Raw genomic sequence first — 70,020 nt, 5'->3', positions numbered from 1 at the left:
TAGCAACAGAGACAGTAGGTATGCAACAGCAGTGGGGCCCTGGTGGGGTTTGAGGGGGGTGGCCCTGCCATGATGAGGGTGGCCATGCCAGGCTGTACCTGTGACACAGACTTGGCTGTGGTTCCCGTTGCCGAGCCTGCCTAGGTTACAGCCCATTTTCCATATCCGATGCTGCAGTTTTCCTGTCAACTCTTTGTATCCTTTCAGTAAATTTCATTTTTTCTTAAATGACTCACAGTCTCTGTTGTTTACATCAAAGTACTCTAACTGAGACATTAGCTTGTTGTTTTTGAAGTGTCACCTAAAAATGGTTGTCAAGGGTGCTTGGTAGATTATAAAATGATACAAGAAGCTTAAGCCAACAGCCTAGAGTAGAACGAGCCCAAATAGCTTTTCTCTAAGGCCCCACCTGCACCACAGACCACCATGGGAAGAAGGATTCACAGACTCCCTTTAATGCACGATGCCAACTGGAACAAATGGCAGTGCAGCCCCAGGTACCAATGCTTCCCCTCCAGCTGCTTTCTGAGGATTGCATTGCTGTCAGAATTCCCTACCATCCTTCTCATAGCACCTCTACCCAGATAGCTCTGCATGGTTCCACCCCACCACTACCCCTTCCTCACTCCTCATCCACATCACTACAAACCTTCCCTCTAGCTGATGGCTCCAGCTTCTCCTTGCTGGACTGAAAGACTCAGATATGAGCAAGGCCATTCAGCCTAGTTCCAGGTGGAGACAAGGCTGTTTCTTCCTGCAAGCCCAAGACCTCTCCTTCTAGCTTAAGTGCTGCTGAGTCCATCCTGAGACCTCACACATCTAAAAAGAAGAAGGCTAAGCCCCTCAGACCACACCAGTGCCACCTGTCCTCTTTGGATAGCATCTTCTTCCTGTGCTCTTCCTCCCTCAAGTCAGATCTCCCCCTGAGATTTGGCCCCTTCCATTTTGCTTTAAAGATTCTTGCTACCTTCTTACTTTTATTCATCTTCAGTTCCTTCCCTTTTGTTTCAGAGGAAGTAATTCTTTTTTTTTTTTTTTTTTTTCTGAGACAGAGTTTCGCTGTGTCGCCCAGGCTGGAGTGCAGTGGCGCGATCTCGGCTCACTGCAAGCTCCGCCTCCCGGGTTCATGCCATTCTCCTGCCTCAGCCTCCTGAGTAGCTGGGATTACAGGTGCCCGCCACCATGTCCGGCTAATTTTTTGTATTTTTAGTAGAGATGGGGTTTCACTGTGTTAGCCAGGATGGTCTCCATCTCCTGACCTCCACCTGCCTCGGCCTCCCAAAGTGCTGGGATTACAGGCGTGAGCCACTGCGCCCGGCCTAGGTAATTCTTTTGCAAATCTAATCCCTCCATCTGTGTTTGTCATGTCATCTGCCCAGCCTCCTCCAGACTCTTTCCAAACACTCTATGAATACAAATAAGACTTGGTCCTTGCCCCCTCAAAGTCAAAACCTAACAGAAAGGCAAAAGTAGAAAAAAATATAGCAGAAAACAGAAGAGTTATAGAAGAATTGCAAGGGCTACAACAGACATAAACAGAGTGCCATGGAAGCAGGGAGCAAAGGTGAGAGGAAGTTCAGGAGATTTCACAGAAGAGGGGACATTTGAGCTCGTTTTTAAAGACTGAGGGAAGGAAGTTCACCACATGGATACAACGGAAAGTGAGAGAAAATAAGAGCCAAGGCACAAAGGCATAAAAGTTTGGGACCTGTGTGGGACTGATAAAGAATTTGATGTGGCTAGAACATCAGGTTAGAGATGAGACTAGAAAACTGGAGAAGAAAAGAAACTAGAATTTATTGAGCAACTACCACGTGCCAAGTGTCATGCTAAGCAACCATATACCTCTCTGATTTAAACCTAAAGTAATTGAAAGATTTAATATTTGGCCCAAGGGATTGGTACATATGGATTTTTGTTTTGGTTTTGTTTGTTTGTTTGAGATGGAGTCTTGCTCTGTTACGCAGGCTAGAGTGCAGTGGCACAATCTTGGTTCACTGTAACTTCCACCTCCTGGGTTCAAACAAGTCTCCTGCCTCAGCCTCCTGAGTAGCTGGGACTACAGGCATGCACCACCACACCCGGCTAATTTTTTTTTTTTTTTTTGTATTTTTGTAGAGACGGGGTTTCACCATGTTAGCCAGCCTGCTGGTCTCAAACTCCTGACCTCAAGTGATCCACTCTCCTTGGCCTCCTGAAGTGCTGGGATTACAGGCGTGAGCCACTATGCCTAGCCTGGATTTGTATTCTATAAGGATAAATCTCGATTCTATAATTATCAGTGAATAACAAAAAGAATCTAAGCAGGCTTCATCCCACCCCCAGAGTTGAGATATTACTGGAGAAAGTATGGTGCAGCTAATGTTCATTCATTCATTCATTCAACAAATATCTATTGAGCACCTACTATGTGGCAGGATTATGTAAGTGCTAAGAATTCAGCAGCAAACACGGAAGACAAAGTCTAGATGCTGACCAGTTTGAGCAGGAACAGCATTAGGTACAGTGTTTGACATATTCCAGCTGCTGTGGAATGAATGAATGTTATCGCCTTAGTTACACTTTTATGTTTAGTGACTTTCAAAGTACTCATTGTCAGAAAAATATTCTAACTAACAAACAAGCACATTGGTGGGGCAAAATAGTTCTTTAATTTCTTTCTTTTTTTTTTTTTTTTGAGACGGAGTCTTGCTCTGTCACCCAAGCTGGAGTGCAATGGCGCCATCTCAGCTCACTGCAAGCTCCACCTCCCAGGTTCACACTATTCTCCTGCCTCAGCCTCCCGAGTAGCTGTGACTACAGGCGCCCGCCACCATGCCCAGCTAATTTTTCTGTATTTTTAGTAGAGAAGAGGTTTCACCGTATTAGCCAGGATGGTCTTGATCTCCTGACCTCATGATCTGCCGGCTTTGGCCTCCCAAGGTGCTGGGATTACAGGCGTGAGCCACCATGCCTGGCCTCTTTAATTGCTTTACATTTTCCCTCCAGATGCCTATAAATCCACTTAGAATTGGCAACTAGTCTTACTCCTCTCTGCACCTCCCTCTCCTCGCCTCAGTCTTTCTTCCTCTTTTCCCTGCACTCAGGGCCCCTATTCTTGTTCCTCTAGGCTCTGGCCCCAAGTTCCAAGCAATTAGTTTCCTCTTTGATTTAGTTGTTTTTAATTTTTTTTTTTTTGAGGCGAAGTCTAGCTCTATCACCCAGGCTGGAGTTCAGTGGCATGATCTTGGCTCACTGCAACCTCCGCCTCCTGGGTTCAAGCGATTCTTCTGCCTCAGCCTCCTGAATAGCTGGGACTACAGGTGCATGCCCCCACGCCAGGCTAATTTTTTGTGTTTTTAGTAGAGACAGGGTTTCACCACATTGACTAGGCTGGTCTCAAACTCCTGACCTCGTGATCTGCTCACTTTGGCCTCCCAAAGTGCTGGGATTACAGGCATGAGCCACCGTGCCCAGCTGTTTTTTAAATTTTAATTGACAAATAGAAATTGTATATATTTATAGTGTAGAGTTGTTCTTTTTGTTTTTTAAGAGGATAGAGGTGGCTTTAAGAAATCCTTTAGGTTCACAACCCAAATGTCCATCAATGATAGACTGGATTAAGAAAATGTGGCATATATACACCATGGAATACTATGCAGCCATAAAAAAGGATAAGTTCATGTCCTTTGTAGGGACATGGATGAAGCTGGAAACCATCATTCTGAGCAAACTATCGCAAGGACAGAAAACCAAACACCACATGTTCTCACTCACAGTTGGAAATTGAACAATGAGAACACTTGGACACAGGGTGGGGAACATCACACACTGGGGCCTGTCGTGGGGTGGGGGGCTGGGAGAGGGATAGCATTAGGAGAAATACCTAATGTAAACGACAAGTTAACAGGTGCAGCACACCAACATGGCACATGTATACATATGTAACAAACCTGCACGTTGTGCACATGTACCCTAGAGCTTAAAGTATAATAATAAAAAAAGATGAGAATTAATTATCATTAAAAAATTTTTTAAAAAGAAATCCCTTAGGTTCAAGATATAGAGAATAAGAGGGAAAAGAAATGGGCAAATGGCCTTACCCAACTGCACTCAGAGTGAAATATCTAAAAGACAAAACTTTCTCTGCTAGTATTGCTCACCTTTTATAGCGTAAATCACATTTCTTATTCTCACAGAGTCTCTATTTTCCCAGTCTCATCAAAGATATCCTACTACCTTCACTTTGGTCCAAGTCTCCAAGAAGGAGTGGGTCATGGACCTGTCCCAGGAAAAGAATGAGAAGAGTGAAAACCTCTTCTTGTCATAAATAAATAGACGAATAGTTACATTGAGCAGAATGGAGGATTTGCCTCAGAAGAGAGCACTGTGATTGCAGCAGAAGAAAAAGTCAGGGGAGCTACAAAATAGCCTGTCAGAGATTGACTTTGTCTACTTTGGAAAGAAACGGGAGAGATGGGTTCAGCTGGAGGCTGAGAACAGAAAGCATGATCTCCCAAGTTCCTTTGTCCTGAAGGAAGACAGGCTTCTATACCAATCTACTAGTGATCAACGAGAAACCTGATGGGTTCTGCACTAGAATGGTCATCGTCCTGTTCTTTGTTTACTTGGCTCTGTGTTCTGCAATCCCATCCCTGGGAAATGCCTGCAGGCGTCTCCTGGGTCTGTGATGTTGCTCAGTTTGACCACCAGGGGGCAAACTGAGCCTACGCGGTCTCCTCCACCCAGTTTCCAAACTCCAGAATCAGAATGTCAGAGCTATAACTGGCTTTAGAAACCATCCAAGGCTTCCAATCAAACCTTTTTGTTTCAAGAGAAGAAAACCAAGGTCTAAAGAGGGGAAATAATTTGCCAAAGCCACATAGTGAGTGACTAGTAAAGTAGAAACTAGAAAACAAGTCTTTTGACTCACTACTCCAGTTCTACACATATTCCACACCAAGCTTTCTCCAGTCTCATATTTAATTCTAGAATACATCGAGTTTTAATGCTATATCTCTATGAAAAGATTCTCTCCCAATTAGATTGTAAGAACTTGGGGCAAGGGACCATGTTCTGACCAACATTGTACATCTTCTCCTCTAGCACACTCTTCTGCAAGGCAACCTGTATGCCCAATACAAAAAGGAAGATTTCAACAAATATTGTTAAACTGCTATATGGCAAGTCCAATAATGGTTCCTGATAACACAGAGATGAAATATACCATCTCTGCCCTCATGATACTCCCTATCTAGGGAGGGAGACAGATACACCAACACCTATAATTTAAGAGATGAGCATTTAACAGTGATGTAGAAAAGGCAATATGGAGGCACAGAAGAGGAAGTGACTATGTACCTGGATGGAATACAGAATTAGGTCCTAAAGGAAGAATGAGAACTCATCAGAGAAGGGAAATGGGAATTACAAATAGAAAGAATAGCAGAATAAGCCAACACAAGGAGGCATGGAGGCATGTGTTCAGTGAAAATGACTCTGAGTAGCTACACACAGTATAGATAAGAAGTTGGACTGAGGCAGAGGAGGAGGAGTAAATAAGACTAAAAAGGAAGTCCGAGGTCAGCTGTAAAGTTGCTCTTCATTTATTCAGTCATTCAACAAACGTTAAATACTCCCATGTGCCGTGCAGTGCTGTTATTGATAATGATGGTGGTGAGATGATAATAAAAGTAAGGGTAATAATAATGATGATGAAAATACTAATGTGGGTGAATTCCAAGGATTTGGGGTCTTGAATCTAGGGTTCATTACTCATATGAATCAGATAATACAGATAAATATTCCATCCTCCATTTCTTTTCTTTCTTTTTTAAATTCATTTTCTATATCAATAGCACATCTACAAACATGGTGAACATTCCTAAAACCTGCCAGACTTTCCGTAAGAAGTGAGGCAAGCACCAACCCCACAAACTGACGCAGTACAAGAAGGGTAAGGATCCACTGTATGTCCAGGGAAAGCAGCATTATAACAAGAAGCAGAGTGGCTAGGGTGGGCAGACTAAGCCAATTTTCCAGAAAAAGGTTAAAACCACAAAAAAGACTGTGCTGAGCCTTGAGTGCATTGAGCCCAATTGCAGAGCTAAGAGAAGGCTGACTATTAAGAGATGCAAGCATTTTAAACTGGCGGGAGATAGGAAGAAAAGGGCCAAGTGACCTAGTTCAAAGCTTCATCTTTTTTTTTAATTGTGAAGACAATAAAATATTGAAGTTAGGTTCACACACACATACAAAAAAATCTGTTATGTATTAGGCATTGTTCCAGGAGCTAGGGATATAGCAGTGATCAAAAATTAAAGTCCACAGCCAGACGCAGTGTCTCACACCTGTGGTCCCAGCACTTTGGGATGTCAAGACAGAAGGATGGCTTGAGCCCAGGAGTTTGAGACCAGACTGAGCAACATAGCGAGATGCTGTCTTTGTCTTTAAAAAAAAAAAAATAGAAAATAAAACAAAAAAAAATTAAAGTCTAGGCTGTTGCAGAGCTTTTGTGCTCATGAGGGAGACAGATAATATACAAGTGAAAAAATATGTTTCAGAGAATAAGAAAGGAAAGAAAACAAGGCAATAAGATAGAAAATTCTCAAAAGCAGGCATCATTACATAGATTGGACCAGGGAAACATCACTAAAGAAGTGACATTTGAGCTGAATGAAGTATTATCTGTAGAAAAGGTTGAGGGAAGAGCATTCCAAGCAGGAGAACTAGCAAGGGCAAAATCCCTGAGGAGGGACCAGGCAGCTTGACGTATCCCAGGGACAGAAAGAAGGCCCGTGTACTAGAGCATAGTGAGCACAGGGAGAGTGGTCTGAAGTCAGAGTGTAGACAGGGCCAGGGCATGGAAGGCTTTACATATTTGGCAAATGATTTGGATTTTATTCTTATTTATTTATTTAGAGACAGTGCCTTGCTCTGTTGTCCAGGCTGGAATACAGTGGTGCGATGTTGGCTCACTGCAGCCTCCACCTCCCAGGCTCAATCAATCCTCCCACCTCAGCCTCCAGAGCAGCTAGGACTACAGGCTTGTGCCACTACGCTTGGCTAATTTTTTAATTTTTTGTAGAAATGAGATCTCATGATGTTGGCCAGGCTGGTCACAAACTCCTGGACTCAAGTGATCCTCCCACCTTGGCCTCCCAAAGTGCTGGGATTACAGGTGTGAGCCACTGCACCCACCCTTTGGATTTTATTCTAAGTGCAATGGAGAGGTTTTAAGCAAAGAAGGGACTTCACTAATTTACTTTTCTTTTTTTTCAGAGATGGGGTCTCACCCTGTCATCCGGGCTGGAGTGCAGTGGTGCAATCATGGCTCACTGCAGCCTTGACCTCCCAGGCTCAAGCAATACTCCTGCCTCAGCCTCCCAGGTAGCTGGGACTACAGGTACACACCATCATGCCCAGCTAATTTTTAAGTTTTTTGTAGAGACAGGGTCTCATTTTGTTGCCCAGGCTGGTCTCAAACTCCTGGACTCAAGCAATCCTCCCACCTCAGCCTCCCAAAGTGCTGGGATTACAGGCATGACATATGACGCCTGGCCTGATTTACATTTTCAAAAGATAATTCTGGTGGCTCTTCATTCCCACCTTTAGGTGGATACAGTGCCTGCCACCTTCCAACTGCATGACCCAAGTTGTATGGAACTGTTTTCTGGTGCTCTAACTGCATCCTCACAGACCTATTGAAAGAAGTCTCTGAGAACAAACTGCTTTTCTAAAGTCCCCTGAATGTGGAGGAGGTGAGAGAACAAGGTCCACTCTCTTTGATACTTGGTGAGGATGCCCCAGTAGAGGAGGCCTCTGGCCAGTGGCAGGGCTTAAGACTCTAGAAGAATGATGATCCCACTCCATGTCTTCTGCTGAAGACACCATGTCCCCACTCAGTTTTCCTCATGAGGGCTCTCTGACATTAAGGGCTATGTGTTCCTCATTCTGGTTTCCTGATACTTCCTCCTCTTGCTGTGTACAGATTGTCCTGGGAACAGAGGGCTCAATGAGGGAGAAAAAAGACTTGGGAATATTCACATAGCCATATGGAAACCCATGTAAATACAGATGAGCCTCACTTTAAGAAGATCCATTCACTCACATAGATACTGATCGAGCACCCACAATGCATCAGGCACTATTTCAGGTGCTGAGGATTCATTCATCCATTCTACAGACATTTTTATTTAGGCCAACTATATGCACAATATCTGGAGAGCCAAATAAATACAAAAATGATAGTAGGTTCTAAATAAATGTTTGTTATATAGGTGAGTAACTGACCCAGTTGAGGGGTGAGAGTAGGGTAGGAATTGTTCACAAATAAATTAACTGTGAAGGTCCTTTAAATAAGACTTTCCTCCTAATGTAAATAAATTGGACTCAGCTTTATTTATTTATTTATTTATTTATTTAAATGGTATAGGGTTTCACAATGTTGCCCAGGCTGGTCTCAAAGTGATCCTCCCACGTCAGCCTCCAGAGAAGCTGGGACTACAGACATGCCACCACCACTGGCTGAACCCAGCTTTAAAGAAACTGTTTGTTCATTGCTTTTCAGCACCTAATCATGTAAAAGCAGCGTAATAGAGCTGGCTTTTACCAGCTAAGGAGAGCCAGGGGTTAAATTTTCAGAAATGTTGCAAGCTGGTTATTGAACACAATCATTCCTAAAAATTAAATAACATAACGTATAGTTAAATAAGTTACACTTAAAACAGAGGTAATAAAAACTGAGTCATCACTTCCTAATTACTACTCTCAATGTTCTTGAGGTTATTTACATCTACTATGTCGATAGGGAGGAAATACTGTATAACGGTATTTCACTGTGCCTCTCTTCTCCACTGCGCTTTCAGTGATGTCACATTGGTAGCGTGAATTGGCCACAGTGGGAGTATTTACACCACAGACATTGGCAACTGTAAAAAACAAAACTTTTTTTCCCCTGGAGAACCAGTTGTTAAACATTTACCAGCACACCACTGGTGTAGAGTCTCTATTATGTAATCTTCTTGTGGTGAATCTTCTTTTAGAATCTTATGGACAGAATTAAGCGGACTAGGCTAAGTCTCTCCTTGACACTGATCCCTATGATCCTTATCGCTATGGTAATTTTACATAATTAAGCAACCTGCGGCGGAGGAGGTGGCCTTTTAGTCACAAATAGCATGTCACATGAGGACTGTTTGAAGGAACTAGGATATTATTCAACAAACCTTTATTTAGCAGCAAATATGTGCAAAGCTGTGTGTTGAAGGCTAGGGAAGATATTAAATAGTAGTCTATGTTCTCAAAGAACTCACTATAGAGGAGGTGACACAAAACCTATTGAAAATACAATGTAGTAAGTGCTATAACAAAGAAGTATGGAGCAGAACGGAGCTAACTCAGAGACCAGCAAAGAGGATTCAGAGCACCTAGAATACAAGTGTCGGTGTCTGTCTTGTTCTCCACTGTGTGTCCCTAGCACCTAGCACTATGTCTGGCCCAGAATTTGCACTCAATAATTGTTGCATGAGTGAAGGAGTTAGCAATTACCTTAACCCTTGAAAAATAAGTAAGCTTGCCAGACAAATCAAAGTGAGTACAGAGAGGGCATTCCAGGGCGAAGAAACAGTGTTTGCAGAGGCATGGAGGCCCAAGAGCTTGGCACATTTGAAGACAATGTTTAATGTGGCATGAGGGGTCCCGGGACCCAGACTGGTAAAGGTGAAGGTATGGAAGCGGGGTTCTCTGCCCCAAATCTCTAGAGAGCTCTCAAAAGACAAAAGGACTTGGCTTGTTCTGTATAACCCTGGGGACAGAGTGAGGGGCAACACAGGCAGTCACAGAGAATCAGATTTCAGTTTAATATAAAGAACTTTCTAACAGAGCTGTCCAACAGTGGAATGGGCTGCCTTGGCAGGCAATGAGCAAGTTCGCTATGAAGGAAGCAAGCAGATGCCAGATAAACTCTTGGTGCAACAAATTGCTAGGGGGAGATGCATTTTTTTTTCCTGACTAGATTTTGGAAGAATTTATTCAGTCTCCTTTTTAAAAGGATATTAAATAATGTATAGACAACTCTCTTCAATAGTAATTCTACAGAAGACACAAAGACTTTCTTTCTTTCTTTTTTTCTTTTTGAGACAGAGTCTTGCTCTGGAGTGCGGTGGTGCAAACACGGCTCACTGCAGCCTCAACCTCCTGGGCTCAAGCGATCCTCCTGCCTCAGCCTTCAGAGTAGCTAGGGCTACAGGTGCGTGCCACTATGCCCAGCTATCTTTTTTACTTTTTGTAGAGATGAAGTTGGGGGGGGTCTCACTTTGTCGCCCAGGCTGGTCTTAAACTCCTAGGCTCAAGCAATCTTCCCACCTCAGCCTCCCAAAGTGCTGGGATTACAGGTGTGAGCCACTGGGCCCGGCCTGACACAGAAACTTTCAAGTGTTTGTTTCTTATGTCAATCATTGACTAAAGCTGAGGCTTTAGTCAGTGGGCTGAAGGCTTTTCCAATCACTGAGGTCTTCACTCACTCATGTAGCAATTATTTATTCAGTATCTGTGTGTCAAGGACTTTGCTAAATGCTTGAATTACAGATATAAATTTCAAAAGGCACCTGCACTCACAGTGCAGGGTAAAAATGCAAATAAATACTTACACTCCAACAGCTACAATTCAAAGTGCTATGGGAAACACAAAGACTAAACATTGACTTTGCCTGGGGGACTCAGGGAAGACCTTGGAGTGGAGGTGACTCAACTGACCTTTGGAAAGTTAAATGGGATTCACTAGATGGAGGAAGAGAGAGTCCAGGCAGAAGGAAAACATGTGTGAGGATATGGAGGTGCGACGACACATGGTCAGTTTGGGGAGGTGAGCGGTTGGCCAAAGTGTAGGGTAGGTGGCAATGGTAGACTGGAACTAAAATATGCTTGGTGTTCAATTCAGTGCTGAAAATTTTAGATTTTAACCTATAAATGATAGGAAGTGAATAATAGGTTTTATGTGGGAAAGTGATGTGATCAGATTTGTCAGTAGAAATGATCAGCATAGTTCTCAAGGCAGGTGTGAGGAAAATAGATAGGAGAGATCCAGATTAGGGGGAGGAGACCTGTTAAGAGGCTGTTGGGAAAGTTCAAGTAAGGAATGAAGATGGCCGGGTGAGGTGGCTCATGCTTGTAATCCCAGCACTTTGGGAGGCTGAGGTGAGTGGATCAGCTGAGGTCAGGAGTTCAAGACCAGCTTGGCCAACATGGCGAAACCCCATCTCTACTAAAAATACAAAAATTATAGGTGGTGCATGCCTGTAATCCCAGCCACTTGGGAGGCTGAGGCAGAAGAATCGCTTGAACCCAGAGGTTGCAGTGAGCCAAGATCACGCCACTGCACTCCAGTCTGGGCAACAAGAGCAAAACTCCATCTCAAAAAAAAAAAAAGGAATGAAGATGGCCTCAACTCTGGGGATAATAGAGATGGACAGGAGGGCTGAGATGGTGGAGGCCTTTTTTGAAGTATGATGGGCAGGATGTAGGGGAACCCATCTTAATCCACTTCTTACATCTAAGACATGAATATATGTGCACAGCACATTTTAAACAAAGATAGAGAAAGGAAAAGATCACTGTCCCAAACCCTTGGGATGAGATTGTTTATGCAATTAAGCAGCACAGGATTTAACTCTGAGATCCCTGGAAGCAAAGGCAAAAAGGGAAGCATGGTGACATGCATAAGCTCGCACTATCTGTTAAAATAAAGAATACTCAGGGGAAAGGAAGAGACTGGCCAGATTAGAGTAGAAGTTAAGCCTGAAGGGCACTGGACAGATCATGTTTGTCCCTGATCCTGAGAGCCCTAGGAAGGGCCGGTTTGGGGATCACTGGTTCCTCCTACTGCTCTCTTTTGGAGGGTGGAGATCTTGGGGGTAATACCCTGAAAGCACAGTGCAATGGGGAGCCCAGCCTTGGCCCAGAAAGATACCTTTACAGCCAGCCAGCCAAGTGTTTAAACCCGGAAATATGATTCCCTACCAGAGTGGGATATGGCTCCACATCCCTTCCCACCTCATACTCCTCTGGCACTCTTTGGAGTCTCCATTAGCTCTTCAAGAGAAGCTGGGCAGAAAGTTGAGGTCCAAAGCAAGGATAGATGTATTTACTCAAAGTGGCCCAACAAGTTACGGATGGAGCCAGGACAGTGACTGCCCTTTTGATTTCAGAGCTTGTGTGTTGCTGGTCTGGCCAGAGCTGGCTATTCTCTTCTTAGTGTCCTATTAGTGCATGTGTTCATTCAACACAAGAGATGGAGCACCATTTGAGGGCTGGAGGGTGTCAGGGCCCTGTCCTCAGGGAGCTCCCCTTCTGGTGGGAAAGAAAACTCTTTGACAATCAGCTCTCCCTAAAGATGACTGAAGGTGACCATCACTCCCAGAGAAGTGCAGGCCTCACCTGCAAAGGCAAAGGAGAGATCTTGCCTTGATTCGGGAGTGGGAGGGGGGAGCAGAGGAAGACCTCCAGGGGAAGGCACAGGATCCCTATGGGCTGACTTTCCTGAGAATGGCGCATGGGCAGACGGAGTGGGGACAGGGGCCACTGGTATTGTAGGCACCTGGAATTAGGGCCCCTTCTCTTTGTGGGGTGAATGCTTCGACGTTCATTACCTTATTTCATCTTAGCAACACTCGTGGGAAGATAGTAGAGATATTTTAAGATCTTAAAATGCCCATTTTAAAGCTGGGAAAACAGACTCTCCGGTGGCGTGCTGTAGACCACAAACTGAATTAAGAACGCCAGTGTTCTGATTCCATCCATCTGCCGAGTTCCGGGCACGCACCGCCGAGCGCCTTACCCTGAGCCTTCCCGGTACCCGCAGCCCCGACAGCTCAGCCTTCCCCACCTGAAAGTTCCACCTGAGGTCTCCCTCAACTCTGCCCTCCTGCATTCTTGGCGTCGCGGGGAGTCAGGGGTTAAACCCCGTGGCCCGCGTGGCCCCTTCCCCCTCCGCAGCCCCCTCGCCTCCACTCGGCGCCGCGCCTGGAGCGTCCGTCCCGGAGACCCGCACAAGAGAGGAGGGGAAAAAGTGGGCCTGTTTCTCGGGTGGCCAATCCACCGAGCCCGCGGTGCCCCAGAGGAGGCGCCAGCGCTAGGCCAGCGCCAGGCCGGGCTGCCTGCTTCCCGCGGCAAAGTACAAATGCGCCCGAGCGCGGCGCCTGGAGCCCTTGGCGAGCACAGCCGGCCCGCGCTCAGCCTCCCTCCGCGGCCGCCGCGCCGCCGCCGCTGCTGGGACCGCCGCCCCGCCGGGCCCCAGGCCCCCGCGGCCCGACCCCGAGCCCACCGAGCAGGGGGCGCCGGCCGCCTCTAGCCCGCGCGCCCGCAACACCCGCTGGTCCCGCGCGCCTCGCCCGGCGCTGCGCGCTCGGCAGACGCCGGTCCTCTCCCTGCTTTCTCCTCTCCCTCTCACCTTCCCCCTTTCTTTGATCGCCTCTCCCTTCTGCTGGACCTTCCTTCGTCTCTCCATCTCTCCCTCCTTTCCCCGCGTTCTCTTTCCACCTTTCTCTTCTTCCCACCTTAGACCTCCCTTCCTGCCCTCCTTTCCTGCCCACCGCTGCTTCCTGGCCCTTCTCCGACCCCGCTCTAGCAGCAGACCTCCTGGAGTCTGTGGGTTGATCTGTGGCCCCTGTGCCTCCGTGTCCTTTTCGTCTCCCTTCCTCCCGACTCCGCTCCCGGACCAGCGGCCTGACCCTGGGGAAAGGATGGTTCCCGAGGTGAGGGTCCTCTCCTCCTTGCTGGGACTCGCGCTGCTCTGGTTCCCCCTGGACTCCCACGCTCGAGCCCGTAAGTAGACCGGGAGGCTGGGTGGGCAGAGGAGGGATGAGGCCCCTGGAATGTGCGGGACAGCGCCAGGACCTGGACCCCAAGCTCTTCTGACAGCCGTCCAGGCAGCACCTGTGCCGGAGGGGTGGAGACTCCGTGAGGACCAGTATGGGCCGGGGGACCGGAGGAACTCGGCACGACTCAGAACTGAGAGAGGGCTGCTGCCAGGGACCTGAGGAGGGGCACCAAGGGCAGCGGGGGAGAGGGCAGGGCACTGTGTTTTGGGTTGGGGGAGGACTTACTGTTCCTAGGAGGGAGTCGGGTATGTCTGGCTACAGGTAAGGAGTGTGATGGAGAAGAAAAGGCTTTTTGCCTTTGGAAAGAGCCATTGGACAGAAATGAGAGGTAATTAGGATAACCTTCCCATTCTTTTCTCTCTTTTGATCCTCGCAACTCTCCAGTGAGGTGGGTATTATCATTCGCACTTTACAGATGAGAAAACTTAGGCTGAGCAAGGAGGAACTTGCTAAAACTTACAGAGCGGGTAAGCCATCCAAAGCCAGAACTCTAGTTCCAGATCCCATGCTTTATTCCCTGCCTCACATTGTCTAGAAGGAATCCTGAATTTGCAGCGTGAGACTCTGGGAGGCGGCAGGGCACAGTGAGATAGACCAGCGTCTTCACCATCCCACCCCCGCTGAATGCCAGCTGCTGGGAGGCCGTCACAGAGTGCACCTCTCTGACCCTGGGTTTCCTAATCTATAAAGCGGAAGTAAAAATCCTAGGAGAGTTGATAGGATTAAATTAGAGAAAAGAGGTAAAGCAGCTAGCACAAGACTGGTGCTTGATAGCTTCCACAAAAAATCAGTTCCCAATTATGCTTTTCCACATAGATACAGTGTAACATCAAACAGGTTACATCATCATTCTGAGCCTCAGTTTCCTCACTGCGCCCACAATAGGCTGGTGGTCCCCCCTCCCCATGCCCATCCAATCTCTTAGAATGCTGTGAGGATGGGAAACCAAACCACATTCTCTTAATCAGAAGAAAGGAGCTTCATTCAAGCAGTGGGTTTCTCCAGGACATACATGGCACAGCCTGGGATTAAGACCCCGCGTTCCCAACTCCTAGTCTGGTGCTTTTTCCTCTCCCCAGCTCAGCTCCTCCATCTATGCCTTTCTTTTGCACGTGACATTCTGGAGCTGGTAGTGCTGGACTTTGTTACGGTCTTGTTTCTGCTCATGAGAGCAGGCTGAGTGTCTCTGGCCTGCCAGCAGCATGAGACTCATAGAAGTCTTTCCATTACATAGAACAAGTAATGGAATTAGCTCAGTGTTGTATTCAAATCCTGGCTGTGCCCCTTAGAGCTGTGTGACTTTTTGTAAGCCATAACTTCTCTGAGCCTCAATTTCCTCATCTGTCTAAGAGAGATACTAATCCAGAACTTGCAGGGTTCTTGGGAGGATTAAAGGAGGTAACAGATTAAAGTGCCCAGCACAATGCTGTGTACTCAATAAATGTCTCTTCTGCTTTCTTGAACCCTGAGGGTTTCCTCCTAACACCTGCCTCCTATTTCTTAAAAGAGACTTTGCACAGGATGCCCTCCATGCCTGCCTCCCATCCACTTGACACCTTGTTCTTAGTCCCTGCAATTTTTTCTCCAGATATCATTGCCCTTGATGCATCTTGGAAAGATGTCCTAGAACCAGACTGTTATCCTACCCACACCCCGCTTCTTTGCTTCCCATATCTTGTCAGCCTTTCATGGCCTTGCCTAGGTCACACCTCTTCAAGCAAACTCTCCCCGGTGACTTGATCCACTCTGATCTCCCTCCTCTGTGCCTCCCTGGCCTTCAGCTCTGTACCTCTCAGCAGGTCCTGCTAGTATTCCATCTTCCCTACAGCCTTGTAAATACAGATCTCCAGACATGTGAGAAAAAGACTTGGAGCCAACTCATTAGGGTGAGGTGGACTGGCACTCATTGGAGAATGTTAAGATTCCTGGATGTTAGAGCTGGTGAAACTATCAAAAACCATCTGCTTCTACCCATCAGTGTACCTATACTTAAGAGTTAAATTGAAGCCCAGAAGAGAAGAGTGACTTGCCCAAGGTCACACAGCAAATTTATTAAAGAAAAGAACAAAAGCCAGGCACAGTGGTACACATCTGTAGTTCCAGTCACCAGCTACTTGGGAGGCTGAGAGGGAGAGGAACCCTTGAGCTCAGGAGTTCAAGGCTAGCCTGGGGAACATGGTGAGACCTCATCTCTTAAAAAACAACAACAACAACAACAACAAAAAAAAAACAGAACAGACCTGCGTCCTGGACCCTGATTTGTCACTTATTGGCTGTGTGAGTTGGGACAGACCACTTCTTTATCTGAGCCTCATTTTGTTTGGTGCTGACAGCCTATGAATCTAGAAAGGATCCTATAGTCATTTGCCAAGATGTTATTTGAAGGTCTCTTACAAAGGTCCTCATCTTAGTTTAAGTGAGATCTCAAGCCTGTTGTGGGTCAGAAATCTGGTGATATCTTAGGTGCTTTCAGAAACAGTGCTAACGGATGGAAATTTTCAAGTCTGTGTGGTATCAGGCTCCTGAGGTGTCGGAGCCCTGAAGAATGCCAAGGGCCTGTGAACACAGGTAACAGTTTGCTCCTCAGGCTATTCAAACAAAAAGTATTCTCTCTTTGGTTCTATTTCCAGCCATAGATTGAGCCCTAATCCCAATACAGACTAAGTTGCAATTCCAGCCACAAGCCAAGCCCTAATCCTCCAACCTTGGCCACAGGTTGAACACCAATTCCACCCCTATACAAGACCCCTTACCCAGGCTGGGTCCCTGACCTGGTTACTGACCAGTACTGGTCCCAGCCCCAGGCTGAGCCACAGACATGTGTGATGCTGGTCACTCTAGACACTCGGCTCTTTGTGGATGAGTGTCCACCAGAGGCCTACTATCTTCTTACCTCCCTCTTCAGTGCTTTCTGCCCTACTCCTCTCAGCTCCTCTCTTTGGTTCTCTTCCCTAATTGTCCCTTGTAGGTGTCTAGTATGCTCTGCTTTCTCTTCCCTCCCTCCATCCAATCCTGCTTTCAGGAGAGTCAGTTACGAAGTAAAAACATGGGGCTGGGTGCAGTGGCTCACGCCTGTAATCTGAGCACTTTGAAAGGCCGAGGTGGATGGATTACTTGAGCCCAGGAGTTTGAGACCAGCCTGAGAAACATAGCAAGACCCTGTCTCTAGAAAAAATAAAGAAATTAGCCTGGCATGGTGGCACATATCTGTGGTCCCAGCTATTCGGCAGGCTGAGGTGGAAGGATTGCTTGAGCCCAGAAGATGGGGGCTGCAGTGAGCTGTGATTGCACCACTGCACTCCAACCTGGGTGTCACAGTGAGACCCTGCTGAGAAAAAAACAATCCATGTATTTTTTTTCTTCAAGGGTTTTGTTTATTATGGGAATCGAAGCTTTCGTTCCCAGGTGATGAATTCCAGACCCTAGACGCAGGCATGGGACAGGAAGGGAGCTCCGCTGGTAGGATGTGATGTGGAGGGCAAACCTGGAATCAGAAAGTCATGGATCCAGCCTTGGCTGTGCCATCAGTTCCAACTGTGACCCTGGACAGGTTGCCTTTCTCTACCTCTCAGTTTTCTCCCCTGTAAAGTGAGATGGTTGGACTCAAGTGGATGATTATTGAGGACCATTCTAGTTTTAACACCTCGTAATTCTAAGTCTCCAAAACCCAAAGATGTGGTTGCCTTGATTCCGAGTCCACTCTGGCCTTTGGAATAGGGATGTGGGAGGGTGGTACTCCTGCCCTGCCAGGGAGGAGTGGACAAGGCAGACCCTCAGACACCAGAAAAAAGTGCCTGGATGGCCTGGGGCAGTGGAGGTAGTGGGAGACCGGCCAGAGGGGACCTGCTTGTCTGTTCAGCTTAGTCGCATCCCCATCTACCTGTGCAGGTGTGCATGAGGCAGTGGGGAGCACCTAAGTGAAGGCCTGAAGTCTGGCTCCAGGCTGACTTCTCTCTGGATCTCTGACTGGGCCGTTCTGCACCTCTCCTCTCCCACCAGCAGAGGTCTCTGCCTCACTCACTGGCGCACAGGCTGCTGAGCCTGAGCCCGGCAACAGCTGCGCAGTTGCTCCAGCTGTTGCACCTGTTCCAGGACTGGCCTCTCAAGTTCCCCCAGCCGCCAACCATGGCGCCGGACTCTGGGAGAGGGACCTTGAATCCTTCATATTCTCAAAGAAAAGGACTGGCATGATGAGAGCGGTGCCCTTGGGAGGTGTAGTACAGAGATCATTTCAGGCGTCCCCCTTCCTCTGTCCAGGACCCCATCCTCATTCTTGTACTCAGGAGTTCTTTTTTGTGTCTCGCCAGAAGGCTTCTGTTTACAAATTAAAGCAATTTCTTCTAGTCCTGCCTAGTAGGGGATGGGTGTCCCTGTAAGCATTCTCTCCACATCTGACGACTGGCATTGAAGATTGTGCTGGAGTGAATCAAGCTTAGTCAAGTCCTGATCTCTCTCTGGGACTCAATTTCCCACAAAGGAAACAGGGGACTGGATGTCTCTGAGTCCCTAGCTTTCTACGATTCTATGAATCTAAGCATATATGTCCAAGGCAGAAAAAAATGTGAACAGTCCCCACCCTGTTTCCTGCCCTTTAACAGGTAACAGAGCTGCCTTTCCTGGTTTGATAGTTCTCTCCCTAGAGGCCCTTCCATGCTCCTGTATGTCTGTCATGTGCCAGAGGGAAAAGTCAGGTTCAGAGAAATGCAGTTCCTTTCTCCGGGTTGCACAGCTCAGCCACTGAGGAGCTGAGGCTTTTCTTCTGATTTCCTTAAGAGGCCTCTCCCATCGGGTGCCAGAGCCCAGAGCAGAGCTTATGTCTCAGAGGGGAGCAAGTTTGTTTGTGTGAAGAGGGGATTATAAATAAATAGAGAAAGTATGGCTGTGTGGGTGTGAGGGAAGAGATGTAAACGTTCTACATTCCTGGGCAGCCTGGCTCACTCAGGTTTCCTGAGTTCTTGCAGCCTGGGGACAGGCCAGCCACAATTCCAGACCTCTCTCCTCTCACCCCGGCCCCTCCTGATGCCCTTTCCATGGTCTTGACCAGCCTCCCCTCCAGCCCAGAAGCTTCTTTCTAGTTGTCTTTTCTGCTTCCTATTGGGGAAGAATTCTCAACCGCACTAACCCCTCCTAACTGACCCCATAAAAAAACCTTTTATCACAGCATGAGAGTTTCAAGCCAGACTGTGGGATGAACTTGGAACTTGGGTAGAGACAGTTTGGAAATTTTGACTTATGCGTGAAGATCATGGAATCACTCATCCCCTTAGCTACTCTGGGCTCCTGACCTTTTTGTACATGTTGTCATTTGGTTTGGCCAGTGGTTTGAGCGTTCAGATGGCAGGGAGCTGGAAAGCGGGGGTTGTCAGAAGCTAATTTCTGTTACGTGGCAAGGTAAAAGTGCTGAAAGGGAATTGGCCCTCTTCCCATATAATGAACTACTCCTTTTGTTAAAGAAAGAGGCTTCCAGGGCCGGGCGTGGTGGCTCACGCCTGTAATCCCAACCCTTTGGGAGGCCCTGGCGGGTGGATCACGAGGTCAAGAGATCGAGATCATCCTGGCCAACATGGTGAAACCCCATCTCTACTAAAAATACAAAAATTAGCTGGGCATGGTGGCACTCACCTGTAGTCCCAGCTACTCGGAGGCTGAGGCAGGAGAATCGCTTGAACCTGGGAGGCAGAGGTTGCAGTGAGCAGAGATTGAGCCATTGCACCACAGCCTGGTGACAGAGCAAGATTCCATCTCAAAAAAAAAAAAAAAGAAAAAAGAATGAAAGAAGCTTCCAGGACTAAGGACCGTCAATTGGCTCCTCTTCCAGAATCTCTCCCTCTTTGTTAACTCTGTTCTTTCATCATTGATTTTGTTCATCAGGCATGAACTCTATCTGTGTAGGCTCTGCATTGAGCACAAAATTTAATGAGATCTGGTCCTTGCTCTCAAGAAGGTCCCAGTTTAGTTAGGAAGCAAAGCTTACTTAAGAAGTACCTCTAATCCATTTGTGATGAGAATTGTAATGAGGGCTGAACTCAGTTCTGCAGGAAAGGCCAGTGGCTGGAAGTTTGGGGCAGCTTCACAGAAAGGGTAGCATCTAAGCTGGCTTTTGAAGAATGGGAAGGAGTTGGTCAAACATTGGAGATGGAGGATTCCATTCCAGGTGGAGGAAACAGCATGTTTGAAGGCACAGTAGGAGGAGGCCTGGGGGCTGGTGGAAGAGTGAGGAATTTAGCAAGAGGAGGTGAGGCTGAAAACAGGGCCACCACAAAAAGTTTTGCTGGAAAAGCAGGCAGGAGCCACCTCATGATAGGCTGGGGATGACACAGTGACATTTGGAATCTGTCTGGTAAACATTGCTGTCCTGAAATCAGATTAGATCAACTAAGTCCAGTCACTTTAAGTCTGTTCAGACAGGTAAAGAGATTTGGCTGTGGCCCATCCAAGTGGACACTTCCTGTGGGAAAGGGAGCTAGTGTCTAGCACTTTGGATATGCCAAAGAGAAGCCTCTGTGTCCTTCATGAACCACATCCACTCCCACCTCTGTGCCTTTGCATCTAGCACCCACTGCCTGAGAAGTCCTTCCCCTTCTGCATCTTGTTAATTTCTCCAAGATCCAGCTCAGGCATGTTCCTAGAGAAGCCTCGCCTGAAGACCCTATGCTCACGCCATCATAGCGTTTGTCAGACTGAATGTATTGTATCTATCTGTGTTCTTCACTAGGCTGTGAGCTCCTTCAGGAGGTGACTTTGTTTTAAGTCATGTACCAGGCCCATGAATGTGTATAATATTTGACATACAAAAAGTTCAATAAATAAATGAATAATGGGAAGTAATATTACTGTAGCAGTCCCCCAGTATTCATGGTTTCAATTTCTGAGGTCTCAGTTTCCTGCGATTAACCTTGGTCCGAAATATTAAATTGGAAATTCCAGAAATAAAGAATTCATACGTTTTAAATTGCACATCATTCTGAGTGGCATGGTGAATTCTGTTGCCATCCCTCTCTGTCCCATCCAGAACGTAAATCACCCCTTTGTCCAGTGTCACGCTGTAGATGCTCCCCGCCCGTTAATCACTTGGTAGCTGTCTCAGTGATCAGATCAACTGTTGCAGTATTGCAAGGCTTGTGTTCAAGGAACCCTTATTTTACTTCATAATGGCACCAAAGCACGAGTAGCAATGCCAGCAATTTGGATATGCCAAAGAGAAGCCATAAAGTGCTTTCTTTAAGTAAAAAGGTAAAAGTTCTCAATAAGGAAAGGAAAAAAATGGCATAGTGAGTTTGCTAAGATCTACAGTAAGGATGAATCTTCTATTTGTGAAACTGCAAAGAAGGCAAAAGAAATCTATGCATGGTCTATGTAGGGTTCAGTACAAACTGTGGTTTCAGGCATCCACTGGGGGTCTTGGAATGTATCACCCAAGGATGAGGGGGGACTACTGTATTACTAATGATAATAATGTTTACTGCCTGTTATGCCAAGTGCCCCACACTCACATATGTGTTCAGTCCCGAAACCTCAATCCTGACCTTGATGGCTCCTTTGCCTTCTCCACCCATATCCTATCCAGTCTGTCCCAAAGCCTGCCCATTGTACCTCCTAAGTGTTTCTCAAATCTGTACTTTTGCCCATCAGCACAACTTCCATCTTGGTCCAGGTCCAGCATGATCTCAAAACAGGATGACTGCAACAGCCCCTCCCTGGTCTCTCTGCCTCCAGTCTTGCCCTCCAATCAGTTCTCCATTCCTGTGAGCACAGTGATGATTCTAAAATGCAAATCTGATCATGGGACTCCCCAGTTTAAAGCTTTTTCATGGCTTTCCTTTGCCTCTCGGGCTCTCAAAGCCCTCCGTGAGCCTCTGCTTCTCCTTCCAGACTGGTCTCTTGCCTCTCACTCCTGCCTTCCCATTCTCTCCTCCAACTTCTGAGCCACTTTCATCTCTGTATCCCCGCCCAAGGTCTGTGGGCCTGAGGTGAGTTGAGGCAAACTAATCTGGTTTATGAGTGGGGCTAGAAGAATGCAGGAGGCCACCAGAATCACGATTGGTGCAGTAGTAAATGAGACCTGGGAGATTTGGCCTCAGTGTGTGCTATGATGTTCATCCCCTAATAGGTGCCTGGGGATGACCACAGAGAGCTCTGGGAGTCAAAGAAACACCACAGGAAACAAACTATTAAGGAAGTCTGGGGTCAGTGCCCAGATCTGTTTTTTTTTAAACCTATTTAGTTGAGCATATAATATATGTCAGGCACTAGGCATATTACATATATTATCTGATCTAATTCTACAGTAACTCTGAGAGGTAAAGATTGTTATTAGTTCCATTTAATAGATGTGGAAACAGAGGCCCAGAATGGTTAGGTAACTTGTCTAAATTCAGGCTGCAAATAAAAGCCAAATCCACAATTTGAACCCCAGCCGATCTGACTCCAAAGGGTCCCTGAGAAAAGTCATGCTTGGTCTCTGAGATGGGGAGGGATGCATGGGCACAGGTGGGATGAGACTTGGTGGTGGGGTGGGAGAGGAATCAGGGCAGGTCCAAGGCCAGGGCAGAGGTGGGAACGCCACAGAGGACCAAAGGGAGTGTATGGGAAGGGAGTGAGGTATGAGACAAACTTTACCTCCTTCACACTCAGGTGACACACCTGTGTCACTCAGGACTGGTCCTACTGGCTCCCTGAACTTCATCCTAACCCACTTTGGAGCCTCTGAGAGCCTAGGATGTATGAGACCATCAACACATCCAAGAATCATAGAATCTTGGAATGATCGAATCTTAGAACCACAACATTGGACAATTCTAGAAGCTTTGTGTTCTAAGGAAATACAGGTTCTTAGAAACATGGAATTCTCAAAATCCTGAACCTTAGAATCCTAGAATTTTGGAGTCTTCAAATGTTGAAATCATGGATTCATAAAGTATCTATGCAGAAAATCTTTGAAGATCATAGCTTACCCCCTCCCCTTATTTTGCAGATGGGAAACTGAGGCTCAGAGAAAGGAGGATGAGTCTCTGAATGTCACACAGTGAACTTGTGGCTTAAAGAACTAAAACTGTTTTCACCAGCCATGTTCAAGGGTTGGGGCTAGTGCCAGCACTGCAGGAACTGAGGCGGCCTGTCGCCGTCTGGCAGTTCTTCCTCCTGCTTGGTTTTGGCATGGCCTTGGGCACTCATCTCACTTGAGGAAGAGAGAGCTCCAGGCCATGCCACCCTTCCTTGTGCCTGTCACCTTCTAGGGTATGGTGGGGTGGGGATTGTGGCCACTGGAGGCCTCCTGCCAGGCCCCCCACATTCTCAGCCTCTGCCAGGTCTGTTGGTGGGGGGAAGGGGCCTCCTGCCTGGGCATTGGCTGAGACACTCTTTCTGTCTTCATGCTCTGAGCAGGCAGTGAGGTGAAGGGGGTGCCAACTGGCACAGAGACCTGGGCTACAGGGCTGCCCCAAGGAAGGTAGGACAGGGCTTCTTCAGCAACAGGCTGAGACCTAAGGTGGTGGCAGTGTTGCAATCACCCCTTCCCTGGTGGGAGGAGGGGACCGAGGAAGAAAGACATTATTCACTCCTTGGAGAGTTGGGCTGGCTCTGACCAGCACCCCAGCTGGGCCCGTGTCCCACCCTCTCTGCCAGTAGAGGCTGAGAGATAAACACAGCTCATTTGATACGGGCCAGCCGGGCCTTGCTGGCTTGCTGGGAATGTGAGAGGCGAACTTTAATCGCTCCTCCACTTTGCGGAGTTGGGAAGGGAATGGCGAGGGAACTAAGCCATGTGTTCCTACTCTCAGCGACCCTCGAAGCACAGACTGAAGGCATCGTGACAGCAGTCTCAAATCTTTGTTCTAGGAGGCCCAAGAGGGCAGAGCAGGAGCAATATGAGGAACCCGAGAGAGGCCAACTCCAGCTCCTTACAAAGAAAACCTTCTGATGGTTAGGAATGGCCCATGAGCTCCTGTTTCCTGGAGGCGTGTGTCAGGCAGGGGCTGCACGCCAGCCCAGCCCCCAGTGCTGACAGGGAATTCCTGCACTGAATGTGAGCTCCCCGCTCACCCCACCCAATTCATTACTGCTTTCAATGCTCTGCGATTCTGTTTCAAAGTCTAAGAGAATGTGATTTAGGAAGTGTAAGAACCCATGTTTCTAAGATGCTTGACTCCAGAAAATAAGAAGGAGGCATGAGAGGCAGCTTCTCCATTTTAGACCAACAGGGGACTAAGAGAATAAGCTAGGGAGTCGGGGATGGTGGCTGGTGGGGCAGAGAGAGAAGAAGGCCTTTAGGCCCTGGAATTGTGTAAAAAGCCACAGGAGATGAGAGATGAGGTGAAGAGAAAGGAGCTCTGCTTTGGAGGCGGGAGTCCTGGGCTGAAATCCTAGTGGAGGACTTTAGGCAAGTGGCATAGTCTCTGTGAGCCTTCTCATAATTGTGGTAACAGTCCAAAGCCACTGCAAGACGGATACTGTCATCTATTCCAGAAGATGACAATGTCCATTTTGCAGTGGCTTTGTGATTGTTACCACAATTATCATAATAATAGCATTCAACTAAGGGTCAGAAACTGGACTGGGTAAACACTTTACAAGCGTTATCTAATTTAATGGTCAAAACGATAATGTTAATGAGATAATTAACTTCTATAAGGGGTTCGGCAAAGAGAAGATAGTCAATAATGTTGGTTCCCTTCTCCATATTTCAATCTCATTTAATTCAACAAACCTTTACTGGCACTTAGCTTGTGCTGAGCCTCCCAGTTCCTCCTGAAAAGAGCTCAGGCAATGGAGTGTTTTTCCCTGCTGGCGTGAAGATCACTAGGTACCTGCGTAGAGGAGGGTTGGTGAGGATAGGGCGGGAGGCAGAGGGGCAGGGCACAAGGCTGCAGTGCTGGGCTGGGAGGTCTGACCCAGGGCTGGAGGTGAGTGGGTAGGAGGTGGGAGCAGGAGTGGATCAGTGGGTTATGGGAGGTGAGAAAGGCAGAGGTTTCAGGAATGCAGGATTGTAGGAGAGATAGCCAACCCATGGAACAAACGATTTTAGTAATTCTTAGAAGCATTCATCCAGATATTGACGACTGATGTGCAATTGCAAAAAAGTCCATTGGTGTGCCAATCACAAATCACAGTAGTAGCAACGACCATTATTAAGGATACTTGAAAGTCAGTTTCCTAACAACCTTCTCATCACGGCTCACCAAAATATAAGGACATAGTACAGTGTGAAAGCAAGAAATCTCCCAGATCCATGGCCTCAGGCCCCATCCCTGCCAACCCTCCTCTACACAGGTGCCTGGTGATCTTCACACCAGGAGGACTTTGTTCAAAAGGTGGGCTACAGGACCCAGAGAATGTGTACACGTGTGTGTGTGTGTGTGTGTGTGTGTGTGTGTGTGTGTGTGTATGTGTGTGTGTGTACAGGGGAGGGGGATGGGAGAGGAGAGAGGGGTGGGAAGGGAGAGAAGGGTGTGGTGATGTACTAAATAAGCCAAATGGGACAAATAAAAAGGAAGCAAGCATGATTGTGAGGGCAGAGGAGCGTGGGACTGAGTCAGGAGACTGGTGCTGTCATCGCTGCCTGGTGACTGACTTGCTGTGTGGCCCTCAGGTGTAACTTACCCCCTCTGGGCCTCATTTGTCTAATCATAATAATTAAAGTTGATACCATGATATAAATCTGTACAGCATTTCACTGCTTGATTCCCTAACTGCCCTGCGAGATAAGCTTTAAGGCTCAGAGACAGTGGCATGCCCAGTGTTGCACAGTAAGTGTGTGGTAAAGCCGAGATTCAAACTCAGACCTTCTGGCCCCTTGCCTAGGAGAGCATGCCCAGTTGTCTAGCAGATTCTCTTTTGCCTGAGTGACCCAGATGACATCTCTTTTAGAGCTAGAAAGAAGGAGAAATGAGACAGGGTCTTTGGGCTGGAGCCTCCTGGGACTAACATGGCACTGGTCGGTTTGCCAGGCCCAGACATGTTCTGCCTTTTCCATGGGAAGAGATACTCCCCCGGTGAGAGCTGGCACCCCTACTTGGAGCCACAAGGCCTGATGTACTGCCTGCGCTGTACCTGCTCAGAGGTAGGTTCCTCTGGCCACCTGACCACCTGTGTCAGGGATGTCTGAGAACCCTCCAGAGAAGTCACCCCAGAAGGAGGACCAGGCCTTCTAGAACTGTGCTGTCAGCGGCAGCTGAGAGACTTGGGACAAGCCACTTCACTACTGAGTACTCAATATATAGGATTAGATGGCTACTGTGTACCTCCCAAAGATAAGTCACACAAACATTAGTGGCTGGGTTGGGATGAGGGCCCTGGTCTCCCATCTCACATCCCAGCCTTCTTTCCACCTCGTGCTGGTGCCAGCCTCCCTGCCTCCCACGCAGCCCAAGACAGAGCCTTTTTGACCTTATCTCCCATTCCCTTCTTTTCACGTACTATTTCCTCCAGCCACTTCGGCCCTGCCTTAGGATGTGTTCCCCCACCTCCACTAGCCCAACTACTTGTTCCTCAAGGATTTGCTCAAATGGGAAAATGACCTCCACCTGGAAGGATTTTCTTCTTCTGGGATCCCACATAAGTTTCTCTGCCCCTTTCTCCTGATCATTGTTGACCAGGCAACACAGTTACTGCCCCTCCTAGACTGAACCTCTGAGGCTAGGACTTGCTGGGCCCTCACTCACACCTAGCATGATTCCCTGCCAAAGGCTGAGCCACCTGGGGTAGAGACCATGTTTTTGTTTTCCATCTCCTCCCACCCCATCGCACCCCACGACAATCCAGCACCTCCACAGGGCCTTGTAAAATCAACTGGGTAGAATAAATGAGACCCCCATGTGGTCCAGAATTCACAAGTAAGGTATGAGATTGGAGGGGTGGAAGAGGAGGAAGTGGCTTAGGAGGCCTGAAAAACCCTTGGCTTTAGCTCAGCTGCCTGGAGCCCAGTGTGGATGTCCCCAGCTTTCTTTGTCTGGGTGTTGATGCTTGGAGGGAGGGGTAGCTAGCTCCCAGCCCGAGCCAGCCTCCCAGCCCCACTCTTTCCCTGCACAGAGCCAAGAGAGGAATGCAGAAGGCCTCTAAGAGTCTCCCTTGTTAAAACAGAACCCTCTGGGGTGGGAGCAGAAAGAGCTCTGGAGGAGATCCTGTGGGGTGGCGGAGAGGGTGGCTAGCCCCCCTCCTGACTTTGACACTGGGGTCTCACTCCTCCTGGGGTCTTTCCTCCTGACTCACCACTGCTTCTACCGTGTTGGCCCCAAGTAGAAATGGGGACACAACCCCCACCATGACTGCCTCCCCTCGGTTTGCCTTAGCACATCTGAGGCCAATCAGCCTTTTCAAGAAGGACTTTATGAAATATAGCCAGAGAACAGAAAGGAAATCATAACAGAAAATTCCAGACATATCATGTGGTCCAGTTGACAAAGTCCAAGTTTTTTGAGCCATTGGAGTTAATTCATTTCTCCTTTCACAGAGTTCACATACAGTTTCCTCAACCCAGAGGACTTTTGCTGGTATCTGCAAAATATACCCTCAGTCCCTCCACTTCTCTCCACCATCACTGCTCCCCCTAATCCAAGCCACCATCATCTGTCATCTCTTTCCTGGGCTGCCACACAAGCCTCCTAACAGGTCTTCCTGTTTCCCCCCCTAAATCCATCCTCCACGCGGCAGTGAGAATGTTTTTGTTTGTTTGTTTGTTTGTTTGAGACAGGGTCTTGCTCTGGCACCGAGGCTGGAGTGCAGTGGTGCGGTCTCAGCTCACTGCAGCCTTGACTTCCCAGGCTCAGACAATCCTCCCACCTCAGCCACCTGAGTAGCTGGGACCACAGGTGTGTGCCACCATGCCCAGCTAATTTTTGTTATTTTTGTAGAGACAGGATTTCATCAGGTTGCCCAGGTTGGTCTCAAACTCCTGAGCTTGAGAAACCCACCTGCCTCAGCCTCCCAAAGTGCTGGGATTACAGGAGTGAGCCACTGTGCCCTGTGAGAATGGTCTTTTCTCAACATGAAACTGATCATGTCATTCTGCTCTTAAAACCCTCCAGTAACAGATGATGAACTCATTGACAGGCATACAGAGACTGTGTGCTGATTGTCATGTTCTGACTTAGGGAAAAAAAGAGAGAAAAGAAAGAAAAAAACCTCTAATAGCTTTTCGTTGGACCTAAAGTAAAATTCAAATTCCCCGCTGAGGGCTCTGCTTCTGTCTTATTCTCCAATTTCTTTTCTTTTCTTTCTTTTTTTTTTTTTGGAGATGGAGTCATGCTGTCACCAGGCTACCAGGCTGGAGTGCAGTGGTGCAATCTTGGCTCACTGCAACCTCCGCCTCCCAGGTTCAAGCGATGCTCCTGCCTCAGCCTCCCAAGTAGCTGGGACTACAGGCACCTGCTGCCACGCCCAGCTAATTTTTATATTTTTAGTAGAGATGGGGTTTCACCATGTTGGCCAGGATGATCTCCATCTCTTGACCTCATGATCTGCCCTCTTTGGCCTCCCAAAGTGCTGGGATTACAGGCATGAGCCACCACGCCTGGCCTTATTCTCCAATTTCATTTCATACCTGCTCACTCTGCTGCAGCCACACTGACCTCTGTCGGTTTTTCCAACACTTGAACCTCGTTCCAACTTGTTTCCTCCACTTGGAATGTTCTTCCCTCAGATCTTCTCACGAACAGTTCCTTCTCATCTCCCAGTTCATAACACAAATGTTTCCTCCTTATAAAGCCTTCCCTGACAGCTGTTTCTAACAGTCTACCCCTATCAATGAAATAATATTCCTCTATTTATTTATTTATTATGTATTTATTTTGAGACAGAGTCTCGCTCTGTCACCCAGGCTGTAGTGCAGTGGCACGATCTCGGCTCACTGCAAACTCTGCCTCCCAAGTTCAAGTGATTCTCGTGCGTCAGCCTCCCGAGTAGCTGGGATTATAGGCATGCACCACCACGCCCAGCTAATTTTTGTATTTTTAGTAGAAACGGGTTTTACCATGTTGTCCAGGCTGGTCTCAAACACCTGACCTCAAACAATCTGCCCGCCTTGGCATCCCAAAGTGCTGGGATTACAGGTGTGAGCCACCACGCCAGGCCCTCTATTTTATTATATATCATAAATTTAACATCTGAAATCTTCTTGTTCCTACTTGCTTACTTTTTTTTTCTTTTTTCTTTTTTTTTGAGTTGGAGTCTCGCTCTGTCGCCCAGGCTGGAGTGCCATGTCATAATCTCGGCTCACTGTAACCTCTGCCTCCCAGGTTCAAGCAATACTTCTGCCTCAGTCTCCCAAGTAGCTGGGATTACAGGCACACCACTACTGCCCGGCTAATTTTTGTATTTTTAGTAGAGACGGGGTTTTGCCATGTTGGCCAGGCTGGTCTCAAACTCCTGACCTCAAGTGATCCTCCCACCTCGGCCTCCCAAAGTGCTGGGATTACAGGCGTGAGCCACTGTGCGCGGCCCTTGCTTACTTCTTTAATAGTCTATCTTTCACTGTTAGGATGTGAGCTCCGGGAGGGCAGAAACCTTGTTGGTCCCACTAATTGCTATGTTCCTAGTGCTCAGAAGAAGGCCTGGCACCCAGTAGACCTGCAGCAAGTATTGAGCGTGAATGAGTCCACGTCTACCCACCAGAGGCAGCTCAGCATCGTGGAAAGTACACGGGCCCTGGTGACAGTTTTTACATGCTTTGTGATCTTAGGCAACTTAACCTTTCAAGGCTCTTTTCTCATTTAGAAAGTGTGACTAATAGTATAGTATCTACCTCTAGGGGTGTTGAGAAGACGAAATGGGATGATTTTTATATAACGTAAAGGCCCTACCTCAGTAGCCACTCAATAAATGGAGGCTATGACTTTCCTGAGAAGTTTCCTGTGACTGCAAAGGGCTTTTCCAGGTGCCTCACCTGCCCTTTCACCGGTAACCTGTCTCCATCCTGTTTCCTGCTTCGTGGTGCTAATAATCATCGCCATCCTTGGCTCCTCCAAGGCCAGAATCAAGAGACCGATTCTAACTCTTCAGGCCACACAGTCCCTTGCACTCCATCCTAGTTTCTCATCTGGGAACCTCAGATGTCTAGTGTCTAGTTTATCCTCTAGACATTTATTAAGCACCCGTGTGCGTTGGGCCTCTAGAAGGCCCCTATTAGAGCTCAGACCAATTCTGTGGACTCTGGGATTCCCCTTAACACTGACTAGTTCTCGCGATTACCTCTGGCCATCTTGGGAAGCAGTGACCCCAGAAGGCGTAGGGCCAGTCAAGGGTCTTCCATGGGGCAAGAGGCTGCCTCTGGGAGAAGTGCTATCAGGGAAATCAGGTCCAGGGAGAGGGCAGGAGGAAGGAACCAGGGGGAGAAGCGGGGCTAGAAACAAACTTCGCCAACTTCAGAATTGTGAACAAAGTGGGCTTCCTTCATCTAGGAGAGGACCATCAACCCCTCCTTTCCTTACTCTCATTTATTCACTCACTCATGCATCCATTCAGACTCCAGCAGCCACTAACTTGGAGCAAGGCCCCATTCTTTGGAATTCGTGGTTGAATCGGTGACACAGGTGTAAATGGTTCATCACAATGCAGCAGAGTGACCCTTGTAACAGAGTGAAGAATAAGGTGCGGGAAGGCTGAGGGGCCAAAAAAAAAACTGCCTGGAGAGCTGGGAAGACCCCCACGAGGGGTGGTGGCCACTCTCCCTCGGTTTCTGCTTGTCTCTCTCTGCGTATGTTCGCCTGCCCAATTCTCTCACTTGCTATGCTTAAAAAAGAGAAGGAACTTCAGGCCCCTCCTTCTCTGGTGCCAACTCCAAAGGCTTTGTCCAGGATTACCCAAACCTCCCAGAGATTTAGGGGGTGGATCATAAAGCCATCCATCTTCTCTACATGAGGTTTTTAGTCTCACACCCCCTCCCAGTCACCTGTCCTCATGTTTCATTCCTTTCTTGACCACAAGGCTCAGGCCCAGAGTTAAAAGGACCAAGCCCTAGAGTTAAAATAGTGCAGTCAAAGCATCAAGATCAATGTCAAACAACTCTAGGCTTACATGTCTTTCTCTGTGAAGGGGACAGTGTTTAAGCAAGTCCATGACCAGAACTGACCTCCTTCAGGGTAGGGGAGGCACATGGATATGTGGGCCAAGTGAGATCCCCTTGGTGGGCAGGAATGGGGAGGAACTGGGCACACTTGAGTTAATTGTTTTCAGTCCAATCACAGGCTTACGACAAGTTCAGACTTCTGCAGTTGGGGTGGGAGTTTTGGGAAAGGACAGGTACAGGTGGAAGACGATGGTTCTTTGAACTAGGGCTGACCCTTGTGTCCCCTTCAGAGCGCCCATGTGAGTTGTTACCGCCTCCACTGTCCGCCTGTCCACTGCCCCCAGCCTGTGACGGAGCCACAGCAATGCTGTCCCAAGTGTGTGGGTAAGTAGCCATGCTCCTCCCCATCGTCCATGGACCTTTCTCCTACTCCCAGTGTAGCCCTCTAGCTGAGGGAGACCCCTGCAAGGAGAGGGGCAGTCTCTACCCATCAGAGGTGTAGACACACAAAGGTTCTCAAGGGAGGAAATATCCCAGATCCCCAGGCAGTGCTGGGGTAGCAGAGACTTCATGTCCTTAAGTAGGTGTGCATGGCAGGGGAGGGAGGACATGCAGAAAGGAGCTGCAGGAAACAGGGCCTTGCTTGGGCTGCTGACTGGCACACTTAGGCTCCAGTCTCCCTTGGGCCTTCCAGAGCTGGAGGGTGTGGGCGCAGTCTGGGAAGTGAAGGTGAGTGATCTTGGGCTTGAAGGTCCTAAGGGGAGACCCCAGAATTACCACTGGGGGAGCTGAGAAGGACTAAAGGAGTCAGGCCCTGTTCTCTGAGATTCCTCCCACTGCTGAGATTCAGGGACTCTATGTGTCCTGATGCTAAATGTCTATGATTCCATGATTTTAAGATTCTAAGAGCCTCTGAGAATGAGATTCTAGGAAGAAGAAGTCAGAGAAAGGAGAGGTGGTCTGGGAAGAAACTGGCAAAACCAAGTGTCCAGTGAGGGGCAGCCAGAGGGGAGGCCAACTTGGAGGTGGGAGGGGAGGTTGAGAGGAAAATTGATGTTTAGAAGCATCAAGAAAGTGGTGAAGAAGAGGCTCCAGATTTTGGCCTCGGGTCGGGGCTCTGGAATCAGGACTTTCCTGGTGAGCTGGTATGGAGTGGGGCTCATTTTCCAGGGGGGAGCCCAGTAGGGATCTGACTCGTGGCCCCTACATGGGTCATAGAGATTCCTGGCTGTGGGTCCCCGGGGGGACAGTGGCTCTCAGCTTCATCCTGCACAGTGAGGGAGTGTCCTCATGTCTGATGCTGACTCGGGGGGGCCTCACCTCTCCTTGCTGACTTTGGGATTTTCCCCTGTGCTTGGCCCAGGCCTCTTGTTGCTAAAACACTCTTCACTCCCTCTCTCTTCCCATCCCCTGCCCCTCTGCCTGCTTGGCTCCACAGTTCTTCAAGACTCTGCTCACCGTTGCCATGCCATCAGCCCTTCAGGAAGCCTTCCCTGGCCATTCCTCCCCGGCTCAGTTAGAGGCTCCTCCTCTCTGCTGTCACAACTTCTGTGCTTCCATCCACCCTAGCCCTCACCTGCTACAGCATCATTGCTTGTGGCTTGTCTTTCTGCCTAATTAGATTTCAAACTTCTTTTTTAAAAATTAAAAAAAAAGTTCTGGCCGGTCACGGTGGCTTGTACCTGTAATCCCAGCACTTTGGGAGGCCGAGGCGGGCGGATCACAAGGTCAAGAGATTGAGACCATCCTGGCCAACATGGTGAAACCCCATCTCTACTAAAAATACAAAAAAATTAGCTGGATATGGTGGCATGTGCCTGCAGTCCCAGCTACTCAGGAGGCTGAGGCAGGAGAATTGCTTGAAGCTGGGAGGTGGAGGTTGCAGTGAGCTGAGATCGTGCCACTGCACTCCAGCCTGGTGACAGAGCAAGACCCTGTCTCAAAAAAAAAAAAAGAAAAAAAGGAAAAAAAATTTAAAACATGTTGCCCAGGCCAGTCTCGAACTCCTAGAGTCAAGTGATCCTCCCACCTCAGCCTCCCAAAGTGCTGGGATTATAGGCGTGAGCCACCTCACCCGTAATTTTTGAGTTTGAGTTTCTTGATGGCAAGGGCTAAATCTTACTCATTGCTCCATTCCCAATGCCTAGCATGGTGCATAGAACAGAGGAGTGCTTAGTCAAGGGGTCTTGAATGAATGAGTGGGCTCTCTCAGGACCAGAGGCTTACCCCTCCACCTGGCAGGATGAGGACGGACTGATGGGCAGGTGATGGGGAGGGGGGCTCTGGGGGCCAGTGAATGACAGGAGTTTACCCAAGCACAGGGACAGTCATGCCAGCTGGCACCACTAGAATGTAACCCTGTGAGGCAGGGACTCTTTTGCTCACTGCTGTATCCCCAGCACCTAGAACAGTGCCTGGCACTGAGAAGTGCTCCATGAACCCTCATTCAATGCTGGATGAACTAACTCGGGCCCCACTGAGCGGAAGCTGAGGCTGCCGGCTTTACCTTCTTGCTCTGGTTGGGGCTGGCCCAGACACTGAGGGGGCTGGAGGGCTGTGGTAGAGGTCATGGGAGGGAGGGACTCAGTCAGATGTAGGTATCAGAGGGACCTCTTAGTTAGCTGATAAGGGGAATGGCTGGCAAGGCCCAGGCCAGAGCTTGGTTTAAATATCAAGCTGGGGTCAAATGCAAAATCATCAGAAAAGTGGCCCTGTTAATTTCAGCAAAGATTCACATGAAACCTCATTTTCTTCTTCCTCCTGCCCCTCCCCCACTGCAGAACCTCACACTCCCTCTGGACTTCGGGCCCCACCAAAGTCCTGCCAGCACAACGGGACCATGTACCAACACGGAGAGATCTTCAGTGCCCATGAGCTGTTCCCCTCCCGCCTGCCCAACCAGTGTGTCCTCTGCAGCTGCACGGTAAGAACTCCTGCCTTCCCTTCAGCACAGGCCAGCGCTCTGGGCCTGCAAAGAACATAGTAGCCTGGACTGCGGACTGGGGGGATTGTTCCTCCTGGCCAAAGCAAAATGAATGGGCTCAGGGGAAAGGGAATATCTGGGGTTTGGAATGTCCTGTCCCTAGCTGGGTCAGGTGACCATTCTCTGAGCTTCCACACCTTCCTGAGCCTTCTGTTTCCCCCAGTAGACGCTGCATTCCTTGAGGGGAGGAAACATATGTTTTTCATTTCTTTATCCTCTGCTGTCAGTCCAGGGCCTAAAGCACAAAAGACATCTGTAATGATTATTGAATGAGAGAATGAATACGCAAATGATCAGTTATCAGTCCTGGGGGACAGAGACAGGGCCAGATTATCTGTAGCAAATGGAAATTAATCTGAAGCTACTTAAACTCCTCCTGCCTATTGTTAGAGCTGGACCTCCGGGCAGGCAGGGCTGACTCGGCAGTGTTATCATGGGACAGAGACTGAAGCTAAGCAGGGCCTCCTCTGGAAAGTCTTCAGCCTCCTCCTTGTAAGGGAACTGGGGTGTAGGCATGGCCTTCCTATAGGTTTGCAGGTGGCTTTCCGCATGTCATTTTTCTTTTTTTTTTTTTTTGAGACGGAGTCTCGCTCTTTCACCCAGGCCGGAGTGTAGTGGCGTGATCTCGGCTCACTGCAAGCTCCGCCTCCCAGGTTCATGCCATTCTCCTGCCTCAGACTCCCGAGTAGCTGGGACTACAGGCGCCCGCCACCACGCCCAGCTAATTTTTTGTATTTTTAGTAGAGTTGGGGTTTCACCGTGTTAGCCAGGATGGTCTCGATCTCCTGACCTCGTGATCCGCCCGCCTCGGCCTCCCAAAGTGCTGGGATTACAGGCATGAGCCATCGCGCCCAGCCCAGCATGTCATTTTTAACCCTGGGCTTGGCAACTCATCTGTGAATTGGCAGGAGAAGTCCCTGCCCTCCCGATTTATTTACTACCTGATCACCACACTTGGGCCTCAGTTCCTCTGAGTGCGTAAGGGAGTCTGACCAAGTGATCATTAATGTTCTCTCCAGACTAGTATCAGAAACCTGTGTTTGATCTCCAGCACTGTCCCAGTTCCCTGTGTGACCTCAAACAAGTCACTTCTTTTGGGCCTGCCTCCCTATCTTTTCAGTGACAGGGTCCCATCAGTCTGAGTCTTTGAATCTTAAAGTTTCTGTGCTGCAGAGCAAACAGCCTGCAAATAATGAGGAGTGACTACTTATAAATCAACCTAGTAAGCAATTACCTTTTGCAGGGTGTGAGCCTTTTGCAGTGGTCTAGTCTGTTGTGTCACCAGGTTCATAGAAATGCCTGGTTTATAGACAGTACCCGAATGACCCTAGGAGAAGGATATCACTATTTCTGTTTTCCAGATGAGGAAACGGGCTCAGAATAGTTAAGTGACTTGCCTGAGATCACACAGCTAGTAAGTGACAGAGCCAGAATTCAGACCCAAGGCCACCTGGCTCCAAAGCCAATGTTCTTTTCCCTGTGTCCTGCTGCCTCCCCTGAAGGGATGAGGCCTGGATGAGGAGGGGGCTGTGGCGAGAGACAGAAATGCTGGGTGGTGGGTGGTGAGAGCATTCCCAGGATTCCTCTATTCATTCTCCCTGGGTACTTGGGCCTCCCCTTCTTCCTTCTCATCCCTGATTATATGAGGCTGGCTTGACTTCTGGCCTCACCAGAGGGACCAGAACACTCACTTCTCAGACCCTCTGGAAAGGGAACAGGGAAAGGTCTCAGGGCAATAGTGCTTCCCCCCAGGCACGTTGTGCCTTGTGCTTTTCGCAGCCATTCCCTCACTGGATCTTCACACCCCAAATGGGTGTGACCCCACTTCACAGAGGAGGAATCTCAGGCCCAGAGGAAAGAAGTGACCACCAATGGTCACCTGGCCCCTGACCCCCAGAAGGCCCCTTCCCCTGCAGTCTTGCCTTTCAAGGCTGGATCCCAAAGTTGGAAACCAAGGGCTTTCAGTAAAGAGCAAGATGAGCCCAGGTATCACCCACCTGTCCCCCTCCCATGATGTTGATTTCAGTGGGAAAAGCTTGAAGACTGGGCCCCGACTGTCTTTCTAACCTGAGATGGCTCAGGCCCCGCTCCGGCTCCTCATTTGTAGGATAGGGAGATTCCCGCCTTACCAGGCAGCACCTAGGGACAGCCTGGCTGTGAGTGAGTCAGAAGCTGAAGGCTGGATGTTACCTGCAGGGCCTGGAAGTGGGGCTGGGAGGGCACGGGGGACCCCTCCTCTGAGCTGGCCGGGCCTTGCTGTGGAGATGCTGTTGCTTCCCCTCCCCACCATAGGAGAGACCTCAAGGCCATTTGCTCCCAGGGAAGGGGGTGTTCCTAGCCCCCAAGGCTAGCCCTTATCAGAGCTCATTTCCCAGCTGGTTTGCTCTATCTGTCAGGAGGGCCAGATCTACTGCGGCCTCACAACCTGCCCCGAACCAGGCTGCCCAGCACCCCTCCCGCTGCCAGACTCCTGCTGCCAAGCCTGCAAAGGTGAGTCTGTCCCTCCATCTGGCAGCACTCACCCACCCCTCCACTCCATGGGCCTAGCCATGGACTGTGAGAGCCATGAGGAACTGCAGGTGACACCCAGCATGTAGCAGACGGCTCTTTCCTCCAGGGTGTGGCTTAGCCTGCACCCCCCAGAAAGCAGAGCCTGGCAGAAGCTGACGTGTTACTTATTTTTATTGCAGTCATTGGGGGAGGAAAGAGGGAAAGGCAGAGTGAAGAAGGTAAGGAGAGAGAAGCAATACAGGAATATGTCCAGGGGCTGGCCTCTGCTTGCTAACCAAGCAAAAGTGACCTATTGCTCTAAGTAGTCTCTGCTTCTCAGAAAAGTCTGGGGGTGGTAGAGGAAGCAGTAAGAATGTGTCCACCAGCCACCAACTATCTCTCCATTGAGCCCAAAGCTCATCCATGTGTGGGACTTCCCTGCTGTGCATGCATGGGTGGGTGCTAAGTAGCCCTGGGAGTAGAGGCAGGAGTGGGCTGGGGTAAGGAGTGGGCGCAGGGGATGTGGACAGGAGCTGCGGGCTTGAGGGAGGGGCACTGTGAGGCTGAGCCTGAGGGAAGTGTTGGGGAGCCCGTGCAGGGGGGCTGCTGCTGCAGTGCCTGCCATGGGGGGACAAAGTCCCTGCAAGCAGATGAGCTGAGAGAACCATAAGTGGCACGTGAGAGGGGTCTAGTACAGGTAAGGACTACGTCTCATCCTGCCTTCCTGACAGCAGAGCTGGTCACAGTATTGGGCTCACCAGGGCTCAGAACATGTCTTTTATACAGAACCCAGGTAGAACCTCTTATAAAGCAGGGAGGCAACACATCAGCTAGCAAAGGGCAGGCTAAGCTTGAGCAGAATGAAATGGTCGGACTGTTCCCTGCAGGCTGAGGTAGTCAAGGAAAGCCTCCTGGAGGAGGTGGCACTCAGGTAGGGGAGTGCTCCACAGTGGATGCATCCCCAGATGTTTGCATTTTGGAAGGAGCACTGGACTAGGAATCAGGTGACTCCAGTTTAGTCCTGGTTCTTCCAGCTAACTCCATAAATTCCTTCCCTTCTCTGGGCCTCAGTTGTGCCCTGTGATTTCTAACACAGTCTAATTCCAATGTTCTGGGTCTTTGAAACGGGAATGATTGGTGGGAATCAGACTGTGGAGTGAGGCAAGAGATAGGGAGAGAGAGGCCCACTCGGGTTTAGGAAGCTGCAGGACTCCAAACGGCTTTGTGTGCTGGTTTCCCAGGGGAATAGGGACTGGCAGGGTGCTCAGGCTGGAGGGGCCAAGGGGCTGGAGTGTAGGGTCCTGGGAGTGTAAACCAAGGCCTGCTGACTTCAAGTGTGGCTGCCCAGGAAACTGCATCTATGCAGGCTGCAGGGATGGGATTCTGGGCCTTTGGGCCATCCATGGTAAATACTGAAAGGTATGGCCCAGTGTCCCAGAGAGGTGAGTTTCAGTAAGGACCAAACAAGATGCTCTGTTTCAAGGAGTTCAGTCCTAATGGTTACCAGGAGGTCAGTACAGGGAAACTGAGGCAGCAACCCAGTTGTAGGGGACTTCATCAACCCAACCAGGATGAAGAGAGGCTGTAATGGGAAGTGGAAGAAGTCCCCACTGGGGCAAAGGAGCTGGCTAGTGGGCTGGGGCTGCAGATGGGACAGCAGGCCTTGGGAATGGACAGAGCCTATAGGTGGAGGCCTCAGGGCTCTAGCCAGCAAGGCTGGGGAGCCTGAGGCTGACCCAGCTTCCCTTTGAGTTTTCAGATGAGGCAAGTGAGCAATCGGATGAAGAGGACAGTGTGCAGTCCCTCCATGGGGTGGTGAGTGCACGGCCTTATTGATGGGGTGCGGGACAGGGGGCTGGGATCCAGGGCCTAAATCTCGTGACTCTGGGGCAGGCAATACCAGTTATTGTCCTCATTTCTTGTTTGTCCCCTGGGTCGGCTACATGAACATCCACTATATTCCAGCCCCTCTCCCTAGCCTCCCATCATGGGTCCCATCATGGTTGATGGGTAAGGAGTGGCCTGGGGGAAACAGGTCACCACGCAGGGCAGCAGCAGGCCCCAAACTTCCTCACTTTCCTCTTGAGAAACGCTTTGACACTGTTCCATCTACAGCCTGTGTCTCCCCTTAATTCAGGCACCTTCTTCCCAGGGAATGGCCTCTAACTTGGGCCAGCCTTCCCCACCCAGTTCCTGAGGTACTGGCTCTTTAGAGCCTGCCTCTCTGTACCCCCCTGTATCTTGACCCCTCTCAAGCTTGGTCTAGGTTAAGATGGGCTTAGCTGGACAGCTGTCTCTGATCTGAGAGGAAGGAGATAGAGAATCACACATTGATTCAAGTCCCTGATGGGTCCTCTCTGCTATGTCTGCCACATGAACAACTCCACCTGCTATTTCAGCCTGGGTCTCCTGGTCTCCGGGAGACTAGAGGCTGCCTCCCCCTCCCAGAGATTCCCCAGGAGCCTGAGCCCATGTCCGCACCCTTCTCCTCTGCCAGCTCATCCTGCTGCCCTCCCCACCCAGGCAAGGCCTTCTCAGGTGGGGGCCTGAGACCTGAGAGCTGAGGGTACCACAGGACCTAAGCCATTCCCTCCACTTTGCTTCCTGTCCTCTTCCTAGGAGGCAGTGCGTAAGTGAAACCCACCCAGGCTGAGTTCCAGGCTCTGATCAGCTACTTACTGACGGGCTGGGTGACTGGAGCAAGCATTAGGAGACTGAGCTGTTTGATTCCCTCTTGCCTTTATTCCACTCAACACACATCTCCCAGGAGTGTCCTATGTGCCTGAGCCTGTGCTGGGGCCTGGGACAGTTTCCACTCTGGGAGCTCTTGTGAGCTCAGGCTCTGGGCCATCGGAGAACTGATGCAGGGACTGTACCAGGCAGGAATGGGCTCTAGAAGAAGGAATGTGTGTGGCTCCAGGTCAGTGAGGGAGGTAATAGGCTCTGGTCCCTGCCCCAAGCCCACTTGCTCCTCTCCTGTGGCCGGGAGCTGCCCAGTCCCCAAACTCTGAGCTGTCCTCGCCACACTCCTATTGCTGTCACTGACAGCCCTCTCAAGACCTGGTCTGGAGGGACAGGGTCTGGGGGTTTTGGATCCCAGGGGTTCAGGAAAGAGGGCCTAAGCTTCAGAGACCCTTTGTCTCTGGATGGGGCCTGCTCTTGGTCTTCACACCCCATGGGATTCTGGGGCCTGCCTGATGCCATCTTCAGAGGGCCATCCCCTTGTCCAGCCACCAGCTAAATCTCCGCAAAGGAGAACTGCCTGCCGTGCATCCTCACTGCATGCTCACCTTCTGTTTCCCAAATATGAAGTTCTCCCTGATCAGTTACGTCTGTCAGATCAAGACCTCAGCACCCTCTGCCCACCCCAACCCCAAGGCCCCTGGCTCTGACAAGGCCCAAGAAGGGCTTCGTGGAGGCCAGATTTCCAAATCACTATCCTCTGAGAGTTTTCAAAGATCGAACTGTCTGAAAACATCTTAGACCTCATCCAGATCTTTCTATCCCTGGTCTCTACCTTCTCTTCTCTGGGAAGTCATGCTGGGGTCTCCCCACAGCCTCTTGCTGCAGCCTGTCTTGCTGTTCTGGCTCCAGCTGGGGCCTGCTATGCTCAGTCAGTGACTTTCATCCTTCCTGCCATTTGCAGAGACATCCTCAGGACCCATGTTCCAGTGATGCTGGGAGAAAGAGAGGCCCGGGCACCCCAGCCCCCACTGGCCTCAGCGCCCCTCTGAGCTTCATCCCTCGCCACTTCAGACCCAAGGGAGCAGGCAGCACAACTGTCAAGATCGTCCTGAAGGAGAAACATAAGAAAGGTGGGGACTGGACCCTCCTCCAATCTGTGAGGCAGGGAAGGGGGGCCCTGACTGCTCCCACCTCCCACCCCCAACCCCCTGAACCCTCTCCTCAGCAGTTCCCTAATTCCAACTTGGCCATGAGCTTGTAGACTCGGAGAACGCCAAAACTGAATGAGGGCGCTCTTAAAGATCATCAGGTTCAAACCCCCATTTGACAGATGAGGACACTGAGGTTCAGAGTACTGAGTAAGAGACAACTAGTTCTGGAACAGTACAAGATTTTTTTTAGCATCTACCGAGTCTTTGCTGGGAAGAGAGGCAGACAGAACAGATAGATGGGAAATGGAAAATGGTCTGTGCCCTTGAGGGGCTCATAGACTAGTTGGGAAGACAGAAAATAAATGACTTTAATATAAGGACGTGTGCTGAGGGACAGTTTTTGACAAAGGAAGGAGGGAGCAGAGCGAGGCTGCAGGAGGACAGTGGGGATGAAGTAGAGAAGGTGGCCAGATGGGCAGCCATGGCCACAGAAGGGGAGAAAAGAGACCTCCTTGCAGGGTGCCCTGATGGCTGGAGAAGGAAGAGCTATGGGGCTACTGAGTCCTGGCCCTGCCTTGTTCAGATGGGACACTGAGGCAGAGGGGGGAAAGGGACCTGCCAGGGCTCACATGACCAGGTGATGACAAAAGTTGACCTCAGTTCTCCTACCACAAGATCAGCACTCTCCTTGCTCCCGCAGAAGTGCCCTGAAGGGTGAGGGAGGACTCTCCATCTTCAGTAAGTTCCTTCTGGGCCCATCTCAGCTCTGAGTGCTGCAGTGGGCAGTGTCAGGGAGAGGGGACAGGTTTTATACCCTGGCCTATGCTTTGCAGGCAGTGTGGCTAGGCAGGACTGGTAAAGTGAGGGCTCCCCAAGGGCCCACCCCACTCGCTGCTGGACCAGAGGCCCTGGCCAGGTCTGAGGCCCTGATTCTCCTTCCTTCTCACCTTCCTTATTCAGCCTGTGTGCATGGCGGGAAGACGTACTCCCACGGGGAGGTGTGGCACCCGGCCTTTCGTGCCTTCGGCCCCTTGCCCTGCATCCTATGCACCTGTGAGGATGGCCGCCAGGACTGCCAGCGTGTGACCTGTCCCACCGAGTACCCCTGCCGTCACCCCGAGAAAGTGGCTGGGAAGTGCTGCAAGATTTGCCCAGGTACACAGGGGCACTGGGAGCAAGGAGGGTGCTGGCCAGAGTGAGCCCTGGGTCTCTCTCTCCCCAGGGCCACAGACACTTGGAGCATCTCAGACATGGAAGGGCATGCATCGGTGCCACAGGATGCAGGGCATGTCAGACACACAGGAGTGGAAAATGTCAGATGAAAATATTAAATGGATAGAACCATGCGGTGTCAGGATAATAGATTCAGAGGTTGTTAACATAGAATCAGTAATGTTCCGGATTCCATGAAGTCACAACATTTTAGAATATTAGAGCTTTGAAGAGGTACAGCCAACGTTTATTGAACACTTCATGAGCTTCTTGTCTCTCCAGAGGACAAAGCAGACCCTGGCCACAGTGAGATCAGTTCTACCAGGTGTCCCAAGGCACCGGGCCGGGTCCTCGTCCACACATCGGTATCCCCAAGCCCAGACAACCTGCGTCGCTTTGCCCTGGAACACGAGGCCTCGGACCTGGTGGAGATCTACCTCTGGAAGCTGGTAAAAGGTGAGTGCTGGCCCACTCCCAGTGGGGTGTACCTCTGGCCAGTCCCCCTTCCCGTGCCCCAGACCCCACAGGGGCCTTAGGGACATTTTGCTGATCAGGTGCCTCTGGCTGCCCCGCCAGGTTTAAGAGCCCCTGATTCCAAGATGCAGGAAGATAGTGAGCCTGACTGGTTCTCTACAATTCTGATAAGCTCCTCCTGCTGATGCCAAGGCTCGATAGTGCTCCCTCTCCTGGGGGGAAGGCACTGTTGCACCTTGTGAGGAGCCAGGCAGGGAGAAATAGATAGATGTCTAATGGCAGGATTTTAGCACTGGGAGCGGGGGTCTTCTCAGGCAGGAGGGCCCTCACAGCATCCTCAGAGTAGGAGGGCCTGGAGGCTGGCTGTGTTCAGCCTTTTTAAGGTGGTGGATCTTATCACTCCCAGGTAAGTGGACATCAGAACCACAGTTCTCATTCTGTGAGAAACCCACCCTCTTCAACAATCTGCTGCTATCACCAACTGAAGGTCAAGAGGAGTTTTTTCTACCTTTTTTTTTTTTTTTTTTTGAGACAGGGTCTCAGTCACCCAGGCTGGAGTGCAGTGGCATGATCTCGGCTCACTGCAACCTCATTCTCCTGGGCTCAAACGATCCTCCCATCTCAGCCTCCTGAGTAGCTGGGACCACAGTTATGAGCCACCACGCCCAGCTAATTTTTGTATTTTTTTTTTAGAGATGGGGTTTTGCCATGTTGCCCAGGCTAGTCTCGAACTCCTGGACTCAAGCAATCCTCCGGCATCAGCCTCCCAAAGTGCTGGGATTACAGGCGTGAGCCACCACACCCAGCAGGTTTTCATTGATAAGGAAATTGCTGAAAGTTCAGTTTCATGGCCTTTCTTGTAAAACATAAGTCCTCTGGGTAGCGTGAACTGTTAAGCCATGATCCAAATTAAACTCTTTTAAGTGTGAATTAGCTCTAAAGTTCCTTTCCTCTACTGATGGTTTTGGCTGGCGGGGTGGGGGTGGAAGAGGGAATGATGATAAGAAAAATGACAATGATAATAATAACCAATGTGTGTAGCACTTTGGAGTTTACAAAGTGCTTTCACATTCACTATTTCATTTGATCCTCAACGATCCTGAGAGTTAGATATTATTATCCCCATTTTACAGATGAGGAAACTGAGGCTCAGAGAGGTGAAGTACCTGGCCCAAGGCCACACAGCCAGTAAGTGGAGGACGGGAGCTAGAGCCCATGTCTTGTGGCGTCAGATGCGGCTCTTTCCCTGCTCTACTCTGCCCCCTGTCGTAGGAGGAATGGACGAAGAAAGTGGAGCTGTTCAGCCTGGAGAAGAGAAGACTCAGGGGGACAGGACTGCTGGCTTCGTGGCTCTGGCTGTCCCAGGCAGAGGGAGCAGCTGTGTTCTGAGTGACCGCAAGAGTCAAACAACAAGCAGGGGCTTTGGGTTCGAATCCCAACTCTGCCAGTTTGAATCCAGACTCTGCTATATCTTAGCTGTGTGGCCTTGGGCAGTCACATGATCTCTCTGGGCCTCAGTTTTCTCTTCTGTAAAGTGGGGAAGAGGGTTTTTGGAGGATTAAATGACATGACATCGGTGCAGCCCCTGACATACACGAGGCACTAAAAATATCAGTCTTCTCATTCCACCATATCAGGTTGGTGAGAAATGCAGAGAGGCAGCTTTCAGCTCCAAGAGAAGAAGAACTTTGTCACACTTAGAGGCTTCTGCCAGTGGAAGGGAGGGAGCAAGCTCCACTTACGAGAAGCGTGCAAGCAGGGGCTGGTGGGGATTCCGTCTGCAGCTGGGGAGTTAGATTCAGTAACCCTTAAAATTTTTTGAGCCTTAAGATTCCATCAGTCCCAGCTGGGCCTGGTGGCTCACACCTGTAATCCCAGCACTTTGGGAGGCCAAGGTGGGCAGATTGCTTGAGCCCAGGAGTTTGAGACCAGACTGGCCAACATGGTGAAACCCCATCTTTACTAAAAATACAAAAATTAGCCAGGCATAGTGGTGGGCGCCTGTAATCCCAGCTACTCAGGAGGCTGAGGAAGGAGAATCACTTGAGCCCAGGAGGTTGCAGTGAGCTAAGATCGTGCCACTGCACTCCAGCCTGGGTGACAGAGTGAGACTCCGTCTCAAAAAATAATAATAATAATAATAATAAAAAGATTCCATCAGTCCCTGGGCAGGTTTTGGCCACATGTTTACTCTGGGCCTCTCTCCCTCCGCTGCCCCCAACTAAGTGCCGGGACATGGAGCATAATAGGCCCCAGCCTCTGTCCTTAGGAGGCTTAGTGACCTGGGTGCAGTGGAGCTTATTGGGAGCTGAGCTGGTCAGGGAAGGCTTCGTGAAGGATGGGCCTCAATGATGTAAAGAGCCAATGAACAGATAGTGTCACTAAAAATTAAAATAAGTAAGTAAATAAATAAAGAGGCAAGAAGGGTACACCGCAGCCAGGATGACAGTGAGAGCCTCAAACGCTGGCTCCAGAGCTCACGCCCATATGCCCTGTGCTCTGTGATTGGTGTGTAGCAAGCACTATGTATAATGTATCTCATTTAATCCTCTTAAGAAACCTAAGGGGCACGTATTAATGCCCCAATTTTGCAGGTAAGAAAACTGAGTCTGAGAGGTCAAATGACTTACTCAAAGTCACACAGTTTAAGCAGTAAAGCAAAGATTCAAATCCAGCTCTGACTGTCCCCAGTGCCACCTCCACAGAGGTGACCTTGTGCTTTTAGGGAGGATGGCCAAGATGTGCCAGGATGGCACAGTGGGGGCATAGCTCATGGCCAATCTCATTGTCACCAGGCCCAGCAGAAAAGGAAAAACAACTTCACAATGCCAGGCCCTGCCGTCCTGTCACTAGCAAACCGCACCCCATCTCCTCACCCTGTGGGTTGCCTAAATGCCCCATCAGCCTCCCTGTTCCCTCCCTGTCCCAGACCGTGGGAGTTAAAACAAACACTACCCAGGGTTGATTGTCAGTGGGAACCACTCACTGTTTCCCCAGTCCAAGGAACGGAAACAAAGTGAGCAGGCAGATGCTAGGTGAGGCCACACCACGAGGGGCCAGCCCCAGACACAGGAATCTAACCAGATAGTTGGCTTAGGGTTAAGGGCCTTTTAGATTCTAAAGTTTCACAGTAGAAAGGATGTCGGGGTCTCAATTCCAAGCCCTGTCTAGGAAGGAAGCCCCCCTGCAGCCTCCTGATGGCTTGATGGTATCTGGCGCCTGACTGTACATACCCCCACTCCTACTCCAGATAGGTGACACACTTCCAACACTGTGAATTGCTCAGCCCAAAGGGCATCTGACTTCACACTGAGCTGAGCCTATCCTGTGTCCCTGGACTTGCCCATTGGTGCCAGCTCTGCTTTGAGGATCCACAGAGCCTACCTGCCCTCAGACCTGCCACAGCCCTTCAAAGGGCAAGAAGCACAACCATGACCCTCAGGCTAGCTCTTGATTCCAGGCCAGAGACCCAGTCCTTTCAATTATGCTTTAATGCTTTACAGACCACAGTGTGGGAACCCGCCCTCATCCCTGCCACCTTCTCTCCAATTTTTCTGTAACTCGGGAGCATGCAGTGGCAGGCCTGTGCCGAAGGACCCATCCCCATCTCATCTCATGCTTGTTGCCTGCCGCTATGATATAATCCCTGGGCCTTTGGAGTTTCTTCCATATCCTGGTCCTTGGCATCTGGGCTGGGGGGGTCCATGGACAGTGCTGGACATTTCCTGATTCCTGGAACTCAGTCCCAGGATCAGGGTTTTCTGTTCCCCTTGGCGGTAATCCCACGCTGATTCCCATAAGCAGGGCCAGTTCTTGGTCTTCTTAAAGGCAGTGCTGGCCTAGCAGAGGCCTTGCTGGTTGCATCTGTTCTTTCTGGCCAGAGACCTTGGTGGGTAACAGCTGGTGCAGCCTCACAGCCCATGTGCTCAGGGCCTCAGAGCCATGTGTGGTGCCACTGGCCAGCACCCCATGAGATGCAAACATCAGGGGATCCAGCTAATACCTCATTCCCTCTTGGGGCCTGGCCTAGACTGGGTATGTGGTGTGTGTGTGTGTGTGTGTGTGTGTGTGTGTGTGTGTGTATTTGTTCATCTATCCATCCATCCATCCATCCATCCATCCATCCATCCATCCATCCAGGGATTCATTCATTCTACATGCCAAATGTGGGCCAGGCTCAAGGGACCCAGAGAGGAGAGCCCTCTGGGAGTCCCCAGTCTGGTAGAAGAAGCAGGAGTAGACACAATGAGAGCACATTAGAAACAGGCACAATCACAGATGGAAGCCAGGTGCTGTGGGTGCCCCAAGGAGGAATTGCCTCGGGTGGATTAGGGAAGACTTCCCAGCTAAGGCTTGCAGCACAGGTAGGAGTTCATTTGGTGCTAATAGTAGAAGTCGTGGCCAGGTGCAGTGGCTCACGCCTGTAATCCCAGCTTGTGCTTTGGGAGGCCAAGGCAGGTGGATCATTTGAGGTCAGGAGTTCAAGACCAGCATGGCTAACATGCTAAAACCCAGTCTCTACTAAAAATACAAAAAAAAAAAAAAAATTAGCCAGGCGTGGTGGCAGGCACCTGTAATCCAAGCTACTCAGGAGGCTGAGGCAGGAGAATCGCTTGAACCTGGGAGGCAGAAGTTGCAGTGAGCCGAGATCATACCATTGTACTTCAGCCTGGGCAACAAGAGTGAAACTCCGTCAAAAAAAAAAAAAGAAAAAAAAGTAGAAATAGAAGGCAATAGTAGAAGGTATTCCAGCAGAGGGAACGGCATTTGAAAAGGCTTGGCCTCCTCAGGGGACGTCAAGTACTTGGTTAGGGCTAGGGCACAGGCAAGCCACTGTAACTCTGCCACTTGCTAGTTCTTTGGTATCTGAATAAACACGCCTATTGATTTTTATCATATGTTCTATGCCCTGAGAAAAGCGTGACCAGTTCACATGAGCCAGCCAACCTTCCTTCCTCCCTTCCTGCCCTCCTTTCCTTTTTCCCTCCTTCTCTTTCCTTTCTTCCTCCTCTCCCTCCTGCCTTCCACTTCCCTCCCTCCCTGCACTGGGGACAGGTGGGTGTTGTGAGAGCAGGATGGTGCAGGTGACAGGAGCAGGATCAGCAAAGAGAACAGACAGAAGAAAACAGGCTTCACTGTGGAGGTGACAGGACGTCAGGGAAGGGGAATGACAGGGTGACGTATACATGTTCTAATGACCACAGCTAGGATTGCAGATTAGAGGGGGAGTGAAAGGGGTTAGGACTCTAGTGTAGTGACCCAGACAAGACAACAGGGGCCTGAGTGAGGATAGTGGCAGAGAGATAGGAGAATGGATTCAAAATATTGAGGAAATGTCATCAGCAGGATTTTGTGTCTGATCAGAATGGGGTGGGGGAGGGAGTGATTGGGTCCATTCTGTGCTAAGTCACCCTGTTTCACTTTTCACCGACTGTAAGTTTTTGCCTTGCCTGCTCACATCCTTGTCTCTGCCCTCAGGAATCTTCCACTTGACTCAGATCAAGAAAGTCAGGAAGCAAGACTTCCAGAAAGAGGCACAGCACTTCCGACTGCTCGCTGGCCCCCACGAAGGTAGGAGCTTGGGCTGAGGAATGGGGCCGGGGCGGGAAGAAGGCAAGGACACAGGCCAGAGCCTTTCGGGGAGTTCCCAGGCTGCTGGTGCCGGGAGGAGGGGCTGTCAGCCACAGACGTCAGTTCCCAGCACAGGAATCCAGTGGGTGTCTGCGCCAGAGATTTCCTAACTCCAGAGCGGGAAGGTGAAGCAGAGCTGGCTGGATTTGGTTCTGGGGGTGGAGGGAGAAAGGGCTGTGGAGAGGGGAGGTCTGAGCCCCCAAACCTGGGTACTGCCCACTCCCTCTCTACTGGAACGTTTCCACTTTCCTTCTATACCTTACTTTTAGGAAGATGGACCCAGGTGGGGTTTCGGGTCGGGGAGGGGAGGTCACAGAGGGGAGTATTACCAACAGGTGTCAGGAAACCAGTTCTGTCCCCCAAGGTTGTTTGAAAGCTGGGTCATGTGCCCCATCACACCCAGTGTGATGGCACACTCGCCTCCAGGCTCCCTGTGGGCTCCAAACCCTGGCCCTTGCAGTTCCTCCTGGCCCAAGGCTTTTCCAACCCCCAGCTGCTGCCTCTGTTGTGCACGTGCAGACACATACGCCTCTTCCCTCTTCTGCCCTCCTCCATGCAGGTCACTGGAACGTCTTCCTAGCCCAGACCCCGGAGCTGAAGGTCACGGCCAGTCCAGACAAAGTGACCAAGACATTATAACAAAGACCTAACAGTTGCAGATATGAGCTGTATAATTGTTGTTATTATATATTAATAAATAAGAAGTTGCATTACCCTCAGCCCTGCCTTCTGGGTTCATATCCAGTCTCCTGCATGCTCTCCTAGCAACTCCACAAGGCAGACCTGGTTATCCCCATTTTACAGGGGTGGAAACCAAGATCCAGAAGGGATAGAGAATGGTCCCAGTCCTCACAGTGAGTTGTCACCAGAGCCAGGGCTAGCTCCCCCAGCCTCCTCACCCAGGCCCCCCACTGCAGCACCTCCTGCTCTTCCGGGCAGCCCCCCTCCCACAGCTCTTTGACACTGAGCCTCAGAAAGAGGAATGACTCTAATTAGCCAGGGGAGGGCGTTAATGGAGCCTTAAAGCACTTTCCCAGCAAATATTCCTGGGATCCTCACCACTATCTTCACACCCTACAATGAGGAAACCCAGTTAGGGAGGAGCAGCAGGCAGTCATTTGCCCAAAGCCGCAGAGCTGCTTAGTAGCAGATCTGGAGTTGGAAGCCAGATCTCTCATTCCAGGCTAGCACTCCTTCCCCAGTTCCACAGTGTGGCCAGTGTCACGAGCCCAGATAGCCTCACCTCAGAGGATTTCCAAGACTGGGCGGTCAGATTGCTAACCTGGCACCATGCTCTGAGAAGGCCCAACAGTTAGCAATAAAAGACACCATTAGGGCCAGGCACGGTGGCTCACGCCTACAATCCCAGCACTTTGGGAGGCCGAGGCGGGTGGATCGTCTGAGGCCAGGAGTTCGAGACCAGCCTGGCCAACATAGTGAAACCCCATTTCTACTAAAAATACAAAAAATTAGCCAGGCATGGTGGTACACACCTGTAATTCCAGCTACTCGGGAAGTTGAGGCACGAGGATTGCTTGAACCCAGGAGGCAGAGGTTGCAGTGAGCCGAGATTGTGCCACTGCACTCCAGCCTGGGTGACAGAGTAAGACTCCATCTCAAATAATAATAATAATAATAATAATAATAATAAAATAAAGACACCATCAATTATTTACCCTGCCCACATGTACAAATCCTTATAATTTCAAAGATGTTTTAATGTCAATGATTTCACTTAAGGTGAAAGGTGTAGGCACTACCCACATTTTAGAGGAGGAGATGGGCTCAGGACCACCACGTCTTCCCCAAAGCCTCACAGTGGTGTGCTGAAGCCAGGGCTAGAACTCAGGCTCCCGGCCCCAGGCGGGGTTCTCTCCTCAGGACAGCTAGTCTCAACCCTCTCACAACCACGGCTCCTCCATCCCCTCCCCACCCAAGCCTGATCAAAGCTCCAGAGAAATGGTGGACAGTAGTCTGTTGACTGGACTTGTGCAGCCACTCAGAGGGCTCTGGCCATTGTCTCCACAGCCTTGGCCTTTTTTGTTTTTTTTTTTTTTAAGAGACGGGGTCTTGCTATATTGCCCAGGCTGGTCTAGAACTAATGGGCTCAAGCAATCCTCCTGCCTCAGCCTCCCAAAGTGGTGAGATTACAGGCACGAGCCACTAAGCCCAGCCTCCATAGCCCTAATCTTGAACCTAGGGTTACTAAGGTTTGGGAAGTCTGCTAAGGTTTGGGAAATCTGATGCCACCCTTATTGAGCAGGGATGAGTGTCTCCCTCCCCTAACTCCTCTGCCAGCTCCCAGGGGTCTGGATTTGAAAGTTTGGGGTTTGAGGCTGGAACCTCCCAAAATCCCCTGAGTCAGAAGACATTCACCTTCTCCCCTCACAGCCTCTACCTGTCCCTCCTCAAGACGACTCACAATTTTGGCCTGGCTTGCTCACACAGAGGGTTCACTTGGAGTTCCAGGGATGGGTTCTGAGCTTGCCTCATTTAAAGTGCAGGAATCTGAAAGCTTAACCATTCACAGGATAAACTCTGGTCATCCTTCAGCCTATCTCAGATGTCTTCAGTGATACTTTCCCTGACACATCTGTGCCCTGTACCGTGGCTCCTTTCCTGGAAAATGGGGTTTGGAAACAGGGCTCTGTCATCAGAGGCAGTTCCAGGGTCTCCGGACAGGAGTGGACTTCGCTGTACACGTTTCCTGATGCTGCAGGCCAAATTGCCTTCCTGGTTTCTCTGATGGGCTTATGGGATGCCTCTGAGGTTCGCTTTTCCACCAGGGGGACACATTCAGCACACTGCCCTCTCCTGACTTTGGTCCAGACCTTTCTGTGTGTGTAAACACGGGCTCGCTATGTGAGTCTGCAGGCAGCTCTGCCATGTTGTCTTCTCTTTCATGGATTCATTCATAAAACAGCTTCGGCGCTGCTCTCGGGTGGGCTTTATGCTCGAGCACCAACACAGTGCAGGGAGCTAATTGCCCTTCCTGTGCTTTTAGAGCCTCAAGTCTGGAGGAGGAGATAGAGGAGGGAGCAGCATCCGAGCCCCTCAGTGTTGCCAGTGCTAAGGGCAGGGACCAAGGGGGCACAGCCCCAACCCAGACTGACGACACTCAAGCAGGCTCGGAAGGTGAGCAGGAGGTAGAAAAAAAAAGGGGGGAGAGAGAGAGGAGGGTGGGTGACAGTACAGGAAGAGAACACTTGGTAGACGGTGAAAAGTAGCAAGTTACGGCAGAACCACAAATAGCTCACTGTCACTGGATGATAATTTGAGGCAACGAGCAAAGGGAGGTGAGGCTGCACAGCTAGCTGAAGAGCTCTGACTGCATCCTGAAGGCTAGCAGGTAGCCCCAGGAGAGTTTCAATACTTTGGTCAGATTTGTGGTTGAGAACACTGGTTCTACTGGCCAGGTGAAGAATGGCCTGGCAGAGTGAGGCTGAGGCCAGGTAGGAAGTGGCTGTTATGGGATCCATGTGAGGATGACTCTGGCCTGGGTAGGAGAGAGGTCATGGGCAAGGCACAGTGGATGACTGGCTAGACTCAGGATTGAGGGAGAGCAAGGAGCAAGTGTGTACCTGGTGTCTCACTTGGTGATACCTTCTGGGAGAAGAAGCCAGAAGTTTCAGCTGAGCACACGCTGAGGCTCAGGAGGTATCCACAGCCCTCTGGGTTTAATAGGTCTGGAGAGAAAGCTGGGCTAGAGGCAGGGAGTTGGGAGCTGTTGACCTGTAGGTGGTAACTAAAGCTGGGAGAGGGGGGACACTGGCCTGGGAGAGATGGTGGAGTAAACAGAGTGGGAGCAAGACGGACCCCAGAGCATCAGCAAAGGGTCAGCATGGCGGACAGGGAATAGGTGGGGGAGCAGGGTGCTGAGAGGGCCAGGGTGAGGCTGGCAAAGAGACCTTCGTGGAAACAAGGAGGCTCCAATGGCCACAGCAGGGAGCACAGTCAGGAGAGCTGAGAGGTGGGAGCTGGGTTTTAGGTGCTGAGATGGTTTCTGGGAAGTGAGGAAACAGACAAGCATTTTAAGAAAGCTGGCAGTAAAGAAGAAGAGAGGCAGGGCTGTGGCTGGCTGTGCACATGGGCTTGAAGAAGACAGCTTTTTGGCTGAGAGCAAGTCTTGGTGATGAGGAGATGCCCCAAGAGAGGGAAAATCAGGAGAAACAGGAGTGAGGATGGAGGAAGGCAAGATTTAGGGATGGGTTAAAATCCATTCTTCCTTGGCCTCTAAGCTGCTGCATAACCCTACTCATCTCCCCATGAGTGTGATGAGGGAGAGGGGAGTGGGGGGCTCCCAGGGCTGACCAGCCCTGCCCCCGCATGGGGCTCCCCAAGGCTCCAGCAGGGAGTCCCATGGGATCCACTGTCCCACCGGTGGCCAGGCTGGGCACCACCAGAGCTCCCACTGAGGTAGTGATATCCTTCCTGGCCACTGGTTAACAAAGCACATTCAAATCCATTGTCTCATCTGATCCCTAGCACAGCCCAGTGAGGTGGGGCTTGTTAACCATATCAGACAAGGGAACTAAGGCTCCAGGGAGAGAAGGTCACTCACCGAGGTCACAATAACAAATGGACAGTTGGATTCCAACTGGGGTCTACGATTCTATATCCTAAAGTCTTAACTTTATTTTTTTAATTTTTTTATGCAACTTTATGGGGTACATGAGAAATTTTGCTGCATGTGTATAATGTGCAGTGATCAAGTCAAGGCATTTAGGGTGTCCATCACCTGAATACATTTTTGTTAAGTACAATCACCTTACCGTGCTATCAATCACTGAACAGAATCCTTCTGTCTTACTGCATGTCTGTACCTTCAGCCCAGTGCTCTTCATCTTCCCATTCCCCACACCCTTCCCAGTCTCTGTCATCTACCTTTCCACTCTCTACCTTTATGTGATAGGATTCTGTATCCTTATGGGTCCCAGAGCACAGGAAGGGGCCGGGTCCTGGGCAGGGGCAGGCATCACAGACCTGGGCTCAGAGTCCCCATTCCACTCAACCTTCCCAGGTAGCTTTCTGGCCCTGATATGTGATCATCCTTCACAATGCCAGGCCTGGCCTCCAGGTTTCCTGGGGATGTTTCCTCCTCCTCTGGCAGCTGTCACGTCACTCCCTTTGTCCCCCCACGAACACTGGGCTCTGGGAAATGGCAGTATTTCTGAGAAACAGGACGTGGCCTGTGGTTTAGGGCTAGCCTGGGGGTGAGGGATGGCCTGGGGCCCCACTGGACACAATGGCATCTCTCTCCAGGGCTGGCTCAGCCACCCTGCTTCCCCTCACCCTGGTCCCTGGAAGACACCCCCTGCCTGCCACCTCCTCCATCAGAGTCAGTTCATGGAAATGAGCAGGAACCGCTGTAGGAAGGTGGCTGAGGTTGGAAAGGGGGTGGGTTGGCATGGGTTTCTGTGTATAGGGCGTTTTCTCAGACTTTCTAGAATTAGAACCTGGATCTCTGGTACCCAGCTCAAGACTGATTTAATGACCACATGAAATTTGATTTCTCTCACCAATCCCACATTTGTCTTCCTCCAGTACAGATCAGAGCTCACATACTTGCCCAAAGTCAAACAGCAACTGGGAGGTGGGGCTGTGATTGGTACTCACAGGGTCTCACTCCAAAGTTCGGGCCTCTCCTGCCCGGTGACAACTGGGCCAAGGGTGAGATCAGCCTTCTCACCAGCTCCCCTGCCACCAGCCTCTCCTCTCCCACCCCTCCCCCTTCCCAGTAAGTCTTGCCTATCAGAATGATCTTTCAAAAACATAAATCTGACCATGCCTCTCCCTTATTAAGCCCCTCCCTAAATGACTTTCCTTTGTCCTCAGGATGACACCAAATCTCCCCCCGCTCACCCCTTCATGATCTGACTCCTGCTGCCTTTTCAGTCCAACCCTTGGGTTTATCTCCCAGCAATACCCAAGGGTCCTGCTGCACCATCTGACCAAGCTGGGATGGATCTGGGCTCCAGAAAGACCTGAATCATGGACTCTGACACCATCAGAACATTCCCTCTCCATTCTGAACTCTGTTGACCCTGAATAGTCACACCTTCTTTCCAACCAACTCTTTCAAGAAGAAGACAACACACTACACACTGTTGAACATTGTAAGAGCTCCCAACCAGATCAGGTACAAAGGACCTTCTCTTCCCATTCCAATAGAAATACTTTGGGGAGGAATTCTGACTGGTCCATATTGGGTGACATACAGCCAGTCTTGGGTGGTCAGGGATGAGGTACTAGCATCACATGATTGGAGTAGGGGAAGAGCAGCACCCCAAAATAAAGGAGTGGGTGGCAAACACAGGGAGTGGTCACCAAAGGGATCCCCGTTCCCAGGCCGCCACTGCTACAACTTTCTTGAAACTGTGTCCTCTCTTCCATGCCTTTTACAAGTTGTTTCCTCTTTCTGGAATGCCTTTCCCTATTTTATGCCTGTACTATTCCATTTTATCTTTCAAGATCTCCTAGAAAAGCCCTCCCTAGTCCTTGGCTGCCCCAGCATTGTCTGCTCCTCAGTAGTGGAACTCACTACTCACGTTTGTACTGCAGTGGTCCGTTTCTCCCACGGGACAGTTAGTGTCTGGAACCAGAGACCACATGTTATCATCTCTGCACTTCCAGCCCCTAGCGTGGTTCCTAGCCCACAAGAGGCATTCGATATATGCTAATTGAAGGAAGGAAGAATGACAATGATGGTAAAGGCAACAGTGGTAAGATGTGGTTGACTGCTGACATATAGTAGGTACTCAATAAATGGTTGTTCAACCCTTGAATGATCACCACTACCACTGTCACTGCCATTACCACCACCACCACCACCGTTACTGCCACCTCTACCACCGGGACCACCCCTCACACTTGCAGGGCCCAGGCAAGAATGCACGTGAAGACTACCTATCACATGCTAAATATTTAAAAGTTATAAATCCAACTAACTAAACTGTTACATGAATATGTTTTGTGTTCCTGCCTTGACAAATGTAACTTCTTAATGGCCTGGAAGGCCAAATTCAAATTTAAAATGTTCTGACTTCTCTGAATTCTTGACCAGAATATGTAAACCCAGGGAAAACCAACCCTTGACCCCTGGCTTCCAGCTGTTGGCCCACCTCTCTCCTCATTTCACCTCCATCCTCTACTGTGAGGGGTCCCGTACACACACGTATGGACACCCCAATCTGCATGTCTATGGTGGTTTTAAAACATGTCCACAAATGCTTTTATACTCCTCCCATTGAGAGGTAGCCCATGTGTGGCCCATGTCCCCACCCCTTAAATCTGAGTAGGCTGTGACTCATTTGTACCAACAGAATGAAACAGAAATTATAAGGGCTGATTTCCAAGGCTAGGTCAGAAATGGCAATGCAGCTACTGCTTTGCTTACAGAGATAATTGCTTTTGGAGCCCTGAGCCACTTGTACAAAGTCCAACCACTATGAGGCCACCATGCTGTGAGGAAGCCAAGATGACATAGGTGACACACGTATATGCTCCACTCAACAGCCCCAGCTGAGCTCTGGGCCAACTATCGGAAACAATAAGCAGATATGAACATAAAGACCCCTCCAGAGGAATCCAGCCCCCAGCTTGGAGTCTCCCCAGCTGAGACCCCAGACATTGTGGAACAGAGACAAACCATTCCCACCATGCCATCCCCAAGTTGCTGACCCACAGAATTCATGAGGGTTAGAAAACAGTTGTTGCCGGGCATGGTGGCTCACACCTGTAAACCCAGCACTTTGGGAAGCTGAGGCGGGAGGATCATTTGAGTCCAGGAGTTTAAGACTAGCCTGGGCAACATAGCGAGACCCTGTCTCTATAAAAAATAACAAGTTACCTGGTCATGGTGGCACATGTCTGTAGTCCCAGCTATTCAGGAAGCTGAGGTAGGAGGATTGCTTGAACCCGGGAGGTCAAGGCTGCAGTGAGCTATGATCATGCCAGTGTACCCTAGCCTGGACAACAGAACAAGATCCTGTCTCAAAAAAGAAAAGGAAAGAAAAAAAAAAAAAGTTGTTTAAGTTGCCAAATTCTGGGGTAATTCATTATGCAGCAAAAGCAAATGGAACTTTTCCAAATTTCTTCCAGAGCCCCAGCAAACTATCCCTCAGGTGTAGAGAACAGACCTAGGGAAGAGGACTGTGCAGTCCAAGAAGCAGACTCAGGGCTGCTTGGGCAGAGAATTCCAGGATCCTAGGTCCCCACTGTGGTCTAGAGGGGAGGTGGGGTGCACATACCCTCAATCCCATGGACCCCTTGGGCTGTGGGTAGGAGTGCAGCTGAAAGTGGGTCAGACTGGGGCCCTCCAGAGGGCATGGCCCAGGGTGGGGGTCCCTCTTTCCTGGGCTTAAAGGTGGTCCTGCCCTCCTTTACCACCATGGCTCCCTGCTACTACCAGCACAGGGGATGTAATTGTCCTCTGTGTCCAACTGCATCCTCAAAAGTCTCCAGTCTAGAGAGGGAGAGACATAAACAATGACAACAGAGTGACAAACACAGAAGAAGGCACAGGGGGGCTGTGAGAACCCATGGCCAGGGAGCAGGGAGAGGGGTGTCAGAGGAAGCTTCCTGGATGAGGAGACATCCAAATAGAGACGTTAAGCAATTATTCAGGGAAAGTGGAGAAATCATGTTTCAGTCCTAGGAAACAGGGAGGTCAGAGGCCTGACAACAGGCAAAAGTGGTGACAGGCAAGGATACAAATGGAGACTCCATGTCATATCACATATGATCTATTACATATTATGATATGTAGTCTCCATTTGCATTCTTGCCTGGGTCCTGCAAATCGGAGGGGTGGTACTGGTGGTGGTGGAGGCAGTAATGGTGGTGGTGGCAGTGGTAATGGGAGTAACAATGGTAGCAGTGATCATTCCAGAGCTCAACAACCATTGATTGAGCACCTACTGTATGTTAAACATCTGGGAAGCAGCAAAAAGTTCAGCCTGGCAAGACAGTAGTATCGGGCAGTGGATGTAGGTGGTGCAGGAAGTGGGGGTGAGGGGCACGGGCTTTAGAGAGAAGCCTGGAGAGGCAGCAGAGGTCAATTTCCCCAGGGCCACCAGAACAGGGCGGATATTCAGGAAGGATGGGCTGGCAGGGCTGTCAACACTGGGGCCTATCCTGATTGCCCAGGGCCTATTCCAAATCAGTAGTTATTTTGAATATCTCCCCTATTTTTGAGCCTGGAACGATTTCCAGCAGAGGAGTGACTCAGACAGATTTGTGTTTTACAAAGATCCCTGAGGTTTCTGTGGGAGAAAGACTTGGAAGGAGTCAAGAATGGAAGCAGGGCAATCAGTTAGTATTAATAAGTTATTGCAGCTACCAGTGACAGAGATGGTGGCAGTCTGGATGAGGGTGTGGCAACAGAGAGGGAGAGAAGTGGGTGGGATTGCCAGCTATTTAGAGGGTAGAATCAACAGAAGCCACGGTGAGTCACACACAGCCCCTCACAGTGCAAAGGGGAAGAAAAAGCATGGATTTCAATAGCAATTAAAATCAGCATTGTTGTGCTTCGCAGGTTATAAAGCCCTTTCACACGCACTGATGACATGAACCAGGGCTGGTGGAGTGAGCAGGGAAGATTTTCCTTCTGTAGGGGAGGGTCATGTGAGGCGAAAGGTTTTTTGCTGCAGCCCTCCCTTTTCTTCCAGACTCAGATGCTATCAGTTAAGGACATGAGCCCTGGTGCTGCAGCAGCCATCTTGTGGCCATGAGGCTGAGAATGATAAAAGCCAGGATGCTGAGGAAGGCTGTCCTGAGCTGAGTCCTCAATGACCTTGATGACCTACACTGAAGCAGTCTGGAGACCACATACCTCCACATTTCTTGTTAAGAAAACAACAGATGTCCTTGCAGTTTATGCCACTGTAGCGGCACTGCCATTGACCCAATCACAATGCCTGTTATCCCTTTACCATTGTCATACATACCAGCTCCAGTGAGCTTTCATTCCCAACAGCCAGCACCTGCTTCTCTTTGTCAGAACACTGACCTTAGGCTGCCTGAGCCCACTTTGCCAGTGAGCATGGAAAACCAGAAGAGCCTGACAATGTCCACCTCCACTCCACCCCAGGTGGCCCTTAGCTCAGACAGATGAGTATGGAGGTGCCAATCCTCCAGCTCCCTTGTGCTGATGTGGATGACTCTGAGGAGTGATTGCACGATCTCCGGAGCTCCTCTGCAAGTCTGAGTCAAGCTCCCCTCTGTGGGACTTGGCCTGAATCACACCCTTGCCTTGCCTTCTTCCCTTCCCACTTCTCCACACCCCTACTACTGGTTTGTCTTGGAAACACTTCCTAATACATCACTTTCATCTCATCTTCTCATCTCAACTTCTGTTTCTAAGAATCCCAACCTAAGACAGCCACTGTTAGTCAGGTGTTCTGTACTTGCAGCCTAATGCATTCTAACAGACACAGGCCCAGCAAGGTAAAGGTCTAATAGCAATTTTGCTATGTTTCAGATGTAGGTTTCCTGCCTGCAAAACCTATCATTTGTTCAAACGTGCTAATAAGCTGATGATTAAAAACATAACTTTGTAAAGTGCTACATCCTAAACATAATAGCATTGGCAGCTAATTACTACCAATTACTGAGCATCTCCCATGAGCCAGGCACTAGGCCAAGGCTTTGATTACCTCCGTGACCCCATTTAATCTTCATTAGAACCCTATAAGGTGGACACTGTATTAATTTTGTATGCTGAGTAACAAATTACCACAAATTTAGCATATTTATTGTCTCACAGCTTCTGTAGGTCAGAAGCCTGGGAACAGACAGTTCTCTGCTTCAGGGTCTCACCAGCCTACAATCCAGGCATCAGTTAGAGCTGCAGTCTCATCAGAAGCTTGACTGGGGAAAGATCCACTCCCAAGTTCCCTTAAGCTGGAAAAATTCACCTCCTTGCAGTTGCAGGATTGAAGCCCTGGTATTCTTGCTGGCTGTCAGCCAGGGTCCACTTTCAGTTCCTAGAGGTGACCCACAGTCTTGCCACGTGGCCTTCTCCTAGGCCTTCTTGTAGCACAACAGCTTACTTCTTCAAAATCAGAACTCAGAGTCTCTGACTCCAGGGAGGGTACAGTTCCTCTTTTAAGGAATTTTACCTGACTAAATCAGGCCCACTCAGCATAATCTCCCTTTTGAGTAACTCAGAATGTAATAATTTGGAACCCTAATTACATCTGCAAAATCTCTTCACCTTTGCCATGTTCCAGCGGTCAGAAGCAAATCACAGGTCTTGTTCACACTCAAAAACTGGGGATAATACAGGGTGTGAACATTATGGGTGCCATACTAGGGTCTGTCTGCCACACTATTATTATCCAAATTGTACAGTTGAGGAAACTGAGGCAAAGAAGAGTTTAGTAATGCTACCCAAGATCATACTGCCAGTGAGTGAGCGCAGAGTGTGGTTTCAAACCCATGCACTGTAGTTCAGAGCCTGCACTCCTTTTTTTTTTCACCCATTTCCCCTTTCAAGAAGGAGCCTGCACTCTTATCTGTTACTCTGCACTGCCCAGACACTGCTCCAAATACTTTCCCTTCCTTATGTCCCCAAATTTCCTTGAAAATACAAGGAGGAAATGGAAGCTCAGAGAGGTTAAGGAACTTTTTCAAGGTCACACAGTAGTGGAGTCAGGGCCACAAACTAGGTTTATAAATCTCCAAGACCCAAGATCTTTAGAGCTTGTTTGGAGGTTCTAGTAGGGGAGCATAGCTCCTCATATACCCTTGACAGAGGGATGGTCCTCCTGTATCAGGAAGGTCATCCTCTTTGACCAAGCATGCAGCTTCAGGAGGGATGCACTGGAGTGGTGAGGGAGGAAGGGGACACCCGCCTAGCCAGCCAGACCAGCCAAATCAACCCTGTGACCATTGAGGTGACAGATGTCACAGCCAGATTGTCTTCACATCAAAAACCCAAGATCTTAACCAGTGTAGAAGGCAGTCAGTGCTTTAGCAGAGGACTAGAGAGTACAGAAGGAGTTCACAGGAGACAAAGAGCACCCCTACTGGGGCAGGGTGGGGCACAGTCATAGAGAAATAACAACATATAGCTATTTGAAAATGGGGGAGAGGGAGGGGAGAAAGTATATTTCCAAGGAGGGGAGAGGTAAAGCAAAGTCAAAGCTGCAGGAAAGCACAGGTGTTTGGGATTGAACAGGGGTGGAGGGTAGTTTTGGGGGCACTGAGAAAGGAGACTGGAGATGTAGCCAGGTCCCAATTTGGAACACGAGGCTGAGGGGTCAGAGCTTTATTCTGAAGACAGTGGGGAGCCACACTCCAGTGACCCCACTCCTCTGCCCACAGGGAGCTCTCAAAGGGTGCTGAGCAGCAGCAGTCATGCACAAAAATGCCTTTAAGAGGGTGAATGCAGTGTGTGGAAGACAGGACTGTTTAGGGGTCTTCCTGCCTCTGATGGCATTTCCCACTCAAGGGCACCTGTGATTTTCCCATATCCCTAGGAGGAAGGGTTGATGTGAGGTCATGACCATTTTATGAGTGAGGAAACTGAGGCCCATTGGGAGACATGGGGGCCTGTGAGGGTAACAAGGCCCAGTGATGGGAACAAATGTCTCACTTCAGTCCTGGTGCTGGGAGTATGGGGACCAGCGATTATACTTTTCCTAGTTTATGGCTCATTCATCCTCATTCATGTAACAGAATCAGCATGAGGCTGTGGATTCCAAGGCCCCAAGCCCAAGGGTTCCGATTCAGCAGATGTGAGGTGGGGCCATCAACTGGCCTTTTTAAACAAGCACCCTGGTGACTCAGGGCCAGAGTATCCTTCAAGAAACCCTCAAGGGTGTAAGGATCCCAACCTCAGTGGGAGAACGCTGCCCATGATGCAGCCTTACCTGTGAGGGCCTCCTCCTGCCCCTTCCTCTGGGGGTGCCTCAGCCCAACTCAGGCCTCATCAAGTCACTGCCTCCAGCCTCAGCCCTTCAACCCCTCCTTTACACAGCAGCCCAAGTGAACTTTCCAAAAAGCAAAGCTGGCTTTCTCACGGCCCAGCTCAAACCCCTCCCGTGGCTCCCCGTCACACAGGTGGAAGTCGGCCTCCCCTACCCGGGTTCCCGGGTCCAGCTCGAGAAGGCAACGCACCTGAGTTTTACTCCCCCGTTGCCTCTGCCTGGGCTGCCTTTTCCTGTGTACCGGGGGACCCCTCCTCAACCTCACCTAAGACGCAGCCCCCTGCCCCCAGAAAGGCTTTCTGTCCCTTGCCCCAGGGCTAGAATACCTGCTGACCTTTTGTTTCTTATGTAAACCTCCCAGCAATACTCTAAGGGCTGGCTCCGGCGAGTGCTATTAATAATGGGGAAACGGAGGCTCAGAGCGTCAGTAACTTGCCCCAGGTTCCTCTGCTGTAAAAGGCAAGATTCGAACTCCAAACAGCTGCCCCTGGAGGGCTCCACTTCCCGCGGTTGCCAGCAGGGGTGCGCGGAGCCGCGGGGATCCGAGAGGCGGGGGCCGCGGTGGGGGCGCTGGAAGAACGGGGGCTTTGATTCCCATCTCCCGGCGCAGACCCAGACGCTAATTAAAATCGCCTGGGCCGCGGGGGCGGCGGGGCGGGCACAAAGCCGGCTTTGACCGGGCGGCGGCGGCGCTGGCGGGCGCGGGGCCGCGTCGCACAGGGGCTGCTTGTGGCCGTGTTTGTTTTCGCTTGTAAAGCGCGGCCGCGAGCAGTGCCCGGGCGGCGAGGGGGTGCCCAGCCTGGGGAGGGCCCCTGAGGCCACGGCGCCCGCCCCCGCCCGCCCGGCCGCGCTCGCTCCCCAGGGCCACCCTGGGCAAAGCCCTGCCCACTAGGGCCTCAGCTTCCCTTTCTCTCACAGGATGATAGCGGTGTCACTAGGAATGAACGCTTATTGGGCGCTTACTGTATTCCAGGGCCTGGACTGAGGCTTCTCCCACTTGGTTTTATGTCATCCTCCCGGCTCTATTAATATCCCCATTTTACAGATGAGGCCCAGGGAGGTTGAACACCTTGCCCAAGGTCTCACGGGTTTAAAGGAAAGAGCAAGGCCTAAAGTCCAGCAGAGGGAGAGCAGGGTTCGGGGCAGCTGGGTCACAGGAGGTGGGTGTATCGGGGAGAATGTTCCTGCTCAGAGCCCGCTCACTGCCTATCAAACTGCGCTTTGAGAGTGAACTCCCATCGCCGGGGTATTGAAGCGGAGCCTTAGACTGAACCAGTGGGGGCCCTCTGAGCTTCCTTCCAGCTTGGGCCATTAGGGTCCCTCAGTGTGCGGGAGTGGCACTGCCCTGAAAGGAAAGCCTTTTCTGGGCTGCACTGGGCATTGGGGGTGGGGTCTGAGTATTGCCAGCGCTGGCAGAGGAGTAGGTCTCTGTGGATGGGTGGGAACCAAGAAAAGATAGGAGCTTCTTCCTTGGGAGCCCCCATGTTTGGAAGAATCTCCTGGCTTCTATAGTCATTGAATCACCAAATCTTAGTGGCCTTTGCACTTGCACCCACCCTGTGGTTCTGTCTTTCACTCACTTTTCACTGAGATTCCCACTCATCCTTCAGTTCTCAGCTCAGAGCAAGTTATACCCTCCCAGCACCCATCACTTCTTCATACCCATCACAGTGGTAATGGTGCACTCAAGGCATTGGCCCTTTCTGTCTGACTCAGAGCCCTGAGGACGAGACTGTATCAGCTTGCCCCCCTCTCAGCTACCAGGTCCCTCCCTTCATAAACAGGCCCAGGAAGGTGCACTGGGGAGTATTTCCTCTGGTGCCTCCAGATCAGAGCTCAGTCAAGGCCTGGCTGGAGGTCTTGGGATGAGAGTGGGCATGGTCAGAGAAATACAGAAGCCCGATGGGGGCCCAGGCTCACTGCCTAAGGAGGTGACTGATAACGCGGCTGACAGTGTCCATCCAGTGACATGGCACCGATGGAGTGTCCTGTGGCTGGGGGTCCTGCCTCCCTTCTGAGACTGGTTCTCTGGTAGCCTCAGCTCTGTGCCTCTCTTCCTCCCTCGAGCTAGCCCCCCAGCCCCCATTTGCCCTGTGTCTGCAGATGGCTGGCTGGGAGGGCTTCGACCTGGATAGGAGTCCCCCACTGATCCCAGCCACCTGTGAGGAGGAGAACAAGGCGGGAGGGAGGATTTCTCTAAGGCTCTCCCCCTCCCTAAGACCTGGGAGCCAGAGCTTGGACAGAGACACTATTAACACAAACTCTGCAAACATGGCTTCTAAAAATAGCTCTGGCTGGCAAGGCCCACCTGGCACAGACTGCACCTTTGCGGCTGCTGGCCTGCTCCCCTTGGAGCATGGGCCATCAGTCTGTCAGCAGACATGTCACTCTGCCCTCTTCCCCCAGGGGACGGGGCAGCCACAGCCTTAGGTGGGATCCAGGGGAGAGACCCTCGTGAAGATGGGGCTTGTCCCAAACTGATGAGGGGGAGAGGGAGGATGTGCGACGTCAGGAGGAAGACAGTCTTGGCGATAAGGTGGATTGAGGAGACAGCACTGCCCACAGGGAGCTCTCAAAATGGGTTGGGGGAAGGACACAAATGTATGAAAGAAGACCAAAGCAGCATTTAAACTCCTGCAAATGAAAGTGCCAAGACGAAGAAGGAAAGCCTGCGGGGAGGAGGGCAGGGCCAGGAGCGTGGTTCCATGATCATTATAGACCCAGATGGGGGTGGGCATATGGTCACCCCCGCAGCAAATCCTCAGGACCTCAGAGCCAGGAAGGAACCCAAAAGCTCACCTTGTCCAACCCTTTTATTGGACACATGAGAAAACTAAGGCCCAAGTTGTTGAGCCTTGCCCCAGGTCCCTCCACACGGGTCTGCTGGCCTCATGCCATTTCCACCAGGCCTCTGGGCCTCCCTCTCTGCGGGCTGATGGAATGACCATAATTAATGTTTCTCAGAATGCTCCTTTTTCATTGTCAGTTTATTGAGAAAAGCTTTATTGAGCACCTACTGTGTGCCACACACTGGGTTCACAAAGCTGAACTGGACAGGCAGGCCCCTGCTTTCCAGGCTAATGGCAACACCCACTTGTGTGCACAGAGCTCTCCTGTGCATTCACATAAATTCACAGAATGGAACACAGTTTCCCAGCTTACAGCTGAGGAAACCGAGGCTCACGGAACTTTGTCATCAGCAAAGTTGGGGCCGGAGCCTCCCCATGTTGCCTCAGGAGGCCCCGGGTTGCCTCTGAGTCAGTGGGGACAGGCCTGTAGGAGGCTAGTCATGTGCTCCTGGAATGCCTCCTGTCCCGGATGCCACCATGGAGGAGAGCTGAGAGGGCGCTGGAGGCCCTGGGACCGGAAACGCGCAATTCCGCTGCAGTGCCTTGCTGTTGGTTGGGTTCGGTGGCATACCCGGACACATTACATAGGTAGACCCTGCCCTCGCAGAGCTCATGGGGAAGCCCTGCTGCTCCCTATTGGGTAGCTTCTAGTAGTCCTCCCTAGCCCTCCTCATGAATTCATCAGACCACACACAAATGCCCACTCCTGGAGTGGGAAAATAAAGCAAGAGCGGTCGTCTTCCTCCCCGCCCTCACACAGGCTCCATCGGGGTCTCTGGAGGGGAGGGGCATAGTGGTCAGTAGATGTGAAGCCACCTGACCTCCCTCAAGGGCACCTGTCCGTGCTGGTCCCTCACAACAACCCCTGGGAAGTACCCATCTGAGTTCTTTCTGTAGACACCCCAGGCTCACCCTCGGTGAGGACCTGTGTTCCTTTCTCCTCTTTTTCTGGCATCACGGTGAATTCTTCTCTTCAGTGGGTTCATTCAAGGTGGAGCCTGCACATCCACTCCAACTATTCCCCCATGCCCCCAGGGGCACATCCCCGCATCTACACCTCCCTGCTTGCTGCCCAGAACTTTCCAGAACACCATGATGCAATGCTTGCCTAAGTCTCCACATCCATCACACACCTTGTGGGCTGACAGGGCCCTGACCCTGGGCCCAGGGAGTAGCCAGCTGTTCCACTCTGCTCACAGACTCTGGAGATCCATCTGCCACAGAGAGCTCTCTCTGCCTTAGAAGGCCCCCTCCGTGCACAGCCCCATCGGATGAAAATGGCCACTCTGAACATATGATTGTCATTTTGAGATGACCCTTCCACCCTAGCCACACCTGAGCAAAGGCCACATCTCTGGGCTGGACCTAAGAGAGGCGTGTGCTCTGTGAGGCAGCCCGGCTCTGGAACACTGAGGGTAAGTAGAGTCAAAACCTAACCTGAGGGCACAAACCATGTTGGCAGTCATGGCTTCCCTAATATTTTGTTCTCATGAAACGGCTCCCCATTCCCTTTCACGGAAGCAGTGTGGGCAGGTCTTTGCCCAGCGCAGGCCACTGACCAGCCAGAGGTGGGGAGAGTCCCAGCTCACAGGCCCCCAGAGCCTGAAGAGGCCCCTGGGAAGGGTCTGCCAGTGAGGTGATGAACTCACTGTGCTCCCTCCAGGGATCTGGCCTGGGGCCGGCTCAGAGCACTGGGCCAATGGGAGTGGAGGGGACAAAGCACACAGAGGGCTGCCTTGGTGTCTGAGCCTTCTCCAGTTCCAGGCCACACATGTCCCCCAGAACTACTCCCAAGGTGCCCTGAGAGAGTCTGTGCCCCTTGCATCCAAAATACTGGTCTAGCAAACAGATCCTTTCTCTTTGGGGTTTAAGTGGGAGACCCAAGTGTGAAGGAAAGAGCAGCAGACCTGGTGTGAGGCTGGGGAAGGAGCTAGGGCTGCTGCTGCTTTGGAGGGCACTGAGGAGCCACCAGGCCAGCAGGGCTGCAGTGTAGACACTGCCATCAAAAGGCCGTGCCACCGGAGAAGTCCTTCTGTGCTCCCTCACTGTCCCCACAGTAACTCAGGGGCTCTCTTTTCCTTGTAGCAGGAACAACCTAAACATGCCACTGGACTCCTGCAAAAACCCTTGGGCTGGAAGGGAGAAGCCCCAGCCATGGCATTAACTGCAGGGTGACCTAAATAAGTCACTCAGTCTCTCCCAAGCTCAATTTTCCCATCTGGAAATTGGGGAGACCAATCCCAGTTTCTCCGTATCCTCCCACAAGACATGGTGTTGGCAGGAGGCGGGGGCTGTGAGAATACAATGAGATCACAAATTGGAAAACACACGGAGACTCGGCCTCCAGTTACAAGTGATTCGTCATTTATGACCTTATCTGCACGAAAACACCAAATGGCAAATCCTTGCCTCTGTCCTCCCTCAGGTTAAAAAGATTCTTCTGTCATGCGGTCAATGGATACAGGAGAGTCTCCCTTGGGTGCTTGACTCCATTTGGGGGTGGAGAGGGGGTTCAAGAGAACAAGGCCCCAGCACAACCCTCCCAGGGCTCACAGTCTGTCTGAGATGATGAGATTCACACACACATAATCACTGCCATATTTTGGTGCACTGACTCGATGGCAGCCCTGAGCAATGTGTTTTATACATAATGCCAGCATCAGTAGATCAACCCCATTGCTCAGTGTTGCTGTCCTCTGCCCTCACTCTATGATGAGGAAACAGAGCTCAGGGAGGTGGCTGAGAGGCTTGTCCAACGTCACAGTTGGGGAAGGTGGGCTAGAACCCAGGACAAGCTGAGTCTGAGGCCTCTGGTCTTCCCAGCACCCCTGGCTGCCTGTGAGGCTGTTGAAAGAGGGTTGTTGGTGGGTGCTGCCTCATAGTCAGTCCCTGACTGGCCTTGTGCTGGGCATGGGCATCCAGAACAGAATCTTGAGCTTTAACCCCTGAGGATCCTGTGGTGTGACCAGAGCTGGCTCACTTGCACATCTCAGAGCTCCCAGTGCCCCAAGCCCCATCCTGGCACAGCCGACCCCTCACCATCAAGAACTGTATCTCCAATATGTATGCAGCTATCTCTTCAAAAAGACTATGAGCTTGGCCAGGTGCAGTGGCTCATGCCTGTAATACCAACATTTTGGGAGGCCGAGGCAGGAGGATGGCTTGAGGACAAAAGTTCAAGACCGGTCTGGGCAACATAGTGAGACCCTGTCTCTACAAACATTTTTTAAAAAATTGCCAGGCATGGTGGCACGTTCCTGTAGTCCCAGCTGCTTGGGAGGCCAAGGTGGGAGGATCAATTGAGCCCCGGAGATAAAGGCTGCAGTGAGCCATGATCATGCCACAGCACTCAAGCCTGGGTGACAGAGTGAGACCCTGTCTCAAAAAAATAAATACATAAATAATAAAAAATAAGAAAAGACTATGTGTTCCATATTTGACAGGTTAGAGAGAATAAATCCCCTCACCTTTGACCCTTCATGAAGTCGAGATGGGAGGCTTAGCAAGGTCTAAGGAACTAGGTGCAGCTCAAGGTGTTGGCAACAGAGCCCAGTGTGAGCCCAGGGCATCTATGGGAGTCACACAGCTGCCATCTACCATGGGTAAATGTGTGCGTCAGCCTCTGGGCTGGGTACTCTCCCTGCACTGTCCCATTTCATCTGCACATGGAATGCTATTGTTATCCAGTGTTACAGATGAAGCTATGGTGGCTCAGGGAGGTTTAGTGACTTGCCTAGGGTCGCACGACTAGTTCTTGATGGAGCTGGGCGTCAATCTGCAGCCCTTTGAGTGAAGATCAAATTCTTCATCTGGCATTCAAGAACCTTTTGCAGGATGACCTCAAAAGCATCAACCAGACTGGTCTCCCTCCTCACCATACAAGCAGCTGTTTCCTCCTGTCTGGAAGGAGTGGGCTTCGGATGATCTCTAGGACCTCGCCAGCCCTAACACTCTTCCCCTGAATGAAGCAGCTGCAAGGCTTTCTCCCACCCACCATGCCCCGGAGATCCCATATGCTCCAGATGAAACAGCGGCAGTGACCAACACCACACGCTCTTACACAACACCCCAGTCTTCTCAAAGCAGGCTTCCAGGGGCGGGGGTGGGGGCATCCAGTCCTGGTGGGTGCTCACCCATGGGAGGGGTCTCAGGAGCACTGGAATAAGAGGCAAGAACCTTGGCTTCTGGTTTTGCTCTGTTGTCCCCTCTGGATGACAGATGACATGGGGCAGATGGGTTGTCCTCTCCCAGCCGATTTCTTCAGCTGGAAAATGGGGGTGGGGAAGGGCTGCATAGGCTCTAAGTGTGATTCCAGTCCCATAATCCGTGACTTTATGAATAAAATGGAAATGAAGGAATTCTTGGCATTGGTGGGAAAGATAGGGGAGCTTTAGAACCCTCGGGAAGTAGGGCCTGTGGCAGAAAGTAGAGTTGCTCTCTCCACCTGGGCCGCTGCTTGCCCATAGAAGAGGAGCTGGAGCAGAGAGGAGATGGGGATTGACGCGACAAGGCAGAGAAGCTGAGCTACAAGGAAGGGAGAGGCTGAGAAAGAGGGGGAGCACAGGCAGCACAGAGGTCAGACAGGTGGGAAGAGGGAGGGCAAGGGGACCCGCCAAACCAGGCCCACAGCTACACACCTGGGGCAGGAACTCCCAAGGGTAGAGTGACATCACTGGGCCACCCAGCACCAAATGTGGGAAGGTGGAGCCAGTCCAAAGCTGCTTTTTTATAAGGTAATATTTTGGAACTACTGATTGTGCCAGGGTTGGGGACCTGCTGATGTCTCTCCTGAGCTCTTCTGGTATCAAACTGTAAAATCACAGCAACATCAACTAAGCAAAAGCAACATGCATAGAGAAAAGCCTAGAAAGACCTCCTGGCAGGGAGGAAGGAAATATACTGGGTAACAGGTATGCCAGACTTCAATAATATATAGAATATCTTATTTCTTAAGCTGGAGGGTGGGTACATGTGTGTTGATCATATTATTCTTATACTTTTTCATAAGTCAAAATACTTTATTTAAAAAAAAATCCCTGTAATATTGGGTGAATGGGAAGTTAAAAAAAAAAAGAAAGAGAGGATAAAAAGAAAAAAAGAAAAAAAATCCCTGAAAGGAAATTTGCTAAAATGTTATCAGTGGTTCTTTGGGAGTATGGAATTATCATGATTGTTATTATTTTCTCTTTCCTTCTGTTATTTTCCAAATGTTCTACATTCAGCAGATGTGGAAAACAATAAACCTTTAAAAATAAATAGATAATCTACGCCTGCTGTGACCATAATTTCAGTCTTCAGTGGAAATTAAACACAAGTCGTTGAGCCACTGCATCCTCATATCCATTCTCTCATAGACTCAGAGGCTCAATAAATCCCCAACCCGCCATCATTCTCCATCTCTACCCTAAAGCTGGGCTTCTCCAAAGTAAAGCTTCTAATCCTCTTAAGCCCCTAAGCCCAACAACCCTCTAAGTACAGAGGAAATAATTCACTTTATAATAAGAAAGATTTGAGTTTGAAACTTAGATTCAATGCCTACTGGTTGGTCACTTAACCACTATAAATTGGTTTCCCTATGTGAAGACCAAATGAAATAATACATCTAAAGCATTTGGCATTAATTTACAATGCCTGGCCCACAGTAAGTGTGCAATAAATTCATCATTATCATCTTCATTATTATCATCACTGATGACTATGCCTACCACTTCCTCTAGGAAGTGTTCTTGATGCAAGAAATATTTCAGTCTGAATTGGGCACCAACCTGTCCTCCTCCTGGCAAAAGATCTAGGTTCTAGTCTCAACTCTGCTACTAGCTGTGTGACACTGGGCACATTCTTGCCCCTTTCTGCCTCAGTTTCCTCATCTGCAAAATGGAAGGCTTGAGCTTCCTGCCCTAATAGTCTGTGACTAGGGTAATCATATAATTTATTCTTCAAGCCAGAATGTTTTTGAGAGCAAAAGGGTGTACGATCACCCTCAGGATGACAGCTTGAAGCCAAGATAGTTCTAAGCACACTAGAAGTCTGGTCACCCCACCCTCAACAGATCCATTCCATTACCTGCTTGCCCACAGTGTGGTAGACAGAATAAGGACCCTCAAATGGCCGGGTGCCGTGGCTCACACCTGTAATCCCAGCAGTTTGGGAGACCGAGGCAGGCAGATCACCTGAGGTCAGGAGTTGGAAACTAGCCTGGCCAACATGGCGAAACCCGGTCTCTACTAAAAATATAAAAATTAGCTGGGCGTGGTGGTGGGCACCTGTAGTCTCAGCTACTCAGGAGACTGAGGCAGGAGAATCACTTGATCCTGGGAGGCGGAGGTTGCAGTGAGCCGAGATCACACCACTGCACTCCAGCCTGGGTGAAAGAGGGAGACTCCGTCTCAAAAAAAAAAAAAAAAAAAGAAGATGGCAACTTCCTAGTTCCTGGAACCTGAGGATGTTAGGTCACATGGTAAAGGGAATTACAGTTGCAGATCAGCTGAACCTTGAGATGAGATTATCCCAAATTATCTAGGTGAGCCCAATATAATCACAAAGATCCTTATGAACTGAGGAGGGAGACAGAAGAGGAAGTGTCAGAGGGATGCTTGTGAGAACTACCCAACCGGCCACTGGCTTTGAGAAGGGAAGGGGGCCATGAGCCAAGGAATGCGGGCAGCCTCTAGAAGCTAGAAAAGGCAAGGATATGGAGTCTCCCCTCCAGTCTCCAGAAAGGAAGGTAGACCCACTGATGCCTTGATTTTAGCCCAGTT

General features: G+C 50.2%; 1 protein-coding gene and 1 non-coding gene across 5 annotated transcripts; both read left to right on the top strand.

The window, feature by feature from the left end:
- The first annotated feature begins 13,183 nt into the window (after positions 1-13,183).
- CHRDL2 (chordin like 2) lies at positions 13,184-48,200 on the top strand. Of its 4 annotated transcripts, XM_003814688.5 has the most exons (12): positions 13,184-13,800; positions 25,802-25,914; positions 31,146-31,239; positions 33,636-33,778; positions 36,235-36,328; positions 38,088-38,143; positions 39,975-40,143; positions 41,125-41,319; positions 41,659-41,832; positions 42,984-43,038; positions 47,329-47,421; positions 48,041-48,200. In XM_003814688.5, the coding sequence occupies exons 1-12, from the start codon at positions 13,719-13,721 to the stop codon at positions 48,129-48,131; spliced, it is 1,359 nt and encodes a 452-aa protein (XP_003814736.1). In that variant the 5' UTR covers positions 13,184-13,718; the 3' UTR covers positions 48,132-48,200. The 4 variants fall into 4 exon arrangements, with proteins under 4 accessions (XP_003814736.1, XP_003814737.1, XP_034789255.1 ...); XM_003814689.6 differs by lacking the exon at positions 42,984-43,038; XM_034933364.3 differs by lacking the exons at positions 13,184-13,800; positions 41,125-41,319 and having other exon boundaries at positions 25,780-25,914; positions 48,041-48,193.
- LOC112441276 (small nucleolar RNA SNORD43) lies at positions 27,880-27,942 on the top strand. The gene has a single exon (XR_003029213.1). It is a non-coding gene; the product is annotated as a small nucleolar RNA SNORD43 (small nucleolar RNA).
- Positions 48,201-70,020: the final 21,820 nt, after the last annotated feature.

This window comes from Pan paniscus, chromosome 9 (genome assembly GCF_029289425.2).
Source record: "Pan paniscus chromosome 9, NHGRI_mPanPan1-v2.0_pri, whole genome shotgun sequence".
In the NCBI taxonomy this organism is placed as follows: Eukaryota; Metazoa; Chordata; class Mammalia; order Primates; family Hominidae; genus Pan; species Pan paniscus.
The sequence above is the reverse complement of the archived record's forward strand: the minus strand, read 5'-3'. Positions and strand labels throughout refer to the sequence as shown.

Excerpts from the sequence above, each read along its gene's own strand:
- CHRDL2 (XM_003814688.5), top strand. The coding sequence starts at position 13,719 with ATGGTTCCCGAGGTGAGGGTCCTCTCCTCCTTGCTGGGACTCGCGCTG. Across the intron at positions 25,915-31,145 it reads TGCGCTGTACCTGCTCAGAG|AGCGCCCATGTGAGTTGTTA; the intron begins GTAGGTTCCTCT and ends TGTCCCCTTCAG. Across the intron at positions 31,240-33,635 it reads ATGCTGTCCCAAGTGTGTGG|AACCTCACACTCCCTCTGGA; the intron begins GTAAGTAGCCAT and ends CCCCCACTGCAG.